Source organism: Capsicum annuum, chromosome 3 (genome assembly GCF_002878395.1).
Source record: "Capsicum annuum cultivar UCD-10X-F1 chromosome 3, UCD10Xv1.1, whole genome shotgun sequence".
NCBI lineage: Eukaryota > Viridiplantae > Streptophyta > Magnoliopsida > Solanales > Solanaceae > Capsicum > Capsicum annuum.
Window position 1 is genome coordinate 230,330,436 of NC_061113.1, and position 72,089 is coordinate 230,402,524.

The 72,089-nt window shown below is 36.0% G+C and overlaps 2 protein-coding genes across 17 annotated transcripts in view; both read right to left on the bottom strand.

Annotated features, from left to right (window-relative positions):
- The window catches only part of LOC107863113 (protein DEFECTIVE IN MERISTEM SILENCING 3), a 65,655-nt gene extending 54,999 nt beyond the window's left edge, over window positions 1-10,656 (bottom strand). For 10 of the 12 annotated variants that reach the window (XM_047409446.1, XM_047409441.1, XM_047409440.1 and 7 more), the window contains exons 1-3: window positions 10,529-10,656; window positions 8,936-9,159; window positions 8,767-8,846 (exon numbers count right to left, since the gene is read on the bottom strand). In XM_047409446.1, coding sequence (XP_047265402.1) covers window positions 8,767-8,846; window positions 8,936-9,057 — 202 coding nt within the window. In that variant the 5' untranslated portion in view covers window positions 9,058-9,159; window positions 10,529-10,656. Of the gene's footprint in view, window positions 1-8,713; window positions 8,847-8,935; window positions 9,160-10,528 lie in introns of those variants that run through there. The other 2 variants (XM_047409447.1, XM_047409448.1) reach the window with 2 other exon arrangements.
- Window positions 10,657-24,674: 14,018 nt separating this feature from the next.
- On the bottom strand, window positions 24,675-60,061 carry LOC107863108 (protein DEFECTIVE IN MERISTEM SILENCING 3). Of its 5 annotated transcripts, XM_047409450.1 has the most exons (9): window positions 59,871-60,061; window positions 58,411-58,781; window positions 44,163-44,226; window positions 36,021-36,076; window positions 35,718-35,832; window positions 35,048-35,270; window positions 26,457-26,648; window positions 26,039-26,359; window positions 24,675-25,223 (listed from the first exon to the last, which is right to left on the bottom strand). In XM_047409450.1, the coding sequence occupies exons 2-9, from the start codon at window positions 58,603-58,605 to the stop codon at window positions 24,998-25,000; spliced, it is 1,392 nt and encodes a 463-aa protein (XP_047265406.1). In that variant the 5' UTR covers window positions 58,606-58,781; window positions 59,871-60,061; the 3' UTR covers window positions 24,675-24,997. The 5 variants fall into 5 exon arrangements, with proteins under 5 accessions (XP_047265406.1, XP_016564369.1, XP_016564370.1 ...); XM_016708883.2 differs by lacking the exon at window positions 44,163-44,226 and having other exon boundaries at window positions 59,871-60,051; XM_016708884.2 differs by lacking the exon at window positions 44,163-44,226 and having other exon boundaries at window positions 52,996-58,781; window positions 59,871-60,051.
- Window positions 60,062-72,089: the final 12,028 nt, after the last annotated feature.

Genomic DNA, 72,089 nt, shown 5'->3' on the forward strand with positions numbered 1-72,089 from the left:
TAATGCCTTAGAATACTTATCCTCTCAGTTTCAGGATTTTATGAATCATTAAGGAATTGTTCACTAGACATCTTGTCCGTATACCCCTCAGCAGAATAGTATGGCATGGCAGAAAGGAAAAATAGGCTTCTTCTTGAGACTGCTCACACTCTTCTCATTGAATCTCATGTTCCGCTGCAATTTTGGGGCGATGCAGTTCTCACATCTTGTTATCTAATTAATAAAATGCCATCATCTTCCATTCAGAATAAGGTTTCCCATTCTATATTATTTCCACAGTCACATCTCTACTCTATCCCCCCTCCTGTCTTTGGGAGCATATGCTTTGTTCATAACTTAGCCCCTAGAAAAGATAAATTAGCCCCTCATGCTCTCAAGTATCTTCCTTGGTTACTCTCGAGTTCAAAAAAGGTATCGTTGTTATTCACCGGATCTTCGTCACTACTTTATGTCCACCGATGTCACTTTTTTTAATCTCGACCTTACAATATATCTTCTGATCATCCTGATATCTCTGAGATTTTACCCGTATCTCCAGTTTTACCCACACCATCCTTGGTCTTACCCATATCTCCAGACATACCCGAACCAACCTTTAAGGAATCAACAGTTACTTCTACGTCTCCTGCGACAGTGCCACCACTTCTGACTTATCATCGTCGTCCGCGTCCACCAGTAGTCCCACATGATTCATGTCATGCGTCGGACGCTGCTTCTACTGCGACCTTGCCTTCTCCTAGCCAATCAGTTGCACTTCAAAAAGGTATGTGTTCCACTCGTAATGCTAACCCACACTATACTTTCTTGAGTTATCATCGTGTATCATCACCCCATTATGCTTTTGTATCATGCTATAGGTGAAGCACTTTCTCATTCAAGATGAAAGCAGGCTATGATAGATGAGATGTCTGCTTCACATGCGAGTGGTACTTAGGAGCTTGTTTCCCTTCCTGCAGGTAAATCTATTGTTGGTTGTCGTTGGGTTTATGCCGTCAAAGTTGGTCTAGATGGTCAGGTTGATCGGCTTAAGGCTCGCCTTGTTGCCAAAGGATACACGCAAATATTTGGGCTTGATTATAGTGACACTTTTTCTCTTTTTGGTCAACATCAACTACACAATTTAACATATGAATCTTTTAAACTTAAAAATTATTAAAAAAAAAAGGGCAAAGTATAAACTTCAAAATGATCAAATGATATTAATTTAGAACTAATATAACAAAAGTAGATCGTCCTTTCATACTAGACATCGACGTGTTTTCATATTCTGAAAACAGTCAATAATTACATCATTGCTTATATTTATAAATATATCCTTCTCAATATAACAAACTAAACAATCACTTAAAAATGCATCACCAATACTTACTAGTGAAGTTAACGTTGCAGTGGCTAAAATAGCATATGTCCGTCTTTTCCTATCCATTGTTGTCGTTCGTCATTGTCCTCTTTATCAGTTGGATATTAAGAATGCTTTTCTGCATGGTGATCTTGAGGAAGAAGTCTATATGGAGCAACCACTTGGTTTTGTTGCTCAGGGGGAGTCTAGTAGCCTTGTATGTCAATTGCGCAGGTCACTCTATGGTCTGAAACAGTCTCCTCGAGCTTGGTTTGGAAAATTCAGCACAGTAATTCAGCAGTTTGGCATGGTTCGTAGTGGAGCTGATCACTAAGTGTTTTATCGATATTCTCAACCAAATTTGTGTATTTATCTGGTGGTTTATGTTGATGATATAGTTATCACTGACAATGATGAAGATGGTATCTCTAAATTGAAGCAACATCTCTTTCAGCATTTTCAAACCAAAGACCTCGGCAGACTGAAATATTTTCTAGGTATTGAGGTTGCTCAGTCCAGATCAGGTATTGTTATTTCTCAACGCAAGTATGCCTTAGACATTCTTGAGGAGACAGGAATGATGGGATGTAGACCCATTGACACTCCTATGGATCCAAATGCCAAACTTCTACTAGGACAGGGGGAGCCACTCAGTGATCCTGAAAGGTATAGGCGGTTGGTTGGAAAGTTGCATTATCTCACCGTGACTAGACCTGACATATCCTTTCCTGTGAGTGTTGTAAGTCAGTTTATGACTTCCCCTGTGAAAGTCATTAGAATGAAGTTGTTCGTATTCTGCGATATATAAAGTCAGCTCCAGGTAAAGGACTACTCTTTGAGGATCGAGGTCACAAGCATAGCATTGGATACACAGATATTGATTAGGCAGGATCGCCCTCAAATAGAGGTTCTACCTTCGGATATTGTGTTTTAGTAGGAGGTAATTTAGGTGTCCTGGAAGAGTAAGAAACAGAGTGTCGTTGCTCGATCTAGTGCAGAAGCAGAATATTGAGCAATGGCTGTAGCAACTTGTGAGCTAGGTTGGATCAAACAGTTGCTGAGAGAATTAAAATTTGGAGAAACCGATAAGATGGAACTTGTGTGTGATAATCAAGCAGCCCTTCATATCGCATCAAATCCAGTGTTTCATGAGAGGACTAAACACATAGAGATTAACTGTCACTTTGTCAAAGAAAAGATACTCTCAGGAGATATTGTTACAAAATTTGTGAAGTCAAGTGATCAACTCGCAGATATCTTCACCGAGTTCCTCACCGGTCCTCGTATTAATTACATTTGTAACAAGCTAGATACATATGATTTGTATGCACCAGCTTGAGGGAGTGTTAAAATATGAGTAGAAATAGGAATAGTATATACAAAATCCTACTTGGAAAAAGAATGTACTATAGTGTCTATAAATAGGGTCTCGATGTAATTATGTAAACACAACACAACACAACAACAACAACACAGTATATTCCCACAAAGTGGGGTCTGGGGAGGGTAGAGTGTACGCAGTCCATACCACTACCCCTAAAGAGATAGAGAGGTTGTTTCCGATAGACCCCCGGCTCAAGATACAAGGCAGTATACAAAAGCATCAAAAGCATAGAACCTCATAAAATAACATAGGTACAACATCCACAAAACATTGTACATTGCCAAACAAAGGACTCCAGCGTCCACCAACTACGACTCATCCACACCCTTAGCCCTCTATCCTAATATTTTTCCTCCATATCTTCCTATCCAGGGTCATGTCCTCAGTCAACTGTAACTGCTACATGTCACGTTTAATCACTTCTCTTCAGTATTTCTTCGGTCTACCTCTACCCCGCTTGAAACCTTCCAAGGCCAACCTCTCACACCTACGAACTGGGGCATCCATACCCCTCCTCATCACATGACCAAACATCTCAACCTCACTTTCCGCATTTTATCCTCCACAGATACCACTCCCACCTTCTCCCGAATAATTTCATTCCTAACCCTGTCAGCCCTTGTGAAACCACACATCCAACGCAACATCCTCATTTCCGCCACTTTCAACTTCTGAATGAGAATTCTTAACCGGCCAACACTCCGCTCCATACAGCATAGCAGGCTGAATTACAATTCTATAGAATTTGCCTTTTAGCTTGGGGGCACCCTCATATCGCATAAAATTCCTGAAGCGAGCCTTCATTTCATCCAACCAACCCTAATACGGTGAGAGACATCCTCATCTATCTCTTCATTCCCCTGAATCATAGACCCGAGATACTTAAAACTACCCCTCGTGCAGATCGCCTGAGAATCCAACTTCACTACCACCTCCTCCTCGCGCCTTGAGTCACTAAACTTGCATTCCAAGTACTCCGTCTTGCTCCTGCTCAACTGGAAACCTTTAGACTCCAGGGTTTGTCTCCAAACCTCCAGCTTATCATTAATCCCTTGTCGCGACTTATCAATCAAAACTATATCATCCGCGAAAAGCATACACCAAGGCACCTCGCCTTGTATATTCCGCGTCAACACATCCATCGCCAAAGCGAATAAAAACGAACTAAGAGTTGATCCCTGGTGCAACCCTATCAAGACCGGGAAACGCTCAGAATCTCCTCCCACTGTCCTTACCCGAGTCTTCGCCCCTCATACATGTCCTTAATCGCTCTGATGTACGCCACCGGGACCCCTCTCGCCTCCAAGCATCTCCAAAGAACCTCCCTAGGGACCTTGTCATACACTTTTTCCAAGTCAATAAACACCATGTGAAGATCCCTCTTCCTCTCTCTATACTGCTCTACCAGTCTCCGCACAAGGTGAATTGCCTCAATCGTGGAGTGACCAGGCATAAAATCAAATTGATTCTCCGAAATAGGCACAATCTTCCTCAACCTTCGTTCCACCACCCTCTCCCAAATCTTCATCGTATGACTCAACAACTTAATACCCCGGTAGTTGCTACAACTCTGAATGTCACCTTTGTTCTTATATAAGGGAATCATCTTGCTCCATCTCCACGCCTCAGGCATTTTTGCTGACTTGAAAATATTGTTAAACAAGTTGGTCAGCCACCTCAAACCTGCCCCGCCAAAGAACTTCCAAAAATCCACCGGAATCTCATCGGGCCCCGACGCCCTGCCCCTTCACATCTTATGAATAGCCTCACTGACCTCCTCTACCTTAAAATGCAGACAAAAGCCAAAGTCGCGACACTCCCCGGAAAGCTCCAACTCCCCTAACACAACACCTCTGTCCCCCTCATCATTCAAGAGCCTAATTATGTAAACACACAATTCAATAATATTTTTCTTCGTTAAATCTCACACAAACCACCCACATCTGTTGCCCAACTAATGTAGGATTGTGCAAATCCATATATGCAGACCACTCATCTGTTGCCCAACTAATGTAGGACCGTAACCAACTCTAACACCCCCTTGATGCCCAAGGTCAGTTGGTGTTGGGATCGGGAGCCTAAAGAGGGACGGACCTAGCACTGACACCATGTAAAGATATGGCACTTGGACCTAACTCAACTCCAAAATCTAACTCATGAGCACAAGTCCTTATAAGAATGCCACCAATCCACTCCCCAACCAAATACACACAAATTGAAGACACTCATTCTACCCACACAATCAACACCCCAACTCATATGTGGGACTCTGCCCCACTAAAACACCCCCTTCACACCCAAACCTAACTAGATCGTGGACCAGGCGCCCTAACAAGAATGGACCTAGCTCTGATATCATGCAAATATATGGCAACTGGACCTAACTAAACCTCAAAAGCTAGTTCGCGTGGGAGGATTGCAAGTCCTTATATGAAAACCACCAGTCCATTACCAAACCAGTGTGGAGTTCTATCCCACTCTTAACATTCTTTCAACACCATGCTTCTGTCATCTTCTATCCTCAAAATGCAGAGAGTTGTTCAGATTCAAGCTCTCCCATGTCATCACAAGAACTAACTTTAAGCAAAGAGTTGTTCAGATTCAAGCTCTCCCATGTCATCACAAGAACTAACTTTAAGCAAAGAGATGTTGATTTTCATACAAAATAGTTTCTGCATGCTAAGGGCTTGTTGGCAACTAGAACCTTTTATTTTCCCTTTTCCCTTAAGTTCTTACCATTATCAAAAAAATGATTCTTTTTTTCCACTTCTCCCCTAAAAAAGGAACATAATGACGTTTTGGCATTCGCTTTGACCCTACATATATTTGAAATGAAACTTGTGTAGTAAGCACAAATACATCTTCATTTACCAAAAGAAAAAGATAAGGAAATTGAATCATTTTATAACAAAGAAGTAAGAGTAAAGATGGACTAAGTCATGAGATGCTCCCACGTTGATATGTTCCAGGCCAAATACATCGTCAGACCCCTTAACTTGGCACAATCTTTCGCTTTGGCACCTCAAGTGGACGTTATTCACTTTAGCACCTCAACTAGTGTACGGGTGTCATTTTGGCACCCTTTGCAGAGTTGGCATGGTGCGTGTGTTTCACTTACCCGAAGACGCGTGGATATGCCCTTTTTCGGCTGATGTGGTGTCCAAGTTGGCCCACAAACAGTATATTAACTTATCTCCATTAATTTATACCTTTTTCCTCATTTTTATCCACCATTTTTATCAGTCTTAAGCTTATTTAATGGTGAAAACTATGGACACAAGGGTTATATGAGAAACATTTAACAGTACGAATTAACCAATTAAAATCAACATATAACAAATATAGGCCATATGTTCCATGATCTTAAATCATGCACGACTTGAAAGGTATTTCAAGCTATAAAATAAAAGGCCAAAAATAAGACGGCGCAAGAGACTAGATTTTTTTTATAGGTTTGTAAGGTAATGCAAGAAACTAGAGAATTTAATAAGAACTCAAAACCACTCAAACCTCAGGTATCACGAACAATTCCTTCAGATTTTCTGATCAAATCTAAAGAAAGCTCATATAATCACGTACACATATGACGTGCAAAACATTCCTTTATAGGAGATAGGTCAGATTTGACTAGTGCTTTCTGGTGATCTAAAAGGCCCCTTTGACCCTTTTCACCGTTGGCTAAGGAGGAGGAAGAAAATGAAAAATAAGAAATAAAAGAAAAGAAAAGAGAGTAAGAGAGAGGAGAGGAACAGGAATAGCCAACAAAGGGTGGTAGAAGAGACGTCAATCTAGACCTTGAAACAGTCCTCTTTCACCATCTCCTACTCCTAAATCCAAACAAAAACTTGAATCCTCTTTTTATAGTTGGCAGAAGTAAATAGGTGTATCTTATTTAACTTTACCAAATCAACTTTAGGTAGTTTTCTGAACGAGGGGTAATTCCCAGGTCAACTGTACAAAGTAAAGTTTTCAAAAGTATTACAAGTTACAACAACAACTTACCTAGCGAGAGGATGAAAAGTATAATAAAAATGTAAATAATGACAAGAATAATATCATCATCAATATTTACGATTACTATTGTCTTATTATTATACAAACACATCTAATTTAAATCAGAAAAAACTTAATGCAAACGCATCTAAAAATTCTCGAGAGTGGATACAAACGACCTAATGAAGAGACAACGAAAAAACGTTAATCACCCAGTATCAATTTACATATCCGACAATCCATTTTCGTATGTTGCAATTCACAAGACTCTTTCCCCTGGAAGGTAAAGTTCAATCTCAAAAGAATTTAATCTAACATAGATAATACAGAAAAGGGTCAAAAATACCCCTAAACTATCTGAAATGGATCAAAAATACCCCTTGCTAGTTTTTTGGCTTAAAAATACCCCTCGTTAGTTTTTTGGCTCAAAAATACCCCTCCGTTAAATATTTGGCTCAAAAAGGCCCCTCCCTCTAACAGAATTCCACCAAACATGCTACCTAGGTAAAAAAAAAGCCACGTAGCCATGCCACATCACCATCCACATATAAAATTCCATCTCACAACCCAATTTATAGTCCGACCCGATCCATAATTCCATCTCATGGTGTTGTGATCCAATACCAAAACCATCCTCCAAAACTCCCTTCTCCTTGTCATCGCTTTTCCCCTTAAATACTAGTGGGTTTCTGGAATTTCACTCCATAAATCCATTTCCAGCTCAAGAGTCCATGCCAAGTTTGACAAATTCCAAAGCCAAGAAAGTCTTGAACAAGAACTCACTCAACAACAATTGCAAACAAGAAGAAGATGACAGATGACAGATGGTTTTGAAGCTCTTTTTTGTTTTTTCAATCTTTTGTGGTAATATTTAATTAATTTTGGTTAAAAAAATATATTTTGTTTGATTCGTCTAGTGCTGTCTATGTGAAGATTTTCTGGCTTTGTCTTAAAGAATTTGTAGTACTTAAGTGGATTTTATGTGGATTAGTTTCATATGGCTATTCTTCCTTTTACTTTTTCATCCTTTCAGCTGCCTACCTTCTGATTTGGAGGGTGTCGTTCAGTCCGGCCAAGCTGCTGCCTCTTTTGTGTCTTCAGCAGGAATGAGAGACATCGTATGTGTTACCAAGAGTAAATTCTATAATAATGCAATTTAATTGGTTGTCACTAACAATGGGATGATGAAATATAGCAAATGTGTGTTGTCTCTTCTTAATCTGAGTCTCTTAATGAATTATGTTGCGCCATTATGGGTCGGTTAGGATTATAAATCAGGTTGTGGAATTGAAGATGAAATTTTACATGTGGATGGTGATGTGGCATGGCCACGTGGCTTTTTTTTACCTAGGTGGCATGTTTGGTGGAATTCTGTTAGAGGTAAGGGTATTTTTTAGCCAAATATTTAATGGAGGGGTATTTTTGAGCTAAAAAATTAATGAGGGGTATTTTTGATCCATTTCAAATAGTTCAAGGGTATTTTTGACCCTTTCCCATATATGATATATATTATCTTAGTCTTACAAATATGCACTTATCACTCTAAGTATACAACAACAACAACATACCCAGTGTAATCCCACAAGCGGAGTCTTGGAGGGTAGAGTGCACACAGACCTTACCCCAACCTTATAGAGATAGAGGTTGTTTCTGATAGACCCCCGGCTTACATCAAGCATTTCAAAGCAGATTGACAAAGAGACTATAGGAATAAAGCCAGTAACAGCAACAAAATAAAGCGAAATGGAAAGCAGTACACAAAATACAAGAAAGAGCAGTAATGACAACTCAATAATGCGATAAACAAAGCACAAAAAAGAAAAAACAAGTGTTAACCGTAATCGAAGAACACGACACTATGAAAATAGTGCTAATAAGAAAGTAAGTATAAGTACGACCCCCAAGCCGATCCTGTAAGAAAGTAAGAGGGCATTCAAATACCATCTAACCTTCTACCCTAATGTGTGACCTCCAAATCCTAATTACTCTAAGTATACCTGTAACAAATTCAAAGACCAGACAGAACGAGTTATTTGTCTTAAGTCTTCACCTTCACGCAGCCACATCTTGTCATCTTGATTGGGACAGAGTGAACAACTGCTAAAATTTCTTGAGCATAGCTGTAGAGAACTAGCATAGAGAGTAGACTCAGAGAACAGCTTATTATATTTTTTTTCCTGTAAAAAATGTCAGCGATTCTGGATGCTAAGTGAATTAACCTGCTGAGATTGTCCCTGCCAACCTTCCCAGGCAAAGCAACAATTCCCATCACATCCTTCATAAACGGAATATGAGTAATCTGAGTTCCATGACGAGCTTTAACTGGCTGCAGATTTATCATATCTTAAGATTTGTTGAATGGTCTCCTCCTCATTCCGCCCATTGGCAGATTCCATTTTTTCATAACCACTTCCACTTGCTGAATGAATCTTGCCAAGAGAAACTACAATATCCCACAAGCACAAGGAATTAAAATTGAGAAACAGGTAAAAGGCATATGCAAAAGGGAAAAGAAAAAAAGTTGAAGTGAATGCTAAAGTCTGCACGGAGTGTTTTTAAATAGGAAATACACATCACTAAACCAATAACAGTTGATGGCTGATATTTGCGCTACAGGTAATCAAGAAATCAATATTTACTTGAAATGTGGATGGTGTCTCTTGATATGAAAATCTTACAATGTTTAATTGTTTCCTTCCCGTTTAGACAGAGTAAAAGCATTATATTATAGGATACTGAAAGAACAAAATAACTTCAGTAACCTTTCAAGATTTTGCACATACATTTTACAGCACACCTAATTAACTTAAAAAATGAAAAAATACCTTGCATATCCAAAATTGAATAATCCAACCCGTTCTTCTGAGCCTTTAAGAATTTGATAGTATCTTCATGGTGTTTAATTTTTAGAGCAACACCTTGTATTCCTTTTATCAATTCCCTCATAATTTGAGGCGTCTTAAACTCCACTAGGAACATGCAAACAACAAGGACTACTTTGCAAGCAAAAAAGGCAACTTGGCAGTTGGGGCGGGGGACTGGGACCACGGGAATTACCATATCCAAAGAAAAAGTTTTCTGGGCATCATTATGCATGCGATCATACATTAGTTGCAGTATATACAAGTTCTGTTTCGGTACTTAAATCATGATCAAACTAAACTAATGGAGTTCCATATCAGCATTCAAACTCGCAAGTTTGAATTTTTATTAGTCTCCCCAATTTGAGATATCTTAGACTTCTTTAGGAACACGCAGGTAGAAAATTCCGCAATAAAATAATCAAAACTCAGAAAATCACCAAAATCTTCGAAGGAGAAAAGCTGGAATAAGCACCTGATAGTTCAGGTTGGAAAATGGTATACACCTATAGTTCAGATATGGAACTCAAAAAGACAAGATAATTTAATGTGTTTTTCACTCTCTCACAATACACAGTTGGTAATACACACAAAATTTGCGAGTAAAAAGAAGTAAAATTAGAAAAATCAGTACCGGAATATACTTAAATTTTCTGTTTCCGCGACGTCCTTTTTACCGTAACTTTCAGTAGTATCATTATTACTCTGGGTAGTATCATTATTTCAGTAGTATCATTATTACTTGAAAAGCAATAATTACTACAAATGTCTAACCATAAACTAGCAGCCAAGTTTAAGGAGAATCGAAATTGACAAAGAATTGTATTAGAGAACATGCATGACAACTTTATCGGCAATTAATTAAGAGTTATTATGATTAAATTAGTGAATTAAAGGACTTTTAATTCACTAAAAGAGAAGGTAGGGGAGAGGGAAATGGAGAAGTTGTACCTCGTCATTACCAATTGACATTCTCCGTTGGCCGCCGTCCATCGTTAGGTTGCCGGAGATTCCAAGGACAGTGAGACTGGCACTTCATATTTGTTGGTAAAATCTGTACTCATACTCTATAACAAGTGTATTATATTTTTAAATTTGAGTCTCGTCTAATATACTTAAAATTGTCAAATATATTAAAAATAGATTATTTAATAATATTTGTATTCATTTTATTCAAAAGTGATATAGTAAAATTATTCTTATTATTAGTATTTCTTAATAAATAAATATTATAAAACGAAGAGAGTAATTTTAAAAATTTACACCAACATCATTAATTAAAGCTCTTATGATACATACAATGATAAAAGATAGAGATTAATTTTAGAATGAGCTTATCTCATATTTAATTGGAATAAAATATATGAAATAACTCATTTCTGAATTAATTATCCCAAATTATCATGTTATTGTTATGCCACTTTGAGGATGGATAAATAATATTGAAATACTTGTTTCTACCAAACGACCCCTTAGAGTTGGATTTTGGATTTTGACGGGCTGATCCATCATTTTTATGGGCCTTAAAATAGCAAGCACAATCCGCCATTACGTGGATTATATATATATATATATATATATATAATTTAAAGATGTTATCATAAATATGTTCAAGAAAATATTATATGGTGTTACTAATTGCTAACTAAGTCTCAAATTCACAAACAAAATATCATTTAAAAATATTTGTTGAGTTTGTCTTCAAATAAAAATCTGATAGTATGATTTCAATATGAAATTATTGTCAATATATATAAATATCTTGGGTACAATAGTATAGAAAATTATGTTATTGGACATAAAGCTTCTACAAAATTGAGTAACTTTAACATCAAACCACTCAAATCACATAGAGATATTAATAATCAAACTAAGCTACAACTAAATAAATAAAAATATTAACTTAGTTTTATTCTAATATCTCATAATAAAACACAATAACGTGATTTTCACCTTTACCTCAACTGAAATCTATGCTCACAAATTTTAGATGTGCACATTTTCACGTGATAGGGTATGGGATGCATTGCCTATTTTCACACGATACAAGATGTGACACGATGACAATCGAACCCAAATTAGACACGGCAGAGGTCATGGCGTGACCAAAAAGGACCGATGAGAAAACAATCTCCAAGTAATGGACGTGGTGGAGAATGTGACATCCATTGGGATAAAGTTCAACGCAACGCCCATCATGCTTGGAGGAGCATACAACACATCAAAGTACAAGCTCGGGCAGTTTTTTTGAATATGATCCAGTTCGAGGATTTTAAATACTACTCCCTCCGTCTTATTTTATGTGCCACCATTTGACCGGACACTGTAACGCCCCAAAATCTAGTCCCGGACGTCACACGATGCTCAAGACTACGAGTAGCCTTAAGCTAACCCTATCTGCCTACTACTGAATCTTAATCTCATAATAATGGAAATGTAGACATAAAGTCATGCTAAATGCGAAAAATTGTCTGAATATAATATCTGAAATAATGTCTGGAATCTCAATACTGAATAAGCTGAATCAAAACTAGTAGTCTAACAAGCCTCTACTACTAACAACTAGAGAGTCACTAGGATAAACCCCCAGCTAACTCGAACTGTCTAAAAGAATACTAAATCATGTAAACTGATAAACTCCAGAATCTGAATGAACAAGTCTCTGAACTATGAGGACTCACCAATTGTAGGATGTAGATGGAGATGCTCGAACTTCTCACGTTGTTAATGCTGAGCACCTGAACCTACATTATGAGACAATGCAGCATATAAACATATATGTGGATCAGTACTTTGAGGATGTATTGAGTATACAACAACAACAACAAACCCAGTGTATTTCCACAAAGTAGGGTTTGGGGAGGGTAAGATGTACGCAATCCACTACCTTCGAAGAAGTAGAGAGGTTGTTTTCGATAAACCCCCGACTCAAGATAAAGAATAGTAAACAGGGGGATGTATGACATAACAGAAAAGGCGTAAGAAATAATAAAATATAAATAAGAGAAATACGAAATACGAGCAATAAGGTAACACAAAATAAGAAAATAGGAACTAAGAAATTATGAATAGAGTACCCACCTAGAAGTAACAAACACTCACAAACCATAGACACCTATGTATACAGTCCTAAGGTTACTAACCTGGTTACACAAGCTCCCTCCTGACGGCTTACTATAACCCACACCTTCCCGCTAGCCTTCTACCCTTATCCGCAACCTCCACGCCTTCCTTCTACCCATAAGTAAAACATCATCTCATCATCATAATTTATAAAACAATGCATGCTAAATGTAAATGACTCACATAAGCTTGAATATCTGAATTACTGAAAATAATAATCATGAGAAGAAAGTCATGCTTTGTAAATCTAGTGAGTCATAACATTTAGTTCTAAAAGTTGTACTTGTATTATCTCTTTAATCAAACTATCGAAGTGTAGAAAGAGCTCACTTCTGAAATCTGAAATTTAAAAGCTAAAGTCTGTAACTATTATCTTTCTATAAAGCATAATCTAAGTAAACTTTGTGAGCCTTTACACTTAGCTTTTCTAAAAGCTTTTTCTATTAATCTTTTTCTGAAAGTCTTTACTATTAAGGAAAAACTGTTCTGCAGGGGAAATCTTTCAAAGTTTTTCTTTACTAGTAAGGAAAATACTTTTAGAAACTATTCTGAAAATCTTTACTATTAAGCTACAGGGAGGTTCTTTTAACCGACATAAACCATATGAGCTAACATGGAGTCCAACGTCTTACCCACGTTGAGGAGAGCTGTTCTACCCTTGTCATCGGAATATAACCTAATCCATGCGATCGATCACAAGCAAAATCTGTTATTCATATAGAAATGGGAATAATCTGATAATCTGTACCTACGTTGGCTACGTAGTTCTGTAGATGTAGGATGCGCTAAACCCACACTTCCCGCTCGGTGCTAAATACTAATCCCTTTAAATTTGTATGCTCATTCTATTGGGAATCCACTTTAAAAACTAGCATAAGGGTTTATCTAAAACCAATTATGCATTTATCTGATAAAATCTGTAAATAAAGCTGATCTGAATTTTGTAATCTGTAATAATCTGAAAAGTGGATTCCATAGCTAATACGATGATCGAAAGATCAAAGCTTTACTGAAAGTCTGTAAATAATCTGATAATAGGATGCCTAAAGCATCATCTTTCTTGAAATAATAATATTTAATCTTATGTAATGACTCATGCATCAATCTCATGTCAAAACATCATAATCATCATGCTTGATATTGAAAACAATGATAGTGCATCTCAAAGTCTGTAAATTACTACAATAGGCATGAAAATATGAAAATAGACATGCAATTCATCTTTAAAATCTCTCAAAAACTCATAATCTTGCAAATAGTAATAATAGGTATGAACCCTAATTTAAATTTCATGTAAAAATTTCAAAATCAGATGAATTTTTAATTAAAAGCTAGTTTTGGGTACAAAGATGGAAGGAGACCCTTGTTCATAACCCCACATACCTTGATAGATGATTAGATGAAGAAACGTTGAATTTTGGATTCCTATTTGAGTTCTTGAAGATGGATTCTTGATTATCTTGCCTTGGGAATCCTCAATCTTAATCTTTCTTGGAGAATCAATGGAGGATTTTGATTTCTTGGAGAAGAGGTTTTAAAGTTCTAGGGTTTTACTTTTGAAAAGAATGATGAATAATGAACACAAAGTGCTTTGAATATGATAAATCTTATGTTTTGAACGGATTGGGGCCATGAGAATTGACCAAAATACCCTTTTAAACTTCTAAATAGAACTGGAAAAGTGGACTGAAAATCCTGATTTAATGGGCCACTGCGACGCGCCACTATCGTGGCGGCTCACTGAAAATTGAAGACTGGAAAATTGGGGGTCTCCGCAATGCGGAGCTATTGCGTTGTCCTACTAGATTTTGACAATTGGGACCTGAAACTTCAACGCGACGCGCCACCATCGTGGTGCCCTATAGAAATGTCATTTTGACCTTTGGCGCGACGCGACAATATTGCATTGGGCTACTGAAAATCGACAATTGGGAAATTGGACCTCTCCGCGATGCGAGGCTATCGCGGAGGGCCACTGGAATTAGACAATTATCATTTTACTCACCTCCGCGATGCGCCAAGTTCCCAGGTAGCACACTGCCAACTTAAAAATGCTCTAACTCCTCAACCGAGTATCGAAATTAGGCGAATTTCGTATCGATGGAAAACTTATTCAATTTTTCACACAATGGGAGGTATAAATCTGGAAAAATTCCACACAAAATAATTATTCTTTATTTTAGAAGCTATTTCTTAACATTCTAAGAACGAATTTAAGTTAGGAAAAATGCAGGGTATTACAGACATGAAGTTTAAAAAATAAATGATGACTTTATAAAGTTTACAACATTGCCCCTCTTAAAGTTACTTTAATGTCTACTTTTCAGTTATCTTTTCTTATTAAGTGGAATCCAGTAAGAATAAAATAGGAATGATGCCATTAAATAGTTGTCAAATAAGAAAATGTGACATTCTTTTTGGGACGGACCAAAAAGAAAATAAGGACACATAAAATGGACGGAGGTAGCATTTCATTCTTCGTTACTTCAAACTCTAGAATAATTTTTCTCTCCTCTCTCCATCTCTCCACTTCAAGGTAAGTCACTATAAGTAATTCTAATCTATCCTAATATCAATACATGAATTCTTAATGTGATTCTACTCGATAATCAAATTGTTTTTAAGAAAATACCTTTCAAAGGATTAAACGTAGATTTTTAGAGTTTTTCGTCAAAAGTATTGATTTTTTCTTTGAGTAATTTGTTGCAAATAAGGAATGTAAGAATAATTCTCTTGTGTGGGAACATTTTTATTTTTGTCATGTTGAGTTTCTTCATACTATGCAAAATTTTCTTCTATGAGACGAGTAAGAATTTAAATTATGAAAATGATATGATTTATTTATGTACCTCATTACGAATGTCATGAGCTGTCCATGTTGTCCTTAATTTTCCATTACAGGTTTTTTCTATAAATTTCATTATTTTCACTAGAAATGATAAAAGACGAATTATGGATTTTTTGAAAAATTTTAATTTTATGATTTTTCAGATGATGAATAGGATGATCAAGCACAAATTATGATTATGAGCCATTGGGGTGACTTTTATCATGTTAATGTAGGGAGGAATACTATTAGTTGAGAAGACGTGATTCTTATGACAAACGCTCAAAATAACGTATGTCAATATATGGTAGGGGTCATACCATTATTTTGGTGATTCTTCGATATAATATAATAAGGATCATATCATTATTTGGGGGATTCTTCTATATCATCCTTAATGTGGGTATTATGTGAATCCAAATATTAGGTTATAATATGTACGATACTCCAATAAGGTAATCAGATGACTTAGAAGATCAGGTCATAATCGAACTCCATGTGCTCATATGAGTGCTCAGATAATGGATAGGTCGGTTAAACCAAAAAACTTTCATAAAAGAAATACCTTATGATTAGTGATACAAATGTTTTGTTCACTCTAATGATAAAGTCACTTGATTTTTTTCTCATGCCTTGTTCGCATTATTTTGGCTATCCATTCATTTCGTGTATTTCCTTATGTTTCATTCTATGTCATATGCCACATGTACTTACGTTCTTTCGTTGTAATCATTGCATTTCAAGATGCAGGTTCAATACTCAGGACTATAGAGCTGCACACTAGGTTCCACACTTCAACTAATTATTCAGTTTTGCTAGTTTATGGGTACTCGGAGGCCTTGTCCCATTAAACATTGATATTCATATTATATGTAAAGGCTTCATAATAGACGAGTTTAAATGTTTAGTTAAGCATACTCTATCAATTATTATGATTTATTGAATTATTGTGATTTAACTCTTACAACTTATAAACTTGGACTTGTAGTTTTTGATTTATAAGCCAAAATCCTTAAGAAATTCAAACTTCTGATTTATGAAATATTTCTGTCTTTTTGGCTTAAAAAATAAGTGCTTCAAATTATTTTTTTAAAAAAAGCAAATTTTTACACAAACACTACACAATACTTAAAAACTATCCTTTAACTTAAAAACACTCAAAAATAAGCCAATCCAACAAGCTTCGTATATTTTACTAAGTGAAAAATTTCTTAACGATTTTTGTATTATGAATCTAATTCATCATATTTCATATATATATTTCAAGTATATACTACATAAAACAGGTTCACCCAAAAAAGTTTAAAACACCATATGCTTCATAAAACAGGTTCACTCATACAAGTTAAAACCACGAGTGATGTAACTGTTAAGCAACACGACAATATCATATAATCAGAAGTTACTCTGAAAAAAGTACCAAATGCAGCAACTTAACTTGTAATTCCTTTTCAAACAAAGATCAATAAATTATTCCTATGACTTTTAAAAAAAAAAGATCAACTCTGACCACTAAGCTGAGATTGAGTAGGTGGAAAGATACACCTTGATATTTAACTTTCTTGGACGGCTAGAGGTGCTACTTTGTACAGTTATGCACTGTTTTTTACAAAATGTGCACCAAAAAAGAAAAGTCGCCAGCATAAATAAACATAGAGGCTTTATTTTTGATAATTGCATGTACAAGTCTCAGAAGAATCAAATCGACATCAATCAATAGCTATGCTAATATCCATGTCAGAGTTGTACATTCTAGGAGAAAGTTCCAACTAGTCATCTATCTGCTTTTTATACTGGAGCTTTTTGACCAAATTCTTCTTGTACTTTTTTTTAGTCCTAACCTCTTCTTATATCTGATCTCGTGTTTATTTTAGTTCCAGCTTCAGGTCTTTTATCTTTCCACATTCTCAGGTGAGAGGGGTGGCTGTCTTTTCAGACAGTGGAGATAAAATATATGATTTCTTGAAGAAAAAACAAAACTTTATCGTTTAAGCTTCATGGACGTCATTCAAAATCAACTCATATTTGTAAGAACACACTAGCGGGAAAAGACCCGTGCTAGTAGGGCCCAACATTATGAAAATTGAATTTATTAATAGATTTTTTTATATCAAAATAATGATGATGATGATGATCATGCGTGTTCGAGAAGAAGTTTGTGCTAGCGTTTTGTAGCTTGTCTTATTGTTCATAGTCCTCTTTCACTAAGATGCCTATTAAAAAGATTTTTTTCTGCTTCAGAACAAGACCCACTATACCAGATTTATCCCATTCGGATGCGGATGGGGACTTCCCAATATATTCTACAAATTTGGCATTTGTGTTTTGCTGTAAAAAGCCAGCCTTAACAAACATGTACTTTCTCAATTCCATTTTATATGGCATCCTTTTCTTTTTAGTGTTTCAAAAATATTGTCATTTTTTTCTTATTTGACAACTATTTAATGACACCATCCCATTTTACCCTAATCGAATCAACTTAACACTTTATTATGAAATAAGTCAAGCAAAGATAGACATTAAAGTAACTTTAATAAGGGATAATGTGATACACACAAAAAACTCTTCTTTTATTTCTTAAACTTCGTGTCCGATCAAATAATGTCACATAAATTGAGATGGAACGGGTACATTTTACACTATATACTACTATGATGCTACTTCCTTCATTCCTAATTAGTTGTCATCCTTACTAAAAATAGATATTCCTTAATACTTGTCATTTCACAAAATCAAAGCATAATTACTTGGTGTTTTCCACATTTGCCCTTGAACATAAATATGGAGAGACATTAATATAGTGCAAAATAGAAAAGTATTAAATAGAGGAGTGATAAATAAGGATAATTTAGTCAATTTAGCATGTAGCTAATGTTTTTCTTAAGGGGAGTGCAAACAAAAATGGTGAAAACTATTTAGAAATGAAGAAAGTAGTTCATTCAAAACAACTCCAAACTCTTTGTTACAAACATATACAAGTAGGGGTGGCAATGAGGCAGGACAGTGCAGGTGCGATGCGAGTCTTTTTTAAATCCGTGAATTTAAAAACCGCTCTGTATCGCCCCGCATCGCCTTTAAACCCACGTAAGTCCGTCCCACACTCATACCCACGTATATTTGCCCTGCACCATCCCTCATTTTTATTTTTATTTTTTTGAAAATTTTTAATATTTTCAAATGTGTAACTAGTAAGTAGTAACAATCAATTTTTAGTATATAACTTTTCACTAAGAAATTGTCAGAGAAATATTATGTGTACAATAAATGACCAAATATGAGATTTTCATTAAGATGAATCAAGAAATTAAAATTAGAGATCAATCGGTTTAACTAATTATTTAAGTCCTTGCTACAGATTAATTAAATAAGCTACGTATGATAAAGTGATTTAATAAGGAAAAATCTTTAAACTTTCTTTTGATTGTTTGAGTTATAAAATTATTTAATTGTAGGGTTATACATGTCGTTTAAGTATCATAAAATTTTAAGTAAAGAATACATATAATTTTATGTAGATTTACGAGAATAATACTAACTTTTAGCTTTTTTTTATTTAAACCCGCATATACCCACAACCCACCCACACTGCCCCATTGTCATCCCTGTACACGAGGGACCTAATCTCAAGGTTTCATAAATTGCATCCTTAATCTGCTACATATATTCCACTCGTTTCTATAGTACCATGGTTCCCAGGAGATTTAACATTATGGCGAAAACATAGCAACAAAATGACTATTGTTATAAAATAAGAAAGAATATCAAAATAAGAGTAGAGAGAATAAAGAGAGTGATTCTTATTTCTTCTCTTGAGGGATGAGAGATCATAAGATTGTCAATATAATGAACAAAATCCTCTATTTATAGGGGAAATTTACTCCTAGTCTGAGTAAAAGACGGATGCTTCAAATCCTAATAGATATCAAAGTAGACCTTGATAAATCTTGATAGACATTCACTATAATGTAAATACATTTATAACACTCCCCCTTGAATGTCTGATTAGTAGATAATGTGCCTCGTTAAAACTTTACTAGAAAAAAACCAGTAGAAAAAAATCTAGTCAAGAAAAAAGAGTACATATCTCTAATAATACGCATTTCGGCTGCCTCATTAAAAATCTTACAAGGGAAACCCAGTGGGACAAAACCTCGTAAGAAAAAAAGAGTACAACGCGTATTAACTCCCCCTAATGAGAACATCCTTGACCTTTGCATCTCGATATTATGCAACATCTTCTTGAAAATTGCAATTGGAGAAGATTTGATGAATAAATCAGTCACATTGTCAGTTGAACGAATTTGTTGCACGTTAATATCATCATTTTTTTTGTAGCTCATGTATGTAGAAAAGCTTTAGCAAAATGTGGTTCGTTCTATCTCCATTTATGAATCCTCCCTTAAGATGTGTTATGTCTGCTGAATTATCTCTGTATAAAATTGTGGGTAGATTATCATATTTTACACCACATTTTTATCGAATGAGATGTATTATGGACCTTAACCATACACATTCTCGGCTTGCTTCATGAATAACTATTATCTCAGCATGATTCGATGAAGTGGCTACGATAAACTGCTTTGTATTTCTCCAAGATATGTCAGTACCACCACATATGAACACATAGCTTATTTGAGACCGAGCTTTATGTGGGTCGGATAAGTACCCAACATCAGCATGACCAATAAGATTGGGACTGCAATCTTTAGAATAAAACAAGCTCGTGTGTTTTATCCCATTTTGATGTCTCATAGTAGGAGCAGAAATATACCTTGCTAACAAATTGACTGAAAAGGCTATAGGCCTTATTGTATTTGTAAGGTACATGACTGCATCAATTGCACTAAGATATGGTACTTTATAACCAATCCAATTCAATATATTTTGAATTTCAGCAAATAATCTATTGCTTTGAAAACTCTCCAAGAGTTTCAATGATGTTCAAGCAATAAGCTTATACAATATAAGGATTATAAATAAGTTTCCCAGAAACGTTTATATGCTTCAAGCAATTTGAATCCTTAAAAGTTTTCACATAAGTTTTGTCAAGTGACAGTATTCAACATTTCATGAGTGACATCTTCAAGTGTCTGAACTGCAAATCAAATAAGTTTTACGCTTACCAAAATGCATCCTTTCATGTCACTTGATAAATGTTTCTACGTTAGCATGCTTAAATTAATGTAGAACTAAGATCCTCATAATTTTTCACAATATTGCGCCAATATTGTATCAAAGATATTGATGATATATCATTTTGTATCGGTTCATAATGTGACATAACATTTTGACATCTCATCACTTCATTATTTTCAGGTACCTGAACCTCTCATAAGGTTTCATGAAGTGTTATGTCATAGACATTGCCTTGCTGTTATGATTATTTGCTCCTTATCCTTTCAAGGATTATTTCATTTGAAATCGATTGGTCTACCACACTTCACGCATGGATAGACTTTGTCCTTCATGGACACAAAATAGGAGCACTTGCAGCTTAAATATGAAATATTTTCAGCATTTGACTTGAATTATCTTTTGAATGAGGATCTGGTGATAATTCTAACATATTTCATAGATGCTTATAATCTCCCATTTATGTTAGGAAAACTAACACGCATCCTCTATCTTCTTTGAGGAATCTATCTTTATGCATCATGGTATATTCATTAATCATATACCGCACATCAAAACTATTAGATGGAATAGTTGGTTCATGACCTTGAACCAATTGAGGGGTAAAAAATAATCATAATTTATTGGTCTAATGCATACAAGTGTTAGTATATGCAACATATCATATTTCAGACCAACACATGAAGCTTTGTTCTCAGTAGCGATGGTTTAGCTATTTATCGAAGGTATTCAATGCCAAACCATCATCATCAAGATAACTTTCTTGATTGCACAATCTGAAAATTATGTTCTTAACTCAATTTTATTGAGCAAGCAACTTTATGAATGTCAAACTGCAGGTTGACAATGAATGTACATGTGATCATCTTATTGATGAATCTTTTCAACATATCACATGATAGGTGAACGTGCCCTTATTCACCTTTTATAATTTTCAGATTTGAAGGGACCCAAGCCCAATATTAGTTGGTCCAACCAACTTGTCATGAGAACAAACAACATAAACAATTCTTGAAAAAACTTCTAGTTCTTCAATACATGCACATCTTCGAGATGTCACAATCGTTCATATCAATTTATGAACTTTTATTCTAGTAAACTCCAAGTTTACCATGACATGTACTTTTTCTTTAGTAAATTTCAGATTTACTGTTACATGAATAAATTTCAGATTTACTACTTCAGAAGTAGATTTCAAAATTATTCAACCTCTTTCGGAGGTGAGTTGTGATACAATCACAATTAAGTGCACGTTTGCATTAATAAGTTTTTCATTCCCCGGGAATGGAATATAATCGTGCCTTAAGTCTATCAAATTATGATAACTTATAACCTCTTTCAAGATTTTGCTACTTCAGAAGCAAATCGAGGCATACATATAATGTAGAGAATTTTTCTCTAGCATATCTTATAATCATATAAGCGTGTGAAAATATCATAACTTTTGATGATCATTATCATATTGTCCCTCCACGCGTATATTCGTGCATTCAATCACTTGTCTTCTTTCAGACATATTATGCACTGCTACCACATACACCTCAAAAATGAAGTAAGTTGTCATATTTCAGACTTATCATATATTGCTACCACATTCACTTTTTGGAATGGAGCATATTCAATGGGTCGAATTTCATGACTTTTCATCAAATACCCATTATTTTGCCTTAGCCATCATAATATATCAATATGGTGCTTTGAGATTCAAACTCAACGTCTTATCCATATAAAGGTGTCTTAGACATAAATCGATGGGACTTGAACCCAACATATTATCATCTCTTTTGATAATATTGTTCTTGAGAAATAAATTCAAAATATAAATGGTTCCAAACCAATTATTTTTCCTCAAATCCAACAATAATTATATTATTAATAGCAAAAGATAGATAACATAAGAAATTACTAACCTTGAAATTACCTTTAGATTTATAATCTCACCTTATTTGGCAGAATCTCGTGTTGATAATCTAAATTAGTTAGAGACTCGAAAACTTATAGAAAACTCGTTAGTAGCAAAACAATCTCAATTATCTCAATACTATTATAAGGGATCGTTTGGTAGAGTGTATTATAAAATATAATGCATGCATTAGTTAATGTGTATTATTAGTAACTTGTTTGGTATGTTTTTTTGCCTATGTATAATTAATGCAATCATTAGTTGTACGCTCTTTTATGTATTAGAGTGTGTATTAGTAATACACTTCATTTCCTATGTATTAGTATTTAATAATACAAAGATTTTAAACACGTGCATTAACTTATTAAATGACCTCAATACCCCTCAATTTTCCTCTCAAAATATTTCACTATTCCTTTTCCTGCCATTTTAATTTGCAATAGTGAATCTTTTCAAAACATTTCACAATTTCTTTTCCCGACATTTTAACTTACAACAATGAATTGTTGATTTAAATAACTATAACATATTTTTGCTTTGCTTCGAGGGTCTTTAAAAAGATTAAAAAAAGTTAAGATTATTTTTTAATTTTACGTCTTATATTTTATTTTTATTTCGACTATGTTAATCCGACGGCGTAACATTTCTGTGCAAACACATTGGATTTGCAATTAATCTTAAAACCTCTATATACTAGTTCAACAATACCAATTATGTTTTAGAAGGCAAACGAACTTTGTTGCAAAAATGTACAAAATAAAAAAAGGATATTTTTGTAAACAAACATTTCTTTTGTAGAAATTATGTAAGTGTATTATTTCTTATACATCAAACCAAACAATGTAGAAGAAATAATACAAGCATAACTAATACAAGTATTACTGATGCAAGCATTACTAATACACTATATTCTGCATTGTTCTTATACACTCTACCAACCGACCCCTAAAACTAAACTTTCATAATATCAATATAGTGGCCAGATCTTGAGGCACTATTGACGTGATTATGTCATCTGGCATCTCCTTTATTTTATATTAAAAAGTAGCTTTCAGCCATATAATTATTATCATTCTCATAAAAATTTCATGTGGATTTTTCTTCAAACACAACCAATTTAGCACGTAATAATTAGCAAGCCATTCATTTACCTTGTGTAGCACGTACTGTACTTGCAAAATAAAAAACAAGTGAGTATCGACAAATAAGGAAAAGAAACAAAACCTGTTCGTGTTCACAAGTGTTTCAGTTACAAGCTAAACCATTGCATCGTGATTTACAACGTGTTTCATCACGGAATTTCAAAAACAAATATAACTTTATTATAAAACAAGCCTTATGGCTAAATCAACTTCTTATCGTACCAAAGATTTAAGTTTACCGAACAGATCTCAATTGGTAAGAGACTTCGTGCAGATCTCAATTGGTAAGAGACTTCATGCTGATAACGTGTTATAAAATAAGAAAGAATAAAGAAGAAGAGTGGAGAGAGTGATTCTTATTTCTTCTCTTGAGGGATGAGAGATCATAAGATTGTCAATACAATGAACAAAACCCCTCTATTTATAGGAAAAATTTACTCCTAATCTGAGTAAAAGACGGATGCTTCAAATCCTAATAGATATCAAAGTAGATCTTGATAGATCTTGAATGACATTCAATATGATGTAAATCCATTTATAACAACTATTTAATATCTGAACTACTAAACAAATTGCTTCAGCAGAAGTTTAGATAAATTAAACCTTTCTTTTAATGCAAAAGATCCTTCCCAAGCTGCTCATTTGTCTTGCCTAACAATGTCAACAATTTCAGATATTGCCACTTGAGGACTCCAAATACTTTTTTTTTAACTCCAAATACAACGAAGCAAATATTTAGATGCCAACAATTTACTTGTTACTTAAATATTCCAGTACAAATTGAAGCAAATGTGTTCTCCCTCATCTGTAATGAGGTTGGAATATGAGAATTTGGCAAATATGAACATCTCTAATTGCAAAAGGACAATTTTACTGCATTCTAGAAAAACATTTTTCGTCCCTTTCTCATGAAATTGCAGTAGCCAAAATTACCAATGTTTAGCATCTCACTTTCTATATCTCCACATCTTAAGACTACACAAAGAGAACATCTATAACTGTCATACTAAATTAAGCACAAGCTTAAGAGTTCCCAGGGAAAAAAAAACATCTATTTCCATGCAGAGCTCTCCGCTAGCATGATAAATGGAAGCATTGTTTGAAGTTATCAAATGACATCCTTAATCAATTCAAGCAGGATGTAAGGACATCGAGGATAGAGTTAAAAATGCTCAAGCTTTTATCTAAATCAACTCAGAGATGACTTTATATTTGCTTTACATCAACACCACAAACTATTAGGTAAACACCATTGACTAGCATGAATGGTCTAACTAGACACACTCAATTAATTACCGCGGTAACAAGGCTGAGCTATCTTTGAGAAAATTGACAAACTCTTCTTTCCTTTTCTCAAAGATGAACAGTGCATTGTCCAGCAATACTTGTTCTCTCTGTAAATCTTCAACATATCTTGCCCTTTCCCACTTCAGCTCCTTCATTTCGCTCACAATGACGAAGTAGTCTTCAGGTATTTTTGACCTTCCGGAACTCTTCGGAAATTTGATCTCTACTACCCTTTACATAAAATGTAAACAAAAAAGAATGAACCCGAAAGATTCAGTGATGCAATACAAACAACAACATACCCAGTGTAATACACAGCCTTACCCTTACTTAGGGAAGGTAGAGAGGATATTGACTCTGTGATGCAATCAACAAGAAAAATAAAGTCTGCTGCTAGTTCAAACACATCTAATATTGACATATGAACTCAAATACATCTGATCTATAAACATAGGATTAAAAACAGCTCCTAGGAGACAGTGAGATTATGATATAAATAATTGACAGAAGGCATTCAGGTAAATCTAAACTGTGTTGTAGACTTCGACCATGAAAAATTCTGAATACTCCTCCCCAGAAATTATATTATAGATTAATTTTCCTGATTAACTTCAAAAATATGCTGTAGGCTCTTCTCTTCTTTTTTTCCCTTTAGGATAACGATTCACTAAAGATGCTAGTGGCCTGTTAATTATTTTGAACTGAATATGCAATACAAAAACAAATGTAACAAAGGCTACGCGTAGAAGATTTGCTTTTAGATGTGAAAGGAATCGAAGAACATGCTTTCATACACCATTCTATACAGATTGAGGAATTTTGTGAAAGTTTGAACTCCACAAAGGTCAAGCAACATGGTCACAAAATAACACCAGGTTTCCACTTAAAGGGCAAAGTTAGAGATCAAGTATATTACTTGATACTCAACATGAAGCAAGTTAATAGGCAATCAATTCTTTAGGTGTCTTCACAAACAAGTTGAATTATAAAATGAGAGAAAAATTAATGAATGAAATAAAGAAACCATTTAAGACAAGTCTCTTTACCTCTCGCCTAGGACAAATACACCATCACTCTTAATTATTCCACCATCCAACGATACGGCTCCATTAGTTATAACAGGTAGTGCCTGCAGCATGTCTGCCCTTGTTTTGTATACTTGCAACCGTGAGAAAAGTTTGTAGAAGAGGGTCTCTCTCAGCCCATGACCAGTGCTTGTCACACAATATAAGTTCGCATCATCAATATCGATCATATTGACAGCGAAACCAAGAAAACCAGGAGGAGTTTCTTCATTGAGATATCTTGGCTTCTTTATGGCAAGCCTCTTCTGAGGGTCACCGGCAATAAATTCACCAGTGTATGGACTAAAATGATAAGCCAACAACGAAAAAGTAAAGAGAGTAAGGAAGTGCTAAAAAATATGGGCAGCAATAGCAAGACAAAATCACCATAATCACAAACCTAAGATTGTCAAGACAGATTACAAGAAATTGGTCATCCAAAGGTCTCCCCATTGAAGCTCCAAGTCCATGAAGACCAGAACTTTTATTAATCAAACCAGCCTTATCATATGTTTCCAGTGCTTTAGGTTCATCATGTGTCTTGCAAACAACGGCTAGCATGGTTTGTAGCCCAAGATAATCAGAGAGAATCCTGGATTTCAGATATTAAGACAAATGTCAATAATAATAATAACACAGTGAACTTCCTTTTTTTTAGTAAGTACAGTGAGCTTCCTTTTTAAATTTTTTTTTTTTAAAAGTACAGTGAATTGTTCACTATCTGCCTACTTCTTTGTAAAGATAAGACACCTGAACCTAATTAAACCCTAAAAGTTAGCTCACGAGGGAGGATAGACCAAGTCCATATATGCAAACCACCGGTCCATTACCAACCAATGTCGGACTCTTAACACCCCCTTCACGCCAGGCCCAACGGGAGCATGGACCGGCAGCCCAAATAGGGATTGACCTGGCTTTGATATCATGAAAAGATATGGCAGCTCGGCCTAACTCAACCACAAAAGCAAGCTATGCGAGGAGGATTGCCCAAGTCCATATATTGCAAACCACCCGTCAATTCCCCAGCCAATATGGGACTCTTATCCACTCTTTAACATTCTTTAAACGCCATGCTTCTGTAATCTTCTATTCTCAAAATCTAAAGAACTATTCAGATTCCAATCGTACTTCCCGACAAGACCTAACTTTAGGCATACAAAAAGAGTCTCCACATGCTAAGGGCTTGTTGGCAACTATAACCACTTGTTTCCCTTTCCCCTTAAGTTCTTACCATTAAAACACCTTATTCCCCTAAGAATGGAACATAATTATGATTTGGTATATGCTTTGACCCTACATAGACGTGAAACAAAACACGTGTAACAAGCAAAAATACATCTTCATCTACTAAAATAAAAAGAAGAAACTGAATCATCTCATAACAAAGAAGAGTTAAGATGGACTAGATGCTCCCACACTAATATGTTCCATGATTTCAAACCATGCATGACTTGATAGCCATTTTCCAGCTACAAGACAAAAGGCCAAAAAATAAGACGATGAAAGACAGCCATTTTCCAGCTATAAGACAAAAGATCAAAAAATAAGACGATACAAGAGACTAGCTATCTTTTACAAGTTTGTAAGACAGTGCAAGAGACTAGATTTCTTTTATAAGTTTGTAAGATAGTGCAAGAGACTAGAGAATTTAATTAGGATTCAAAACCCACTCTAATATCTGAGTATCATCACCAATGTCTTACACATTTTCTGATCAAATCTAAGGAAAGCTCATATAATAATGTACACATATGATATGCAAAACATTCCTTTATGGGAGATAGGTCAGATTTGGACCAGTGCCTTCTGGTGACTCAACACAGGAAATTCAGAAGGCCCCTTTCTTTTGATCAGGTCGTAAAAGCAATAAAATCAGAAGGCCCCTTTCACCATTTGCTAAGGATGAAGAAAACAAACGACAAGATATAGAAGAAAAGAAATGAGAGAGAAAGAGGAACAGGGATGACCAACAACTGATGGCAGGAGAGAAGTTCGTCTGGACTTTGAAACAGTCTCTTTTCACCATCTCCTACTCCTAAATCCAAATAAAATCTTTAACCCTCTTTTTATAGTTGGCTGAAGGTAAAAAAAAAAGGGATGATAAGTTTTTGGTTGGTCTTTTTTGCTTTTCAGTTGCCTGAAAAGGAAATTGTTTCTCTCTCTTCTCTCTCTTGAGCTCTCCTTCTCTCTAACGCTTCTAACGTCAATAGACGTGACCGCGCCCACTCCATCGACGCCATCCCTTTCTCTCTTCTCGTTTCTCTCGCCGGCAAGTTCGCGCTTCCACCGCTTTGACTCCGGCGACGGACAGTCAGCGAACCGCACTAGTCACAGGCGAAAGTCAAAAAAAAGGGGGGTAGATCTGTCCATAAATGTTTAGGTCGGGTTTATCCGACGACCTCAGATGGTCCCTCCGGCGGGTCCAGAAAAACAGGTTCTTGTTCCACCAAGCCTGGCAATTTCCAAACCAGATTTTATCCGGCGACCAATTTCTGCACCAATTTTTGCCGGAATCCAACAAAGCAAGCAAGAGAAGAGCCCTTGATCGCTAAGTGTATCCCGGTGATTCTAACTTTTAATCTTTATTCTATCTCACTATTTCTTGTCTCCTAACTTTTTTCACTTTGCTTGGGACTGTCTACTTTCGTACTCTGGTGTTTATTGATTGTTGTTTATGTTTATTTGGCCTTATAGTGTGCTTTGTGTGTGCCTTCTGTTTCTATTTCTGTATTTCATTTTGATTAGTGGCTTTGGTAGTTGATGGTAGGCTAGGGCCGTGTCTTAGGGGGTTGGGGTCTGTTTCGGGTGTGAGAGAAGGGGGAGGGCCGGGTTGGAGTTAGGGTCAGGGTTCGATGTAGGGTCAAGTTTGGGGTATGGTGTGAGGGGTAGCAGGGGTAAGCGTGATGCGAGAGCTAATAGGTTGAGGGTAGGGTCTTGGAATATAGGGACCCTTCAGGGTAAGTCCAAAGAGCTCGTAAAGATTCTTAGAAAGCGGAGGATCAATATAGCATATGTCCAGGAGACTAAGTGGGTAGGTTCTAAGGCTAGGGATGTGGATGGGTATAAGTTTTGGTACTCAGGAAGCGAGAGGCGTAGGAATAGGGTAGGTATCTTAATAGCCAAAGAGTTTAGGGGGCAGGTAGTAGAGGTTAAGAGGGTCAGCGATAGGTTGATGACAATTAAGTTGGTCATTGGAGGGTTTACACTGAACATTTGTAGCGCCTATGCACCAAAGGTAGGCTTGGACGAGGAGGAGAAGAAGAGATTTTGGGAGGTTTTGGACGAGGTGGTGAGAGGTATGCTAAGCTTTGAGAAGATTTTCATAGAAGGGGATTTCAATAGGCATATCGGGTCATTACTGAGAGGCTATGACGATGTGCATGGAGGCTTTGGTTTCGGGAATAGGAATGAAGAGGGAGTTGCTCTTTTGGATTTTGCGAGGGCCTTTGAGTTGGTGGTAGTGAATTCGAGCTTTTTGAAGAAGAAGGATCACATGATTACTTTCCGAAGCACGGTATCCAGGACTCCAGTTGACTTTTTGCTGCTTAGAAAAGGGGACAAAGCGATGTGTAACGATTGTAAGGTTATTCCTGGTGAGAACCTTTCGATGATGGACTTGGTTATCAAGAAGGGCAAGAAGAGGAGGGGCGAGGAGGGTCGACCCAAAATTAAGTGGGGTGGCTTGACTCCGATTAGTGCTCTGGAGATGGGAGAGAAGTTGGCGGCGATGAGGGTGTGAGAGTGTAGGGGGGACATGGATAGTATATGGGATAAGACTGCCAGTTGCATCAAGGAGACAAAAGGGATGTTGGTGTATCAAGGGGACGGTCTCGCCAGCACCAGGAGGACTGGTGGTGGAACGGAGAAGTTAAAAAAGAAGGTGGAGACTAAGAAGGTGGCTTATGCTAAGATGGTTGAGAGTAAGGATGAAGAGGAGAAGCAGGCAAGCAGGAAGGATTACAAGTTAGCTAGGAAAAAGGCTAAGTTAGCGGTTACGACATCTAACACAACAACTTTCGAAAGCTTGTATGCGGGATTAGAGGAGAGAGGCGGGGAAAAGAGGTTGTATAGGCTTGCTAAGGCTAGGGAGTGAAAGGCCCGTGGCCTTGACCAAGTAAAGTGCATTAAGGGAAGGATGACAGAGTATTGGTGGAGGACGTGCACGTTAAGAGAAAGTGGCAGCCGTATTCCCATACTCTTGAATGACGAGAGCAACAAAGACATCGTGTTAGGGGAAGTTGGAATACTCAAAGGGGTGTCGTGATTTCTGTTATTATAGACGTATAAAGGTTGAGGGGGTCAAAGAGGCTATTCGTAGGATGCATAGGGGTAGGGCGACGGGCTTGGCGAGATCCCGGTGGATATTTGGAAGTATACCGGCGAGGCAGGTTTAAGGTGGCTGACCGAATTGTTTAATCGCATTTTCAGGACTGTGAATATGCCCGAGGCTTGGAGATAGAGTACGATGATTCCTTTATATACAAGAACAAGGGTGACATTCAGAGTTGCAACAACTACATGGGTATTAAGTTGTTGAGTCACACTATGAAGATTTGGAAGAGGGTGATCGAGCGGAGGTTGAGGAGGATCGTGTCTATTTCTGAGAATCAATCTGGATTTATGCCCGGTTGCTCGATGACAGAGACAATTCACCTTGTGCAGAGAATAGTGGAGCAGTATAGGGAGAGGAAGAGAGACTTACACATGATGTTCATTGACCTGGAGACTGCGTACGACAAAGTACCTAGGGAGGTTCTTTGGAGATGCTGGGAGGCTACAGGGGTCCCTTTGGTGTACATTAGATCAATTAAGGACATGTAGGATAGAGCAAGACACGAGTAAGGACAGTGGGGGGAGATTCAAAGCATTTCCTTATTTTGACTGGGTTGCACCAGGAATCAACTTTAGCCCATTTTTATTCACCTTGGTGATGAATGTTTTGACGCGGCGTATTCAAGGAGAGGTGTGGTGTATGCTATTTGTGAATGATGTAGTTTTGATTAATGAGACTCGAGGGGTGGGGGTGATAATGATAAATTGGAGGTTTGAAGACAAACCCTGGAGTCTACAGGGTTCAAGTTGAGTAGGACCAAAACGGAGTACTTGGAATGCAAGTTTAATGATTTGACGCATCAGGACAAGGTGGTAGTGAAAATGGATTCCCAAATTGTTTGTAAAAGTGATAGTTTTAAGTATCTTGGGACTATGATTCAGGAGAATGGATAGATTGATGAGGATGTCACTTACCGTATTGGGGCAGGGTGGATGCAATAAAGGCTCGCCTCGGGAGTTTTGTGTGAAAAAAGGTGCCTCCCAAGCTTAAAGGCAAATTCTATAGAGTGGCAGTCCGTCCAGCCTTGCTGTACGGAGCGGAGTGTTGGCCAGTCAAGAACTCTCACATCCAAAAGTTGAAGGTAGCAAAAATGAGGATGTTGTGTTGGATGTGTGGATTTACTAAGAGAGATAGGATTAGGAATGAGACTATCTAGGAGAAGGTAGGAGTGGCTTCGATGGAAGACAGGATGCGGGAAACAAGGTTGAGATGTTTTGGGCATGTGATCCGGAGGGGCACAGATGCCCCAGTTTGTAGGTGTGAGAGGTTGGCCATGAATGGTTTCAGACGAGGTAGAGGTAGGCCGAAGAAATACTGGAGAGAGGTGATTAGACATGACATGGAGCAGTTCCAGCTTACTGAGGACATGACCCTAGATAGGAAGGTATGGAGGACGCAATTAGGTTAGAGGACTAGTTCGTGTGAGTGAGTCATAGCTACTAGATAGGATTGCTTTGGTGTAGCCATGCTAGCAGTCGTAGGGCTATGCACGTAGGTTGGAGTTTCTAGTTAGGAGGGTTTGGGCGAGGTGTGTGCTTTCGGTTTGATAGTGTATAGTACTACTTTGTGGGTGTCTTATTTCTGTTATTTTATCATGTTTGATGTTTTATTACAACATTGTTTACTATGTTTTTGTCCTGAGTTAGGGGTTTATTGGAAACCTCTCTACTTTTTCAGAGGTAGTGGTATGAACTATGTACATTTTACCCTCCCCAGAAACCCCATGTTTGTAATACACTGGGTATGTTGTTGTATCTTATTTAACTTCACCGTATCAACTTCAGGTAGTTTTTTGAACAAAGGTCTATTCCCAGGTCAATTTGTACAAAGTAAATGATGAAAAGGATAAAAGTATAACAAAAATGTAAATGATAGTGTGAGAAATATAAGAGAAAAATATTATTGCATTTGTATCTATATTATTACGATAAGTTGGAGGTTTGAAGATAGACCCTTGAGTCTAAAGGATTTAAATTGAGCAGGACCAAGATGGAGTACTTGGGTCTATAATACGGGGGGGAATGGTGAGATTCACGAGGAAGTCACGCACCGTATTGGTACAGCGTGGTTGAAATGAAGGCTCGCCTTCGCTTTTGGAGTAAGGAAAATATGTTTGAAAGGTGCATAGCGGTGAAGTTAAGAGATTCCAGAATCTCTCTTTCCTGTGCTATCAAGAATAAGGAATAGCAAGCAAGGTCTTCTTCCTTATAATACGCGCATGCAAGAGATCGGGAGTTTTGTGTGATAAAAAGGTGCCTCCTAAGCTTAAAGGTAAATTCTATGGAGTGGCAGTCCGACCGAATATGTTGTATGGAGCACAGTGTTGACCAGTTAAGAACTCCACATCCAAAAGTTGAAGGTGGCAAAGATGAAGATGTTGCGATGGATGTGTGGACTTATCAGGAGGGACAGAGTTAGAAATGAGACAATTCGAGAGAAGGCGAGAATGACTTCGGTGGAGGACAAGATGAGAGAAGTAAGGTTACGTTGGTTCGGGCATGTGATAAAGAGGGACATGGATGCTCCAGTCCGGAAGTGCGAGAGGCTGGCTATGGATAGTGTTAGGCGGGGTAGAGGTAGGCCGAAGAAATATTGGAGGGAGGTAATTAGGCAGGACATGGGGCGGTTACAGCTTACGGAGGACATGACCCTAGATAGGAAGGTGTGGAGGACACAGATTAGGGTAGACCGGTAGGAGGTAGGAGTACGTTCGTAATAGTAAGGAAGAGTGCTCTGTTTGTAGCCTCTTGTTCATGGTGATGCCTATGATTTCATATAGCTAGTTTATAATCTTACTTTATGGGTGTCTTGTTTCCTTTACTATCTTATGGTGTGATATCCCTTGTTGTTTGCTTTTATGTTTTTTGTTTGTTATATTTGTTATCGGTCATGAGCCGAGGGTCTATCGGAAACAACCTCTCTACACTTGAGTGGTATGGACTGCGTACTCTTTACCCTCCCCAGAGCCCACTTTATGGGAATATACCGGGTATGTTGTTGTATCTACATTATTACAGTAAAACCCTATTTATTTATTAATCATTATTATTATTTATGATAACCGTGGTGTCAGGGCCAACTTGCGCACACCTCGACTAATTCCACGGATACCTGTCACCTCCACCAATATCATGTATTAGGTAACTCTGTCCACCAAGACTAGAACAGATTAGAAAAAATCACCTACTGTTTGTCTCTGTTGAAATTGAACCTGAGACCTTAAGGTGCTCAACATAACTTCATTGAGCTACTAGGCCACACCCTTGGGTGCATAATGAAACCCTATTTATGAATACTACATTCCAATCCTCTTCCAAACAGGACACTACATCACAATTCTTTTCCAAGTAGGAATCTATATACTATTCATTTTCCTATTCATATTCTAACACTTCCCAACATGCATACAAGTCATATATACCAGATTGTTATGGATGCAAATAATACGAGGATTAGTGAGAGACTTGGTGAAGATATACGTAAGAAAACTGGTTAAGGACTGCTCCCGATGTTTGGGCGACCTTAGTAGAAAAGGAAAAACTGAAAAAGAGGCCGAAAAAGTAGTAAACGTCGCCGAAAAATTGATTTATTGCTAGAAAATTGGCAAAAACTAGATGGGCCAGCTCGGCCTCTTGGTCGTGTTGGTTTTTTTGCACAACACTGACAAAAATTGAAACTACGTAAATAAGATATGAGGAGTCACCGTAAAGACACGGTTATACGCAACCTAAACGAGAGAAAGTGGCCCGAAAAGATGCACGGTACTACACAAATTAAAAATGAAAAAGGAGTTTGGAGAGATGCACGGTGCTACACAAATCAGATATAAGAAAATAGTCACAGAAAAGATGTACGGTGCTACGTAAATCAGATATGAGAAGGTATTCACCAGAAAGATACACGGTGCTACGTAAATTAGCTATGAGAAAGTAGTGACCGAAAAGATGCACGATGCTACGCAAATTAGATATAAGAAGTCACTGGAAAGAAGCACGGTGACCCAACTTTTGCTAACATGATCACTGGCCAGACAGGCGGCATATATGGGTAATAGCTGCCCGTTAGCAGCGGAAGCTCTTTGATTGTTTACCAAAATCTTAGAGACTCAAATACCTTGTGAGAAATGTAAGAGAAGAACATTACTGAATTATCATGTTTCCCATCCTCAAAAAAAGATTTGTCTTGTTTCTATACTATTACAGTGAAATTCTATTTATGAACACTAAATTCCAATCCTTTTCCAAATAGGACACTACATTACAATCATTTTCCAAGCAGGATTCTATATACCATTCTTTCTCCTACTCATATTCTAACAAATAGCAATAATAATAATATCATCATCAATATTTATGATTACTATTGTCTTCCTATTATTATACAGACACATCTAATTAATTTGATGAAAATTAATGCAAACGCATCTAAAATTTCTGGAGAGTGGAGACGGGAATCTTTTTGGATACAAAACACCCAATGAGGAGACATGGAAAAAACACTAATCCCTCAATAACAATTTACACAGCCTACTACCAATTTCGTATGTTTCGATTCGCTTGACTCTTTTCCCTTGAAGGCAGAGTTCAATCTCCAAGAATTTAAACTAACATATATATATAGATAGTCTTACAAATACCCACTTATCACTCTACGTATACCTGCTGAGATTATCGTCGTCAACCTTCCCAAGCAAAGCAACAATTCCCATCACGTCCTTCATCGATGGATGATGATCAATCTGAGGTTTCAGCTGGCAATAGATGCCAGCTGCAGATTTATCATACCTTAAGATTTGTTGAATGGTCTCCTCATTCCGCCCATTGGAAGATTCGGAATTTGCAGAACCAGTTCCACTTACAGAAGGAATCTTGGAAAGAGCAACTACAATATCCCACAAGCACACGAAATTAAAATAGAGAAACCATGAAAAGGCATTCGTGAAAGGGAAAGAAGGAAGATTAAACTGAATGCGATAGTCTACATGGAGTACTTTTAAATAGTCAACACCGAGAATTATCTTTTTTCTTTTTCAAAACAAAGCTACAAGTATGAACAGGCAATGCACAACAATAAATCCATGAACAACATACTAGGCCTCTGTCAATGAAATTTCGCGCTAAAGGCAATCACAATATCCATATTTACTTGAAATGTGAAAGACAACCCTTGATATGAAAATCCTACCATGTTTGATTGTTTCCTTCCCATAAAGAAGAGTAAAAGCATTATATTCTAGGGTACTGAAAGAACAAAATAACTACAGTAATCTTTTAAAATTTTGCACATGCATTTTACAGCACATCTATTAACTTGAAAAGAAGGAAATACCTTGTTTATCCAAAATTGAATCATCCAACGTGTTTATCCGAGCCTTTAAGAATCCAATTTTATCTTCGTGATGTTTGATTTTCAGACCAATCTCCTTCAAGCCATCCTCAAGATTCTGCAGTTATTAAATGATATAGACATGAATATTGACCCATCTACTTCACGATATATTATCATGTGCATTATCATCTCAAATAACGGTTGTAAGCAGATATCTCTATACCTACTATCAAGATTATTATGCATACTGCATACATTAATGATAAAATAAAATAAAATGCATATCTTCATAATCTTAACAACCTTGGAATGGCGGATAACTGCCTCAACAGATCCACTTTGCATTGTGTTCCTATTGCCTGCAAAAATAGAGGAATTAATCAGTTAGAGTTGCTCATTAAGAAAAGATTCAGCAAGTGTCTAATATAAGGCCCTAGAGTGCCCACCACAGTACAGTGTAACAAGTAATAGTAACGCGCAAATCGTACTTGCCATTTTTTTAATCTTTGTTTCATTTAGAAGGAACATAAAACATATTTCTCTTCTGAAAATACACAATGAAGGTTGAACATTATGATTTTACCACAGGATGTGAAAGTTTTTGCAGCCGATATACTATACAGATGGAAAGAGGCCAAAGCTGAAGCTGAGGTTTAATCTAACAACTCTCATTTTTAGTAAATTAGAATGTGTGACCAACTATTGGGCAATGGAAAACAAACTTGACAACTTCAGGTACTAGTTCAAATACCAGCATCAACTTTAACTAATGGAAGTGCTTTGAAGCTAAGTCCCTTAAGGTTGCAGATATAAAATAAAAAATGATAAAGGAGAACTGCAAGGGATTGGTTATTGTGTTAAGACAAAAAAAAATTACTCACAAGTGCATCCAGAATCTGTTTGAAGACCACAGGCAACATAAATGTAAAGTGAAAAATGAAATAATAGTAGGACTTCCTTGTAAAGTTGCTAATTGTACATATCTCCAGCACTAAGTATCAATCTATTTATCCTATACAGATCAAAAGATAATAGCAAGACTCAGGTTTTCCACAGTTCGATTGGTACGCAAATGAATACCAGCAGACAAACATCCACCACTAGGAACCCTATCTACTAACATCCAGGCAAGTCAGCTAAATTAGCCAACGTCACCACCGTAGCATGTCTTGCGAAAAAGATGACTCTCCCATATCTGAAGTGCGAGCAGTTAAATGGGCTAATATAACCAAATAAAATAAGGCAGGGACTAAATAGTAATCTCAGTTCTTGAATAGTCCTCATTTATTTCATAACCACAAGATCAACCCCATGTTACATGTCATTTAATAAGTAATCTCGTTTTACTTGCCATTACTAGGCTTAACGAATACTGATACATAAAAACAAGGGCAATCTCATTTCTAGCTGCACAATTGGACTGGATTAGGAGCAATATATCATGCTACTGGTATAAATCATGACTCTGATAGAAATGTGGTGCAGGTACATGAAACAAATGATTAATCTTTTTGGAAGCTAGATGCAAGAGGCAAATTTACAGTGGGTCTGCATATCAGTTGATAAGGCAAAGAAAGGAAACAAGCATACAATATAAGACAGTGAGAATTAAAGGGCTACCAGTTAAGATTTCTTTCCTTCTGTGGAGATTCTGGAAATACGAATTTCCTTTAGAAGATGCTATATTTGACAAGATCCTATGGTTGAAAACTTTACACATGGATTCGGGTGAACAACCTTGCAGAGCCCTAGATCCGCCCCTGACTATCCTCACCCGCCCAACTCTTGCTTTGTAAATTCCTATTTTCACAAAATCCTACAATCCTCCTTCCGGCATAATCATGATGTACATTGATATACAGTTAGACATCGTAAAAAGCTCTACCAAAACCCCTAGATGCCCTAGATTAACGGAGATTAATTAACTGCTTCAATAAATAATTAAGACATAATGAGCATGTTTCAATTGAGTAGAAAAGTCCTTTAATTCACTAAACAATCGAAAGGTAAAAGACAGAGGGAAAGGGAGAAGCTGCACCTTCTCTTTGTCTCACCGGAGATTTCGAGGAGAGTGAGATTGACACTGTCAGGGGGATGGAAACGATGAGTGTGAGTCCGACAACAAAGTAGAATATAGGGCTTGGGAATTAAAGCCTTTTGGCACTTATATTTGATGCTTAAAAGTGACTCACGCTCTGTACGTGTACAATACTTTCTATTTCAATCTTACATATTTCAACCCATTAAAATTTGTAAAGATATTAGCCCAAATTGATTAGAAATACTTTCACAATATTTTTTTTGTTTGATTGTATATCGTCATAATAATGAAAAGTTAAATTTTTTGTAAGGTACTAAAAATTATTAAAGAACAAATACAACAATTAAAATTTAGTAAAAGTTGGGCGGGAAGGGTAATGACTGCCATTTCAACCCAAATAACTTTTGAGCGGGTCAGTAACTCGTTCATTTATTAACTCAACTCATCTTAATCGATCCAAATTCAGCCTGATCTCCCATTTACAATCTATAGTTTAACTTCCTCAAATGATCAAAAATGTTATTATGACTGTGGTGTACGAGCCAACTTTCGTGCACCTCCACTAATTCCACGAGATAACTGTCACCTCCCACTGCCACAGGTATGAGGTAACTTTGTCCACCAAGGCTAGGACGGATGAGAAGAATCACCTAGTGTTTTTGTCTCTGCTAGAAATTGAACCTGAGACCTTGGGTGCATCAAAAATGTTCCCAACGTACTAAAAATAGTTCAAAATTATTCTCCTTCCACCTATGATACCATAGCTACTCTTAGAATTAAATTTACAACAACAACAACATACCCAGTATATTTCCAGTAGGGACTCTTAGCATTAAATTTAAACTTAAAATTACTCCTTTTTAAAAATCCAATTCATTTATGATCCGACACATTAATCCTAATTCATTTTGAAAACAGAAATAGGCCATATGTACCCCTGAACTATCAAATATGGTACGCAAATACTCTCGGTTATACTTTTGGGTTATTTGTACCATTGTCAACAAACTTTGGGTACGTATATACCCTTCAGTTAGACAGTGCGCCACGTGTCCTCATCCTAAATAAATTAACCCAATACATCAATTTTTTCCCTGGCTTGCCGCCGAAATGTTCTGACAATCAATCACCCTGGCCAAAATTCGAAGCGAGTTTCGTTCACGCCAATTTCTTGGCAAACAAAAACCAAGGCTTTAGCATGAAGATTTATTTCTAGTTCGCAAGAATAATGAAACAAAGGTAGAGTCCTTTAATAATATGTTTGTTGTTACGTGCAACTATCTTCCACTATAGAAAGAAAAATGAAAAGAACAACATTTTCAGCACATTTATACAAACAAGTCTTTATTATTATATTAGAATAAGTAGTCGACATTTTAAGCTAGGGTTTAGGGTTTTTGCCTCACATGCAAACACAATAAATAAAACCAAGCAAAGGTAGCATAGCGCGCTAAAACCTTAAAACAAGACTCAAAACGTATTCAGCACTTGAGTTGCTCAAATGTCTTGATACATTCCAAGGGCTAAAAGATGGGATGGACACAATAAAAGAGCATACAAAGTATGTTCAGGATACAAGTGCCTAAATGATACTGATATGCTGAACAACATCTGGCCATGGAAACAAATTTGGAAAGCTCAAACACCATTGAAGGTGGCATGTTTTTCTTGGCTATTAGCAAAAGAGGCAGTCTTGACACATGAAAACCTAAGGAAGAGGAATATCATCTTAGTTACACACTGTGGTCTGTGTGGAGAAGCAGTTGAGACAGTGGGACACCTATTCTTACATTGTAGAATTACTAATCAACTATGGAAGATTTTTATCAATCTTAGAGGCATACAATGGACAATGCATAGCAAAAATGTTGACACTCTTTGTAGTTGGGAAGAAGCAGGAAGTGGAGCCAAGAGCAGGAGAATTTGGAGAAGCATCCCAAGCTTGCATTTGGTAGACTGTCCAGAGGGAGAGGGATGCTAGAAATTTTGCAGATAGGAGTAGGACAGTTAAGAGAATTAGAAATGGATGCATTTTGCTTTTGTGTTTTTGTGTACAAAGAAATCTCCTATAGAAGCAGAAGATATCCTGGGAGTTTTAGAGTCATGCTAGGATCAGGAGTTTCTTTTATTTCTATTGTAAAGGGGTTTTTTCTGCACTACCCAAGTGCTGATTTTTTTATACAAATGTTATTTTCTCAAAAAAAAAAAAAAAGGTAGCATAGCGCGCTAGAACCACAAAACGAGACACAAAAATGTATTTAGCACTTCAATGTCATCATCAAGGTTCTAAGGCATACTTTTCCTTGCCAATGAAGGTCTTATGATGAGGCCACACTATACATTGATATTTCACTTTACGTACTTTGTTTTTCAATTTCTTTGTTCTTACATTTATCGTTCATGCTTATAATTATTAGTCTTGGACTAAACATATCTATACACGCACACACATACACACACACACACACATATATATATCGATATTATTTCTCCTTTGTGCCTTTTTGCCATAAAGCCCATGCTTTATAACTCTTGTTTTGATTATGGTAACAGACGGTATATAAATCATCAGCACAAAAGTTGGAAGCCAAAATTACATCATTGAATCTACATCCAAAAGAGTAAAGGCAATAGACTAACACTAAATCATATTTTATCTTACAAGGATCCTAGGATGCCTACTATATAAACTGGGTCATCTATATATTCCGAGCTGCACCTGTTGCCTTCAAAAACACCTAGAGTTTCTCTTCCAAATGGTCCACCTATTACTGCTGGGACAATTCTCCATCTGTCTTTGTTAGTGCTACCACCACCCTCAAAATGCTAACTAGTTAGTGCCTCCCCTGTTCTTCCCGGCATCGTCTACCTTATGCCTATGAAGGTGGTAAATAGATTCTAAAGTTGGTTGACCACCTTACAATGAAGAAACAAATGATTAATTGTCTCTGCATTATGTTCACAAAAATAACATCTTGAGCACAAATGTTTTCCCCCCTTCATTAAGTTCTCACGAGATAAAACAGCCTCCTTCACGACCAACCAAGTGAAAATAGCTACTTTATATGAAACTTTTACTTTCCAAATAAGCTTTCGAGGTAAAAAAACCTGATCTGAGAACCCATCTGATTCATGTCCTTAAAGGCAAAACTTAAAAGTAAAATTTCCCTTGTTGCGGCATTTCCATCTTAGGGAATCTTCTCCTTCCTAACCCTTTGCATTGGTCTAGTGTGCAGTAAAAGTTGACTAATCCTTCCAACTTCCAATCTTGCATCAATCTCCTATAGGTCAAGTTTCAACCTTGATTTGACCACACTTCATGCAAAGTAGAATTTTGTTGTTGATTTAAAAAATCTTCTATAGGTCAAGTTTCAACTTTGATTTGACCACACTTCATGTAAAGTAGAATTCTGTTGCTGATTTAAATATAAATGTCAAGGAACAATTGCTTAAGACTTCCATTCCCTAGCCAGTTATCTTCCCAGAACAAGAGCCTCTTGCATTTCACATTAAAACTAATTCTTTCAAAGAATACATGCCACAAGTTCCTGATTGATCTCCACAAGCTTGTGTCATATGCGGTGTTTACTTCTTTTGTGCTCCAAAAACCTTCCTTTTCATACTTATCTTGAATCACAATGCCCCATAAAGAATGCTCTTCCTTAGGTAGTCTCCAAAGCCATTTCATCAAGAGACTTCAGTTCTGCTTTCTCAAATTTCGGATACCCAGCCCTCCATCTTTCTTGGCCAAAATTAACGTGTCCATTTGACTAAATGATAACTTTTTTCCTCCTCGCCAAAAAAGTTCCTCTTAAGAGCATCGATCATTTCTTCCACATTAACAGGAAGAAGAAATAATGGCTTCAAGTAGGTAGATAAGGCATCCAAGACAAAGTTGATTAGGACCAATCTGCTACCCCAAGACAAGTATTAGGCTTTCCATTTAGTCAATCTTTTTTCACATCTTTCTATGACATCACTCCATCTAACTATTGACTTACTTTTTGCACCTAAGTGAACTATTGGAATCTTACCTATCTCTCCACCCAAAATTTCAGTCAAATGTTGAATCCTAGGCCACTTCATTAATTGGGAAAATAAAATTTTTTCTCCAATTAATATGAAGGCCCGAAATAGCCTCAAAGAGAATCAAAATAATCCTCAAAAAATTCAACTGACTCGCTTCTGCATCACAGAAATTGGTAGGACACTGGTACATGTTGTAATAGGGTCTCCACTTCTCATTTTCGGAGTAGAGTTTCTGATAGAAGGTGATGATTGTCTCCCTTTTAATGTTCTCTACCTCCACAATATCTTCTGCTTCCACGCACATGATCGATGTGATTATTCCTCTTTCGAGTATTTGCAATTCTCTAAAAGACCTTTTGTGTTTTTTATCATCCTCTTTAATCCATAATATTCACGATCTTTGTCTTCATGCTCTCTCTTCCTTTTTGGCATAATCTTCAAATTCCACGGATAAATTAGCTTTCTAAATGGCCGCTTCTTCATTTAAAGATCTATTCTATTAAATATTATCAATCTCTGCAATTTTGCTCAGAATCACATCTTTATTCTTCTCTAAGTTCCCATAAGTGCTTGAGCTCTGATCTTTCAATTTAGCCTTCAAAGATTTTAATTTGGTTGCTAAAATATAAACTGGTCTTCCGTTAATAATAATGGAATCCTACAAAACCTTAACTTTCTCATTGAACCCTTTAGTTTCCAGCTACCATCCTTCAAATTTAGAATAAGACTTCGTCTTTCCCAACTGCAACTCTGAAGCGCAATTGGTGTGTGATCAGAATAGATTCTAGGAAGTATCTCTGTCTTGATATTATTGAAATTTTCTCCCCATTCAATAGAGTATAAGAATCTGTCAATCCTGGAAGAGGGTTCCAGGTTGTTCACCCTAGTCGAGGTGAGACTTCTCCATCTAGTTGAGGATCAAACAACTTCATATCCTCAATAAAATCAAAAAATTCAACCATGTATGTAGATGTTCTAGGGCAATTCTTCTTCTCCGAAGCATATCTAACAACATTAAAATCACCACCTACCACCCAAGCCTCAGTAAACAGACTTCTAACAACCCCAAGTTCCCACCATACTTCTTGTATTTCCTGATTGCGATTTGGCGCATATACCCCTGTTATGTGCCAACTAAAAATATTACTTGTCGACTTGAATCTACAAGTCAACATATAAGCACCAACTTCCACTACTTCTCCAAGTCTTGCCATTACAATATCAAAATACCTCCCCTAGTAACACCTGCCCCCGTTGCCCATACTTGACTCCCCTGTTTCACCACAAGTTCCATAGTATCCCTTTCCAGAGGACATCTGCTTTCCAGTTGCCCATACTTGACTCTCCTGTTTCACCACACTTGCTTTATAAGTTCCTTAGTATCCCCTTCCAGTTTAGTTTCTTGTAAGCAGAGGACATCTGTTTTACATTTGAGCTAAACTATTGATCACCTTTTATCTCTACAGTTTAATCCCCTCACATTCCATGAAATTATTTCAACATCTTCCCAGCAAGCCATTAGCCATTTCCCTGAATAACATCACTGCCAGAGATGCTGATAGAGTTGTTGTTGCTGCTGACTAGAGATTCAGATGCTTCTTTTGATTGTCACTTGCTAGTCCTGACTGAATCTGCATAAGGAACCTTTGGATCTGTCCTCCTAGGGATATTTGTAATAAATGTACCTTTATGTTCTTTGATGAAATTATAACATATTCCGTATATTCCCACAAAGTGGGTTCTGGGGAGGGTAAAGTATACACAATCCATACCACTACCTCAGATGAAGTAGAGAGGTTGTTTCCGATGGATCCCGGCTCAGGACAGATAACAGTGTAACAAACAAAAAACCATAAGAATAAACAACAAAATGGGATAACACACCGCTAGATAATAAAAGAAGCAAGACACCGAGAGAGTAATACTAAAAACTATCTATTCGAAATAACAAACATCATCAGAACACTACGAACAAGAAACTACAGGCACAGATACAAATAAAGCACTACTCCCTACTATTACGGATGCATTTCTACCGTCATGAGCCGAACCGAGGTCCTGGCCGCAACGAGCATCCCTAACCATGAAGGCCCGAGCGCCCTTTTCTATCTGGCAATCATGTACACAATTCATAAACTGTAAAGAAATGCGGGAAAGAATATAACAAAACGGAATCATGGTCATTCTCTATTTCAACTGATAAATACGAATACGAGTTCATAAACATTCAAGAACTTCTAGCACTAGTCCACGAAATCTCTAACAATACGAAAACATTTGTCTGAAAACTAGGACAAGGCCCCTAATCGAACCATGAACTAAAATCAAATTAAATTATTCCATAAACAAGGCCTTCTGAAATAAGGGAGGCTCACCAACTGCAAACTTCTGACAAATCAATCTACTGCTTAGCGGGACCCCGAGACTGAGGCTCAGATCCTGAAATATAGGGGGTCAATACGATTGTACTCAATACGATTGTACTGGTATGTGAAACAATCCAAAATAGCATTTTTTTACTACACAACATAGATGAGAGCTTTTTGTAAAACATTACATACAAGATAAGTAAAACACATGGGAATAATTTAGAGTTTAAAAATACTTTCTTGGAATCATGACTCAACACTTTGTCTTACTCTTGAGATAGATGGTACACCCTACTTTTCTAGTACCCACGAGCAATATGGATCCGTCATTTACTCGTCGGCCAAGCCCCCAAATCCAAGTTTGCACTATTTTAGTATACCAGTGCCTCGAGGGTAAGTAAACATTGGTCATAGCTAATCATATCACCCGAATCAGCAAAACTCGGCCAGCGATGAGCCCTTACACTCAAACGCCTTCTTCGGGTAACCATCTACCTCTATTTAGGCCCAATTTTAGTTCTTTAAACACCATGTTTCATGTACAAAATCATTCGATGCTTAATATGTTAGGGCATGTCATCACTGAGTATCGTCATACCCAGACTTGCAAGTCGTTCATATCATATCCGTTTCACAACCCACCTCATTCAAAACATGCAAATGACCACCAAAGATTTATAACATCACAAGAGAGTCATCATTTTGAAATCCCAAGAAAACTTATGAAATTACCCTCTTTTCGCAAGACTTAAACATGCGGTGGTCTTGTCAATTATTCAATCACATGCAATTCTTCTCTTTTAATGAAAACAGTATTGTTATAGCAAGAAAACTCCCTCTCATCATATCGTAAACCATGTCAAAAACCATAATGTTAAGGAACTTAATTTCAAACCTTAGGTCATGCATTCAAAATCACTCACAAATACAAATAAACACAATGTTTCGTAACAAGAGAGGGAATTCATTGTTCATGCTCTCAATTAAGCTTTTCAAAACTGTAAATGTATATACATAAGGGGCTATAATTCGATTTCCACAAAAAAAGAGTTCAATACTATATATGTACACTTTCATCAAAACGAGTTCATGACATGCTTTTTGAATCAATATTCAAACCCTTAGTTTGCAACATGATTATAAACCCCTACACTTGATAAAACGATAAAACCCATGCCCATGGAGTTTAAGGATAGTCCCACATACCTTATGTTGTTTAGTTTGAAGATTGGAACCCTAATCTTGACTCTTTTCTTGAAATCTTGAACTTAGAGGTTGAACTCTTGATCTTTGGGGACGAGTTAGGGTTTAGTTCTTGAGAGAAAATGAGTAATTTTGGGCATATAATGCCCCTAATGACGAGTTAATCTACTGTTATCACGATTTGGGGCTATGAGGAAAAAGACGAGACTGTTCTTCGGAATTTAAATTCGCAACTGAAAACCGTTTTGGGACCTCACTGCAACGCGTCAAGTGGCCCATTATTATTGGCACCGCGACGCGGTGCAATCCCGGTGACCCACTATTTTCGAAATCCAAACACGTCCCAAACCTCGTCCGAAAAATCCAAAACTTTCCCGAGACATCCCCTTTACACCCCTGAACATGAATCAACTCAAAAATCTACGTCTAGGGGTCGGGAAGATCAATTTAAAAATCATTGAAGTTAAGGGCTTAAAATTATGACTAAGTCTTTTATCACTTAGAAAATTTCAGGTTGTAAGTTCTCTATGCATACTACTAAGAGTGGTATTAAGTCGAGAATGCTACGGGGTGTTACATCTACCCACTAACCATCTACCATAATTCACGTCCTCCACACCTTCCTATCAAGGGACGTGTCCTCCGTAAGCTGTAATCGCTCCATGTCATGCCTAATCACCTTTCTCCAATATTTTTTCGGACTACCTCTACCCCGCCTAGAACCATCCGTAGCTAGCCTCTCACACTTTCGTACTGGAGCATCCGTGTACCTCCTCATCACATGCTCGAACCATCGCTACCTCAGTTCCCAGCATCTTGTGTTCCACAAAAGTCACTCCCACCTTCTCTCGAATAACCTCATTTCTAACCCTATCTCTCCTGATAAGTCCACACATGTATCTCAACATCCTCATCTCTACCTCCTTCAATCTTTGGATGTGGGAGTTCTTAACTAGCTAATACTTCGTTTCATACAACATAGCCGGTCAGAATGCCACTCTGTAGAACTTACTTTTAAGCTTAGGAGGCGCTTCTTTTCACAAAAGATTCCCGAAGCGAACCTCCACTTCAACCACCCTGCACCAATACGGTGTGTGACATCCTCGTCAATCTCTTTATTCCCCTTAATCATAGACCCAAGACACTTGAAACAATCCCTCTTCCGAATGGCCTGAGATCCAGCTCCACTACCACGCCAGCCTCACACGTTGAATCACTGAACTTATATTTCAAGTACTCCGTCTTGCTCCCGCTCAACCTAAACCCTTTAAAAAACCTACAACTTATCATTAACTCCTTCCTGGGGCTCGTTAATTAGTACAGCATCATCCACAAACAACATAAACCAAGGTACCTCCTCTTAAATACGTTGTGTCAAAACATCCATCACCAAGACAAATAGAAACGAACTAAGACGATATCAATAATACAACCTTGTCAAAACATAAAAGTGCTCCAAATCTCCTTCTATCATCCTCACATGAGTCTTCGCTACGTCATACATGTCCTGAATCAACCTAGTGTATACCACGGGCACACCTCTAGCCTCCAACAAAGGGTTTAGGGTTTAGCCTCCAACAAAGGGACTTTGTTATACGCCTTCTCGAGATCGATGAACACCATGTACAAGTCATTCTTTTTATCCCTAAACTGCTCCACTAACCTCCTCACGAGGTGAATGGCCTCAGTAATCGAGCGACTTGGCATGAAACCAAACTAATTCTCAAAAATAATGATGATACTCTTCAGCCTCAACTCTACCACCCTTTCCCAAACCTTCATAGTATGACTCAACAACCTGATACCCTGATAGTTGTAGCAACGCTGAATATCCCCCTTGTTCTAATATAATGGAATCATCATACTCTATCTCCAAGATTTGGGTATCTCCATCGTCCTAAAAATGATTTTAAACAACTTAGTCAACCACTCCATACCTGGTCCTCCAATGCTCTTTCAAAAGTCCACCAAAATCTCATCTGGCCCAGTCGCCCAGACCCCTACGCATCCTACTAAAGTATCCTTGACCTCCTCAACCTTGATACACCTACAATAACTGTAATCGCGACACTTTTCCGAGTGCTCCAAGTCCCCAGCACGAAACCTTTGTCCCCCTCATCGTTCAGAAGTCTATGGAAATAGGACTACCACCTCCTCCTAATGTGTGATCCTCCACCAACACTTTCCCATCCTCTCCCTTGATGCACTTTACTTGGCCAAGGTCACGGGCCCTCCTCTCCCTAGCCTTGGCAAGCCTATACTTCTTATCTCCGCCTTTCTCCTCTAAAGCCATGTACAAGCTCTCAAAAGTTGTTGTCTTGGCCGTCGTAACCACTAACTTAGCGTCTTTCCTAGCTAACTTATATTCTTCCCTATTCTTCCACTTCTCCTCGACTCCTCGTCATCTTTGCTCTCAACCAACTTTGCATAGGCCACCTTCTTAATCTCCACTTTCTTTTTAACTTCATTCCACCACCAGTCCCCTCGGTGCTTCCCAAATCGACCACTCGAGACAGCCAACACCTCTCTAGATGCAATTGGCAATCGTCTCCCATATACTATCCACATCTCCTCTACTCTCCCAAGCCCTAATTATCTTCAACTTCTCCCTAATCTCCAAAGCAGTAGCCAAAGTCAAGCTACCCCACTTAATCCTAGGGTGATCCTCCACACCTCTTTTCTTTCTGCCCTTTTTGATTTTCAAGTCCATCACTAGAAGTTTAAGTTGGATCGAAAGATTCTCGCTAGGTATGATTTTACAGTCTTTACATAGCACTCTATCACCCTTCTTAAGAGAAGTTTATGTTGGGTTGAAAGATTCTCGCTAGGTATGACTTTACAGTCTTTACATAGCGCTCTATCACCCTTCCTAAGGAGTTAAAAGACCAAGTCGTGGCCACCGAACAACAAAAGGTGATAAGGTGCTCCTCCTTCTCTGGGAAGCTCGAATTCGTTACCCACAACCCAAAGGCCTTAGCAAAATCCAAAAGTGAAGCTACTCCGTCATTCCTTTCCCCGAAATCAAAACCTCCATGCACATCCTCATAGCCTTTTGATGAAGACCCAATATGCCCATTGAAATCCCCTTCTATGAAAAGCTTTTCAGTGCTCGGAATGCCTCTCACCACCACATCCAAAACCTCCCAAACGCTCTTCTTTTCCTCCTCTTCCAAGCCCGCTTGCAAAGCGTAGTCACTAATAACATTTAACATAGACCCTCCAATGACCAACTTAATCGACATCAACCCATCGTTAACCCGCTTAACCTCCACCACCTGCCCCCTAAGTTTTTCATCTAATAAGATACCTACCCATTCCTATACCTCACGCTACCAGAGTACCACAACTTATACCCGTCCATATCCCTCACCTAAAAACCTACCCATTTGGTTTCCTCAACACAAGTTACATGAATCCTTCTCTTCCTATGAACCTTCACGAGTGCTATGGACTTACCTTGAATGTCTCTATGTTCCAAGACCCAACTCTCAACCTAGAGATTCCCTTATCCCACTTAACCCTACTACCCCTTCCCCAACCCCAAACTCGACCCTAACCCAGCATCAAACTCAGACCTCACCCTAGGCCCAAGTCCGGACCCCGACCTATGAGATGACCCTAGTCTATCATCGAACACCACAACCACTACTCAATAAGAAAAGAAAATAAGAAGGTGCGCAAATAGGTAAGGCTAACAAGACACAATGGTATAATGAGTGAATCAGTAATGAAGCTTGAAGTTGTAACCATTATATGCTAACGAAACAAACAGAAATCTATAGAAAAGAATCAAGAATCACCAGCGTAAGCCGAAAGCAATAAATCTACAAGAAAGAATCAAGAATCAACAATGTATGCCACAAGCAATAAAACCAATATACTACAACACAAGTTTTGATAAATAACAATTGTTAGAATATGAGTAGAAATAGGAACAGCATATAGATTCCTACTTGAAAATAGTGTCCTATTAGGAAAAGGATTGGAATGTAGTGTCTATAAATAGGGCGTCAATGTAATAATGTAGTTACAACACAACAACAACATACCCAGTGCATTCCCACATAGTGGGGTCTGGGGAGGGTAGAGTGTACGCAGACCATACCACTACCTCCTGTGAAGTAGAGAGGTGGTTTCCGATAGAAAATTCAATAATATTTTTCTCTTATATTTCTCACATGGTATCAGAGCCAACGATCCTATGGTCCTACGATTTAAAGATCCAATGGCTTGGTGAAACGAGATTAAAGACAGGTTTTAAAACAATTTCAAATCAAGTTGCAACCAATTTAATGGTAATGAAGATTTATGTCCAACTACACGTAGAAAAGAAGTTTCACCAAGATTTTCAACAATCCTGCTGTTGATCCATCTTTAAATCCAAAATCAATTTTCAACTCATGCTTACTTTAACGAATGGGCTTCAACTTTCAACCTTTGCATACTTTCAACGCTAGGGCCCTTTTCAACTAGTGCATATCCTTTTAACGCATGAGCTCCACTTTTAACCTGTACTCACTTTCAATGAACAAGGCTCCACTTTTAACCTTGTTCACTTCTCACACAGGGCTCCAATAATATTAACTCATGCTTTTATTTTTAATGTATAGGGGTTTCAATTTTTAACACATATCAACTTCTAATCATGGTAAGCAGCAGTGATATATGAAGATTGTGTGTAAAAGGAAGATCAAGATTACTTTGTCAAGAAAATCAAGCCAAAAAGGGGAGATTGCATTTCTAAAAGACCAGATAGATGTTTGGGTAATCAGGTCCTGATACTTATGTTTCCTAACCTAGAAGTGGAGAAATTAATTAAAAAGGATCCGACCATGCACCTCTCGATATATTACAAAGAGGATAGTAGGGTAACTAAGAAATCTTATTTTGGGTGAGACAGGACATACTCTTGGAGATAGTCAGGCATTTACTTTGGACCCCTTTCTTTAATGTACAAATAATTTGAAGAAAATCAGTAAAGCATTGTCTAACTGGAAGTTTTGTATAGATTCACACCCCTAAATCTTACAATTAAAATTTTGACGAATCCAACTCTAGGATCCGCACTCGTCTCGGATACCTGCACCCGAGTCCGAGCAACATAGGTGACAGGAACACTAAGTTCTTTCATTCTAATTGAGAAAGAAACTACAACTTAAGAAGATTCAACTGAGGAAGATTCAAGATCCTAATTGAACTGGTGGGATAAGGAGGACGCTATCACACATGAGGCTTTAAGGTTTTACAAAGATCAATTTGTTGAGGATCACATTCCAACAAACTTTGAGATGCTGAATTATATACCTTAGTTAATTAACGCAGAGCAGAATAATTTGATTCATGAACTTTCAGAGATAGACGAAGTGAAAAGAGATGTATTTGGTCTAAATTTAGTAGGGCGTGCAGGTGCCCCGGAAAGTGAAGGTTTCACTGGGAAGTTCTAGCAATACTGTTGGGACATACTTGCAACAGATGTGGTAACAATGATAAAAATCTTTCTTCTGCGCACATGAATTACCAAAATATGTCACATGCACAAATAGGATATTATTGCCCAAAAAGGAGGAGATCATGAACTTTTCAGATCAGTTTGACCAACTTAACAAGCAAGATTTTCCTCCAAGACTATACATGAAAGACTGGTACACTTGCTGCCAACAATTAGCTTCCACCAGGCAGATTTCTTACAGCCAACAATCATCTCCCTGCAGGCAGGTTTCATTAACGGAAGAGGCAGTGTTGAAAATACAAGGTTAAGTATAAGAAATTGTGCATGATATTGGGATAAAGGGTTAGACAGATAACGATGTGATAAAGCCGGACATGACAAAGCATACGAGAGAGTTCATGGTTGTTCCTAACTAAAGTGGTAAGAAGAATGGGCTTTGGAGAACTGCTAATTGACATGATATACAGAATCACTCTAATAATTGGTATTTTATTCTAATAAATGGTCAGCCACAGGGTTTCTTTAAATCTACTAGGGGGAGTGAAACAAGGGAATCCACTTTCCCCAACTTTACTCATCATATCTGTTACGCATGTCAAGAGCCATGAATGCCTACAGGAGGATGAGCAGTTCAGAGGATTTGGGATTGCCAAAAGTGGAGCCCATACATCAACCATTTAACATAGGCTGATGACACTATAATTTTCACTTCTACATATGAATTTTCCCTTAAAATTGGTGATGGAAACATTGGTTACATATGAGAATGTTAGTGGACAGCTGATTAACTAAGGAAAAAGTGTAGTGATATGCATGAAAATACAAACGCAGAGGTGGTGACATTGGTGAACACAATTACAAGAATTACAAGAAAAGGGTTCCCCTTTACATACTTAGTGGTGTCAATCTACTATAGCAGGGGGGGAGAATGCACATTACAACGAAATCACTGATTAAATGAGTAACATACTCTTTTCTTGGACAGTAAAATTGCTATTTATTGGTGGTAGGATCACTCTCATTAAGCATACCCTACAAAGCATGTCTGTCAGCCTGTGACCCTCTTCCTGCATGAGTCATAGTCAACCTTCACAGATGTTTGCTAAGTTTTTTTCTCGAGAAATTCAGTAGGAAATTCTAGCAAACATTAAACTTCTTGGACTTTGCTATGCCATCCTTGTAGTGAAGATGGGAGGGGATTTAAACGCCCACAGGATGTCTTAAAAGCTTTATTTGCTAAACTGTGGTGGAGCCTTACAACCAAGCAATCTTTCTGGAGGATGTTTCTAAGCAACAAATACTTAAAGAAGGAGCATGTTGTGTTGGTTGAATAGGAGGGAAACATATGTGTGGAAGAAGATGATACAGATGAGAGATCAAATAGAATAGGAAATATGGTGGCAACGAAGAGAAGGGCAATCTCATTTCTCGCTAGGTAATTAGGAACACTGTGTCATGCTACTGGTACAAATCATGACTATGATAGATCTGTGGTGCAGGTACATGAAACAGTGGCTAGGGAGATGAAATGCAACAAAACTTAGGGAGTTAATTCCTAATGATATAGTGGAGGTAGAAGTAACAGGCAAATTTACAGTGGGTCTGCATATCAGTTGATAAGGCAAAGAAAGAACAAGCATAAAATATAAGAAACTGTGGATTTAAGGGCCACCAATTAAGATTTCTTTCCTTCTGCGGAGATTTTGGAAATACAAATTTCCTTTAGAAGATGCAATTTTTGTCAAGATCCTAAGGTTGAGAACTTTACACATGGGTTCGGGTGAACAACCCCGCAGAGCCCTAGATCCGCCCCTGATCTGTCCTCACCCGCCAGCTCTTGCTTTGTAAAATTCACATTTCCACTAGATCCTACAATCCTCCTTCCTACGTAATCATGGTGTATATTGATACAGTTGGATATCGTAAAAGCTCTAACTAGAAGCTTAGATTCCCTGATAACCTAAATTAGCAGCCAAATTAAAAGAGTCTCGAAATTGACGAAGAATATCAGAGCACATAGAGCACATACATGACGGCATTATCAGTGATTAATTAAGTGTTTTTATGGTTTATATGTCTCATCCTGAAACGCGATTGACAGAATGAGTGTGTCCCAATTGAGTAGAAAATTCCTTTGATTCACTAAACAATTGAAAGGTAAAAGAGAGGGAAAGGCAGAACCTGCACCTTCTTGTTGGATCGTCGGAGATACCGAGAAGAGTGAGACTGACGTTGTTGGGGGAGAGTGGAGAATAGTGCAAGTGAGTTCTGAAAGAAAAGTGAATATAGGGCTTGGGCGTGAAGGCGTGAAGGCACTTATATTTGGTGCGTAAAACTGACTCACACTCTACACAAGTACAATATTTTCAATTTCAATCCCACATATTCCAGCCCACTAAAATTTGTACCAATATTAGCCCAAATTGATTAGAAATCTTGTTAGTCATTCTGTAAAGAAAACTAGGAGGAGGGAGAACAGAAAATGGGAAGGGAGAGAAACAAAGCCGATCTAAATTTCCGTCTAGTTTAGTCGTTCTAAATCTTCATTTTCACAATCATAAGCATGAAATTCAATATTTTGTTCAACTCATTATATGGTCAGAGGGGTTAAAAATTGTGTTTTAATTACTAGTGGTATCTAAATGAAACTCCATAGAATAAAAGAGCAGGGATATCAAAACAAATCAAAAATTAGTGCATTTAAGGACATTCAGCCCTTTCTTAAACATTAACAATTCCCAAGCTATTACATTTTGTATTTTTCCCCGAAATAGTAATATGTAACTTACATTAATGTAACTATTTTCAACGCGGCAAAAAGCAAATAATTAGTAGTTATTCCTACTGTCATATAAAAGCATATCTGGATGCAGCAGCTACACTTTTAATTCCTTTCCAAACAAAGATCAAATGATTCCTATGACTCCACAAAAGACAACTCAGTAACCTGTCTATCAAAATGATGAGTCAGCCCGTCAAATTACAAAACCCGCATGGACTAGCCCAAACGAGCTGGGCCAGCCATATTGACAACTCTAAATTGGAGTGTGTAGATTATTTTACAAAAAGAAAATCAAATTTGAAAATATTGTACACATGTAGAGTGTGTCAGATTTAGTCACCAAATATAAGTGTCAAAAATCTTTCATTCCCAAGCCCTATATTCTACTTTGCTATCAGAAGTCACGCTCATTGTTCTCCACTTCCCCTTACGGCACCAGTCTCACTCTCCTAGAAATCTCCGGTGACCCAAGGATGGACAGCGGCCAACGGATAATGTCCTCCATCAACAATGACAGGGAACAACTTCTCTATTTCCCTCTCTTTTATCCTCGATTGTTTAGTGAATTAGAAGTCCTTTAATTCACTAAATTAATCATAAGAACACTTCGGGGCCGTTTGGTTACTGGCTAGAGTTATGCGGGTATTAGTAATACATGTATTAGTTTTACAAGTATTAATAATGTAGGGTTTAATTATGTAGAGTTTAGTTATGCGGGTATTAATAATGTAGGGTTTAGTTATGTAGAGTTCAGTTGTGCAGGGATTAGTTATGCATGTATTATTTATGCAGGGTTTATTATGTAGGAATCCCATATAATCAAAAGTAAAAAGTTCAAAAATTATTTTTAAAAGCAAGCTAAAATTAATCCATGCATAAAAAATAAAAGGTTTTAAAGTGAATAAAATCAGCAGTAGTTTGATTTCAACTTGGATAAAATCAGACCTGGTTAAATTTAGTTTGAAACCCCTGAAAAGCTAATTTAGCTGAATCAAATCAGTTATTTTAGTTTGCTAAATTTTCAATGTAAAAATTAGCAAACTCAATTAGCTGATTTTATTCACACAGTAGTATCAAACTAAAATCAGCAGTGGTTAAACTTTTATGGGATTTAACCTTTTGTTTCATAATAACTTATGAGGGTCTGGTTTTAGTTTGGTTTTATTAGAGGGGATTTAAAATCCTTCAAATCTAGCAGCAGATCCTCTAATAAACCAAACTAAAATCAAAAGTTAACAAATCTCATAAAAAGATTTAATAAAGTGAATGATACGGGTAAATGTGTAATTTTGTTATTTTAATTAATTATAACTAATCCACTCATAACTTATTCCACCTTCTACCCCACATAAAATTATACATAGATTTCCTCATAAGTTACGTGAGTATGGATTACGTAGAATTACTAAAACACAACCAAACACCGTCTAAAATTAATATGTAAATAACTTTTATGCAACATTTGGAATATACCAACCAAACATAGTAGAAAATTAATACATGAATAACTTTTATCCTATTTGCAAACCAAACGATTTATAAAATTAATACATGAATAACCAAGTTGTTCACGTATCAACTTTGGTTTCATCCCATAACCAAACGGCTCCTTAATTAATCACCGATAAAGCTCTCATGCATGTGCTCTGATACAATTCTTCGTCAATTTCAATGCCCCTTTAATTTGGCTGATAGTTAATTAAGGTATTAGGGAATCTAGGCTTCTAGTTGTCGAGCAACAACAACAACATACCCAATATATTCGCATCAAGTGGAATCTGGAGAAGGTAAGTGTACGCAGTCCATACCACTACCTCAGAGATGAGATAGAGAGGTTGTTTCCGAAAGACCCTCGACTCAACATAAATCAGTCGAGAAAGAAATAGTAAAGGGACAAAAAACAATAAGAATTACCACGCCCAATAATAACATAAACAAGACTCACCAAACAATATGACAAACGATAAAACACTGTGAATAATACTAGTACTATAACTACTAGCACGGATAACAAAACAAAGTCCTCCTACCTATTAGCACTGACACACTCCTTCCTACTATCCTTCTACCTTAATCTGCCTCCTCTACACCTTCCTATCTAGGGTCATGTCCTTGATAAGCTGAAGTTACTCCATGTCATGTCTAATTTAGGGTTCTAGTTGTAGACATCTAGTGAAAATAAAGAACTTTACAAAGATTACTATGTAGTCCCTGCCTTAGTTTATTTGATTTTGTTAATCCATTTTACACAATAATTATGTTCCTTTTACAGCTACCCATAAGTTCTAAGGCACCAATTTTGCATGATCCATCACTCAATCAAGGAGGCCAGATTAACAGACTACAAATTTGCAGCTGCTGAAGCAGTTTTCTGCAATTCCAAGGTTGTTAAGATTACGAAAGAAATCTACATAGTTCATTTTATTTATCATTCATGGATGCAATATGCACAATAGTCTTGATACTAGGTATAGATATATCTACGTACAACCATTTTTTGAGATGGTAATGCATATGACATTATATTGTGACGTAGATAGGTCTATATTCATGACAATATAAATTTGTTTTGATAAGGTAATAGTTTTTCACTCAACTATATGATTTGACTACAACAGAAACCTGAGGATGGTTTGCATGGACTCTTCGATTTTTCCACCGAACCCATCTCGATGAGACACCGACGCTGGTGTGGGTGAGGGGTGCATCTCAAATTCGGTCAAATGAATCCGGACACTTTGACCAAAATCAAGAACAAATTTGGGGGGAAATGGAGAATTCGATCTTAAAATAAAAATAAAACAAATTTACACCTTACCTCTGTCTCCTTTGTAGCTTTTCCTCTTGATATATATATTAGTTGCTTGTTGATATATATATATATATTAGTTGCTTAAAGTTTCAGGCCAAACAAAGGGGAAAATTCATACTTCTCGCGTCGTCTTGGAAAAACTGACGACACTAATTTGCGAGTAAAGATGTCGTCGAACTTTTGGGGAAGAAAGAGACACAGATCTCAAGACTCTTTATTACTTATATTTTTATTAGAATTCGTATTAATATAGTAGTAAAATAATACTCATTAGTAATAGAATTATCATAGAAATGGTAAAGTTAATACTAGTATGTCGGCAATATGTAAGAGGAAATAATAGGCTAACAATTTTGAGAGTTGACATGTCGGCTAGGGGACTCCTAATTCAAAAAGTAAAATTAATTGCGAAAGTAACTAAAAAAGGTAAAACAACGGAACTCCTAAACCTATGAATTAATGTCATAAGTTGGGATGCTTTCTAGTTTTTTGTTCAATAGTGGATTTTAGAATATCTTTATAACTCTATTTTCATAATATTTGATTTTTTTTGCCGAATCCCCGCACCCGTATCCATCCTTGGATTCGCACCCCCGAATCTTAAAATTTAAATTTTGACGAATCTGACTCTTAGATCCACACCAGTCTTGAATACCCGCACCCGAGTTCAAGCAACTTAGACTGCAGGAGATTGGGCTAAAAATTAAACACCATAAAGATAATATCAAATTCTTAAAGGCTCAGAGGAACAGGTTGGATTAGTCAATTTGGGATACACAAGGTAATGTTTCCTTCTTTTTAAGTTAATTAGGTGTGTCGTAAAATGCATGTGCAAAATTTTCTAAGGCTACTGTAGTTATTTTGTTCATTAAGTATCCTAGAATATAATGTTTTTACTCTTTCTTTGTGGGAAGGAAACAATCAAACGTGGCAAGAGTTTCGTATCAAGGGAAGTCTTTCATATTTCAATTAACTATGGATTTCGTGATTACGTGGAGCAAAATATCAGTCATCCGCTTATTTGAATGAGGTGGCAGAGAGCTAATATATTGTTTATGGGTTTATTGCCTATTTAAGAGATGAGAGAAATAGAACTCCTAGAGTAGGGGAATAGGCAAGAATGAGCTTAAAAACTTGGAATCAAAACTAAAAGAAGAAGTTGAGGGCACCAGAAGTAGGGGGAACCCTCTCATCTTAACTTATCAATGAATGTCAAGATCATCTGATGGAACGTGAGGGAACTTAATATGATTTCCAAAAGAAATCTCATTAAGAGCTTAATTCTTAAATGGAGAGTGGATTTTTACTGTTTCCAGGAAACTAAACTAGAAAAGAATACAGATTTTTTGCAAAACAATTATGGGAATCCAGACGGATGAGATGTGAACTCTAAAGGGTCCAGTGGGGGTCTCATCATGCTATGGGACTGCAGAGTATGGAATGGAGAATTAATTGCAATGGGCTCCTACTCAATCGCATATAGTTTTGACTCACTCCAACAATCTTTCAGTTTGACAACGAGACTATAGGAATGAAGGCAGTAACAACAATGAAATAAAGCAAAATGGAGAGTAGTACACAACATCCAGAAGAAAGAACAGTAATGACAACTCAATTATGTGATAACCAAAGCACAAAAAAACAAACAAGTACTAACCGAAATCGAAGAACAAGAAACTATGAAAATAGTGCTATACTACTGGTAAGAAAGTAGGTAAAAGTACGACCACCAAGCCTATTCTGTAAGCAACCAAGAGAACATTCAAATACCATCTAACCTTCTGCCCTAAAGTGTGACCTCCAAACCATAATTACTCTAAGTATACCTGTGACAAATTCAAAGACCAGAACACAGCGAGATAATTGTCTTAAATCTTCACCTTCATGCAGCCACATATTGTCATCTTGATTGAGACAGGGTGAACAAGTGCTACAATTTTTTGAACACAGCTGTAGAGAACTAGCATAGAAAGTGGACTCATAGAACAGCTTATTTATATTTTCTTACTTTCTCCCGAGGGCATGGTATGGCTTTGTTCTTGGTCTTGTTTAATAGATGTCGAGTGCCGCTTTTCCCCGTCCGAGAATCTCCATCTTTTTCTGTAAAAAAGTCAGCAATTCTGGATGCTACGTGACTTAACCTGCGGAGATTATCGGCATCAACCTTCCCAAGCAAAGCAATAATTCCCATCATGTCCTTCATAAATGAACTATGAGTAATCTCAGTTCCATGACGAGCTTTAAACTGGCAACAGATGCCAGCTGCAGATTTATCATATCTTAAGATTTGTTCAATGGTCTCCTCCGCATTCTGCCCATTGACAGATTCCTTATTTTCTGAACCAGTTCCACTTGCTGTATGAATCTTGCCAAGAGCAACTACAATATCCCACAAGCACAGGGAATTAAAATTGAGAAACAGTGAAAAGGCAAATGCAAAAGGGAAAGAAAAAAAAATTGAAGTGAATGCTATAGTCTGCACAGAGTGCTTTTAAATAGGAAATACACAGCATTAAACCAATAACAATATATTAGGCCTCTGTCAGACTCAAACAAACTGATGGCTGATATTTTGCGCTACAGGTAATCACGAAATCCATATTTACTTGAAATGTGGATGGTCTCTCTTGATATAAAAATCTTACGATGTTTAATTGTTTCCTTCCAGTAAAGACAGAGTAAAAGCATTATATTATAGGATACTGAAAGAACAAAATAACTTCAGTAACCTTTCAAGATTTTGCACATACATTTTACAGCACACCCAATTAACTTGAAAAAGAAACAATACCTTGCATATTTTGAACAATCCCAACCTATTCTTCTGAGCCTTTAAGAATTTGATATTATCCTCATGGTGTTTAATTTTTAGACCAATACCTTGTATTCCTTTTATTAATTCCCTCACAATTGGAGGCATCTTAAACTCCCCTAGGAACATGCAAGTAAAAAGGACTACTTTGCAAGCAGTTTTCTGGGCATCATTATGCATGCGAGCATACATAGTTACAGTATATACAAGCTCTGTTTTGGTACTTAATCATGATCAAATTAAACTAATGGAGTTCCGTTTCAGCATTCAAACCCGCAAGTTTGAATTTTAATTAGTCTCCCCAATTTGAACCATCTTAAACATCATTAGTAGAAAATTCCACAATAAACTAATCAATAATCAGAAAATCACCAAAGATTTGGAATCCAAATTCTCAACAGATGTCTATTTAGTAGAGATGACAAAAATCAGGGAAAAGAAAGGTGAGAAGAATAAGAAAACCAAAATCTTTGAAGGAAAAAAGCAGGAATACACACATGATAGTTGACGTTGGAAACTCCTACACCAATAGTTCAGGTTCGAAACTCAAAGAAACGAGATACTTTAATGTGTTTTCACAATACACAGAATTTACTTGAAGAGCAGTAATTCACTAAAAATTGAGGGTAAGGGAGAGGGAAATGACGAAGCTGTACCTTGTCATTACCGATCGGCATTCTCCGTTGGCCTCCGTACATTGTTGGATTGCCGGAATATTCCGAGGAGAGTGAGACTGCCGCCGCAACGGGGGTGGGAGGGACGGGACTATAAGCGTGAGCTCTCACACCAAAGGGGGAATATACGAACGAGGATGGGAATGAAAGCGTTTTGGCACTTTTTCGTTTAAAATCTGGCTCAACTTTAAGCTCCACACTGTTTAAAAAATATACTATTAACTATTAAATAATTTGATTAAATTAGTCATATTTATTATACATCTTCATTTACTCATTCTATTCATATTCATTATTCACTTGACACGTAAATTATTTTTATTTTTTTCATCTCATTTTATGTATCATCTTTTAATCATGCACGAAATTTTAAAAATAAGTGATTACTTCATAAAATTATAAAATTACTCCTTTTAAAGTTGATTGAATATTTACTTTTTAGTTATTTTTTCTTATTAAGTCCAATAAAAATAAAAAGGAATAATATCATTAAATAGTTATTAAATAAAAAAAGATGATTTTTTTTGGAAACGGATCAAAAAGATAATGATGACACATAAAATAAGACGAAGAAATAAATAATACGATTGAATATAATTAATTCAATTATTTAAGAAACGTATTTGATAATGACTGTAATTAATAACTAAGGGTAAAATAGAGGAAATGGAAAAACTATCTGTTAATTTTTTAAATTTAAAAATTATTAAATATCTATATTTAGTATAGTCGATAAATAAAAATAAACGAAGAAAATAATATTTTTGTTTTGTATTATTAATATTTCTCAATATTCATGATTAAGGTCTAAGATAAAGATAGAAACAAGAAATTATTAATTTCTTATTTTTCTGACAAGTATTATGCAAAATATATTTTAGAAATGGAGAGAGAACTTCTGAAAATCTACACCTGCACCATTAGAGTTGGATTTTAAAATTTAACGAGTTGATCCATTACTTTTATGAGGCTTAAAAAATTGCATCCTCAATCCTCTATTATGGAGATCGAAGGTCACGTCAAGTTAGCTCACTTCTTAGAAAATAAATACATATTCTAAAATTTAAACTTTAAATTTAAAATGTCATCATAAATATTTTCAAGAAAATATTAGATGATGTTGCAAATTACTAATGAAGTTTCAAATTTATAAATAAAATTTTCTTTAATAATTCTTTAATCAAGTCTCATCCAGGGACGGATCTAGTGGGGTTCAGGATGGCATGGCACCCACAAATTTCTATCGGAAAACTGTATGTATATATATATTTTGAAGAAAATCGGTATATTATTTAAGTGTCACACAGTGCAGCAGTTGACAAAGTAGTGTCAGTGGCAAACGCGCTGAAATTTCACGTAGTATATCAGAGTTCAAATCCTGACGCCAGCAGTATTTTGTTACTTTTTGTTCGCTATTCTATCTTTTATAAGTTTTTTTCCTCTTGACTTAATCTTCGTTTGACTCCTTTTTTTGGGTAATTTTTGTTTAAGAATTTTTAACTTAAGTGTAGAACATAATTGAAGATTCCTTCTTCCTTCAAATTTATAGTTAATCTCTCCTCGTAAATCATAATAATGGTGTTTGGCTTACAACAACAGCAGGCCCAGTGTATTTCCACAAAGTGAGGTCTGGGGAGGGTAAGATGTACGCAGTCCATACCACTACCTCCGAAGAAGTAGAGAGGCTTGATGTTATAATTTCTTAACAATAGAATTGGAAATATCCATTGAATGTTGGCAACTATTTTGTACTTTCACGCTGATTGATAAGTTGAATTTAACTCTTATTTACACAGTTTATAATAATAACAACAACAACAACAATAACAAATTCAGTGTATTCCCATATAGTGGGGTCTGGAGAGGGTAAAATGTATGCAGTCCATACACTACTTCCGAAGAAGTAGAAAGGTTATTTTCGATAGTATTTATAGTACTAATCACATTTTTATTATTTGATCTATTTGTCTATACAAATTGAAAAGACAAAGAATCAAATCGAAACTCAAAGTCTATAAAATCGATAAATTTTTTGTCTTATTTGGGACAGTGTAAATAGCAAAACGTATAGCAAAAAATTAACTGATTTTCAACTGAATTTGTAAAAATTAGGTTCTTCGGCAATATTTCAATGAAATTTTCCTTCAAAAATCTCTTACTAACAAGCCAAATTCCAGTGGGACACCCATAAAAATTATCCTTTTTGTGTAGTAGCTTTAATGTTAAAAGTGAAATGGCACCTGCAACCTCAAAATCCTAGATCCGCCTCTGGTCTCATCTATGAGACGAGAAATTATGAAAATGCAATTTATTTATGTACCTCACTATGAATTTCATGAGCTATGAGCTACCTATGTTGTCTTTAGATTCTTATTATGTGTTTATTGGGAAAAGTCATCATTTATATCTTGAATTTGTCTCGAAAAGTTATTTACACACTTAAACTATTGTCGCGACCTAATACACACCCGTATAATGTAAAAATAACTTTTTTCCACCCTAAACGTAAAGAACCAATCACATGATGGAAAGTGATTTACACTCGCGTCACATCATCGACATGCCATTACCACATCAGATATTACATATTTTTTTTTTAAAGTCCATGTCACCCATTGCTTCTTCTTCACCAAAATCACCATTAAAACACCACCATTGACACCATCATCATCAAACTCAAATCTTTACCACGATAATTTTAAGAATCCACCATGAATTTCATTATTGGAATCACAATACAATCATTAGTATCACAAAAATCACAATCAACCACCATAAAATTCAACATCCATTACTAAAATTGTCATCGGGATCACAATATCACCATTGTTAACATTCAAAGTTACAAAAACCACCACAACTTTGCACCACCACCACTACTAAATTCTACATCAATATATTGTTATTGATTTTGAGCATATCGAAAAAGAATTTTTATAGAGAAAATATATACCTACAAAATTGTATTAAAAAATTAAATTTTGAGCAAAACCCATAAATTTTTACACAGATAGAACATAAATACAAAAATAAATTTAAAAATGAATGCTCAACTTGATGAGTTTGATAATGAGAGGAATAAGATTTGATCAATTTCAAAAGTCTCGTCGAAAAAATTTTCTACCGACGACGATTTAACCTCTTAATCTTTTCTCTTTTTCTCTCCAAAAAAACTACCATAGAAAAATCATTTCCATCAACCACAACAAGGGAAGAGTGGTTGTGAATTGAGTAAAAAAAGGAAGAAGAAACAAGATGGAAAGAGAAACAGAAAAAAAATTAAAGATGGGATTGAAGAAGAGAGAATCTGCGTGGGGGGTGGGGGAAAGAATATTTTTGGCTTTAGACACACCTCTTTTTTTTAATTTAATTTTATTTCCACGTCAGATTTAGGGTGGAATTAAATTCATATTTATTAAAAATAAGTGTGTAATGGGTTACCATGTTAGTTTAGGTGTGTAAGTGATTTTTCGGGTATAGTTTAGGATGGTTTTGATGACTTTGCCCTATATTTATTCTATAAACTTTATTATTCTCACCATGAAATGATAATAAAAGATAAATTATGATTTTTCTTCGAATAAACTTTATGATTTTTAGGTATAATGCACGTGATAACGAAACATAAATTATCCTTGTAAGCCACTGAAGTAACTATTATCATGTAAATGTTGGGAGGACTATTGCTAGTTGAGAAAACGTAATTCTTATGACAAATGCTCGAAATTGTGTATATTAACATATGATAAGGGTCATACCATTATTGTGGCGATTCTTTTATATCATCCACAATGTAGGTATTACGTAAATTCAAATGTTAGCTTATAATATATATGTTTCATTACTTCATCAAGGTAATGGAATGACTAAGAAGATCATGTTGAAATCAAATTTCATGTGCTCATATTAAGCATGTTAAGTGGGTCAGGCCGGGTCAACTCAGAACCGGCCCATCACATTTAATCGGTTTGTGGGTCGATCCGATTCCAGACCAGGTTAAATGGGTTGGTTCGATTTCGGGACCGATAATAAATTTTAAAAAAATAATTGAGACCGGCCCACTACACCTAATCCGGTCCAACCCGCCTTAACCCAATCAAAATAGTTCCAAAATTCAATCAAAACCGGTCAAAACCAAAAAAAGTTAAAAGTTTTTTCTCCAATATACACTATATATACCAACCTATATACATTTTAAATACGTTAAACAATATCTATACACTATATATATAGTATATACTACATTAGAATTTAAAAAATGTATACACAATTACACATGTAATCGTGTATACGACTATACGTTAGTTAAATATATATACTACTCTAAATAAAACATATACTATAAGATATATACTACAATATAATGATATGTATACTAATTTATAAAACATATACACATGTATACGTTAAATATATACTACTTTAGAGTCTATAGAAGATATATACACATATATACGTACAATTCAATATATATGTTCTACTTTAAATAAAACATATACTACAATATATATACTATAATATGTACACACACAATATATATAGTTATATATTGATTTATAAAACATGTACACATGTATACGTTAAATATATACTACTTTAGAGTCTATAGAAAATATATACACATATATACGTATCATTCAATAAATGTACTACTTTAAAAAATATGCTACAAGATATATACTACAATATAATGATATATATACTAATTTATAAAACATATACACATGTATACGTTAAATATATACTATTTTAGAGTTTATAGAAGATATATACACATATATACGTATCATTCAATATACTAGTCGTATCTTACACACCTCGCGTGTGTATCTCGTTTAAGGAATCCAGTTAACAAAATCACTTTGATATGGTAAAAGAAAATAGGCTTGAATTAAGAAATTTATTTATTTATTTATTTAATACGAAGAACATTTAAATTTAAATTAATATATTCATACAAATCATATAAAAGACATAAGAGAGTATCGCGTTAATTAACAATAAATATATATAATAAATAAATTCACGAGTATACCTATATTATTAAGTACGTACTTTAAAAAACTGGTGTAAATTATTAATCTGCTTTAAAAAACTGGTGTAAATTATTAATCTTATTTATGGTAAATTTGCAACTTTAATTTATTGGGTTTAGTATTAAACCAAATTAACTTATATTAAAATATAGTCAATTTAGGCAAATTTCGATAGTTGTTTGTATAGAATCCCTATTTGGTTTGTAGAAATTATTTTCCATATAAGGTATACCTAAATCAACAAAAACTTTAATTTATTTCAAATTCTTTAATATTTCATATAATAAGTAATATATTTAAAGAAAAAGGGTGAAAAAATAATTTTGTCAATTTCAAAATTTTAATGAATTACAGAACTCTTGAATCACTTTTCTAAGAGTGGTATACGTACTTTGCACGTGTCTCTCTTGTCAATCAAAATGTTCATTATATCTATATAGCTCTTACCAATCAACCAAAAGAATCGATTGTTACAAAATAATGACCATATGTTAGATCTCATAATTTATTCACAATTGAAAAAGTTGCATATAAATAAATTTTAAAACAGAATTCATATAGAATCAGAATGACTAACAAATTTTTTATGATGGAGTATAATGATTCAAAGTATTTGTTCAAATTTATAAATAAATCAATTGTCAGATCAGGAATACATGATAGTTTATTATTGTAAACTTCAAGAATATACTAAAATTGTAGAAAACCTACCTCAAATCACAAACAAATTCATCTCTTTGATTATAAATACTAATAAGATTGTAATCATACAAAAAATTTCTCTTCTGTCAAACAAAATATACAATAAACTAAATCAAGAAAAACTTATCACATACTATAAAATAATAAGAATATAGCTTAAAGAACTCACTTGATTAGGAGCAATCAATTGTATGGAAAACAAAAAAAAAAAACAGATATTAATAAAGTTTTAAATCTTTTCTAATATAAATACTAATATAATAAGTTTCCTACTTATTCTATTATTATTTTTTCCTTTTAATCCTATGTTAATTAGGTCTCTTCTTTTATATGAATATAAGAATATTAGTAAAGATTCTACTCCAAAGTTATTACTCGTGTGAAGGAAAAATTTTGTATTCATCTTTAACAACTTTGTCCCTTTTTCCGACTTCTACATAACTGTCTTGTATAATTTACTCTTCTCCATCCACAACATCATTATATTTGAAGAAAAAAGCTTTGCGGTTCGAGTCATTAAATTTAAAAAAAAATCAAATAGAAAGTAGCACTCGGGAACATATATACGCAATTTTAATGCAACCTTACCATTACCTGGGAGATAAAGAAGTTGTTTTCAAAAAATCTTCAGCTTAAATATAACAAATTAAAGTAATTATGAAAAAAAAAATACAACAGAGAAAACAAATCATTCAAGACAACAAGCATTTAGAACAAAAGTCATACCTTTTTAATAAAATCCCTCAAAGTCTATATTGTCTCCGGTTCCTGGCTATCAAGTTGTGTTCTCAAAGCTTTCTTCAGGCTATTTATATAAGCCTACTTTTTTTGTGAATGCAAACAATAAGTAATACTCATGCATCGTTAGTTTTGCGCATATACGAGCATAATAATATACTTATCCCAGTGATAAGTATAAGCCCTAATACTAAAAAGACAATATGAAAAAGACCATTAATTTGTGTGTACGTTACTCCATCTAGTATAAGAGGTATTTCGATTTTTCTTCGTACGAAACTAAGGATCCATTGGCAAATAATATTTATAGCAACAAATTGCTATGTCTAAAATGATGGTTGGATCTTTATACTTGCCCAGAGACAATCCAAAGAAGCCACTAAGTGAAGATCCACACAATGACGAAGGCTCATCTACAACTTGTATTATAACATTAAACTTTGAGAAAAATATTATATGTGCTGCTAACGTGAGAGAGTAGATATTTCTTAGTTAAAAAAGCGAAAATTATATGCAAGATACAACAACGTGGATTTGGGTGTCGTTATCAATTGGACGAATAAGATACAATTTTTATTTAAGGTAAACTATACAACAACGTGGTTTTGGGTGTCGTTATCAATTAGACTAATAAGATACAATTTTTATTTAAGGTAAATTATGATTGATTAAAATTATCTCTTATCATATATTTTAGGACTTTTAATTTAAGAAAAAGTCTTACCATATATTTTAAACTTCTGATCCCCTATATTTTAGGAGACAATATTATGAATATAATTAAATATTAATTTAAGAAAATAGTGAAAAGACGATTTTATCTAAAGAAGAAACTTTTAATGAAGGGCAAAAAGTTCAAATCACTTTTCTAATGGTCTTCACACTTTTAATATATTATAGATATATACTACTTTAAATAAAACATATAGTACAATATATTTACTACAATATATACACACACAATATATATAGTTATATACTAATTTATAAAACATGTACACATGTATACGTTAAATATATACTACTTTAGAGTCTATAGAAAATATATACAAATATATACGTATCATTCAATATATGTATTACTTTAAAAAAATATGTTACTTGATATAATAAATTAATAATACTTGATAGTAAATTAGTAATATATTAAAGCTAAGTATTTAATTTAAACTAGAAATTCAATTTAAATCATTAAAAGGAAAAAATTACAAAGTAAAGACTAGGGAGTGAATGAATGTTATATTTTATTAATTGCAAAATGATTCAAAATTTATAATGTACATGAATGAAAAATCTACAAAGTTCTCATCATTTTCCAACTTATCCATGTTAATATTAACGGGAACTTGCATAGGATAGTCAAAGTCAATGAGGGCAAAGCTATTCATTGGACTTGATTCTGCTGAGTTCTTCCTTGAAGTCATAATTTCTTCAAGTTTCTGTTTGTCTTTCAGCTCCACCTCCATTTCTTGATTTCTTCATTCCGCTCTAATCCAATCTCTAAGACAAACTAGAACATTCATAGCATTGCTTCCCAATGAGTGTCGGTTGTCTCCAAGCTGTTGTCGTCCCTTACTAAAAGCGCTCTCCGATACAACAGTTGACATTGGAACATTCAATATATCCCTAGCTAATCTTGAAAGCACAGGATATTGTGTTTCATTAATCTTCCACCAATCCAACGCGTTGATCCGTCGTCTACGATCCTCTAGCGGCGTTCGAAGATAATACTTAAGCTCTTCCTGATAAGTTGTTGTGCAAGTTTTCGCCTCAACACTCTTCCAACAATTTAATCATAAAAGTAACCAGGAAAATCACTATGTGTCGGTCTTTTAAAAGATGATGATTTCTCGGGAGGATGAGGAGCGATAGCTGAAGTGATATTTGTCGGTACAGCTAAATCAAGTAAATCAACATAATGGTTAATTAATTTATCTATGTAAGCGTTCGCATCACCCATGGCCGTCCACAAATCTGGTTTTCCTTATTCTTCATCATGAGAATCATTTTTACTATTTATCTCTAAGTTAGAATAAATAAGAGTACTAAAGTGACACATAGTAGTATATTTCATAAACGAATTTAGCATAGCACCAACCAGGTAAATAGAGAAAATCGAAAAAAATATTTTTTAATTTAACAAACATACCACCAACAGCTTCTTTGTAACCTTCTTTATTCTTATATTCTTCGAGCAAACCAGAAATATCGGCTATATATGCTAAAATATTACAAACAGTAGGATATTAAGCATCGAAAAATTCAACCGTAGCTATATAAATTTTTTCCAAAATCTTAACAAGATCATCAATTACAGCCCAATCAGAATCATGTAACATACTTTCAGCCGAATCAGCAAATGAACCACTATGTTGGTTAAAATTTAGGGTAATAGGAACTCTATATTTATGACAAGTTTTTAAAAAGCCATACGTAGCATTTTATCTAATATCACATTCTTCAGGCATCAATATCGGTGCAAGTTCATTTTGTTCACATTTAACTTTAAATTCTCTAACTCTTTTTCTTCGATTATTTCCTTGAATAAAACCATCAGCAAGCCGGATTTTTTCAATATAAAACTCAAAAAACTCAAGATCATCTCTTACAATTAAATTATATATATGACAAGCACACTTAACATGTAATATTTCAGGTAACGGCGGGGATAGCTTAGCTTTTAACTTTGTAATAACAGTCTTGTTGTTAGAAGCATTATAAAAAGCAATACATAAGACTCTATTTTCAATACCATAAAATTCTGCAACTTTACCAATCGAATCAGCAATAAAATCTCCAGTATATTTACAATCTTCATCATATAAAAAAGCTGGAATACGTTTTTGCATAATAAAATTACTATCTATCCAGTGACAAGTAATGATTAAATAATCATTTTTATTAACAGCACGACCAAGATCAGAAGTTAGAGTCATTCTACAATGAATATTTTTTAACAATGTAGATAAATAAAAACAATATTGTGAATGAAGTCTAAAAATATCGGCCCGACAAGTACTTCTAGGAATACCATTAAACATAAGATTATAAATTGCTTGAATATAATGAATAAAGTATCAGAAGAAGGAAAACTGAAAGGCAAACAACCCACAGCTACCATTTTTGTTATTTCTTCTCGATCCCTCAATTTATTATACTTCTTAATTACCTGACCGATTGCTGGGTCTATTCTAGTTTGTGTTGGCCCACCAACATCCTGACCACCTTTTGCAATAAATAACTCTCTGTCGTGATTATCACTTATATGTCTCATTAACGTACTCGTACCCCCTTACTTGCCTCCTCTTTTATGCTTATATATTTGTTGACAAATACTTGCATTGCACCTCAATATCTGATATACGTGTAAAAAATCGCCATGTAATACTAGTTGTTTTACGAGCTCTTGGGGCACGGGGATGACGATTAACCTATTCAGATCTAATATTAGCATTTCCTACTACGGGTGTCTGACCAATATTTTCATCATCTTCATCTAAATCAACCACATTTATTTCATTTTCTTCTTCTATACTGTAATTTTCCTGAGCTTCTACATAATCCATATCGTGAGCACCTATACCTATTTTTTCCTCAAAAGATTGACTATGCGGTATCGGAGGCACACGGGTATATCTACTACTTGAACTACCTCTACCACTAGTAATTCGCTTTTTACTGCCACTACCACTTCCGGGATAATTTTTTTTTACACTTTTAGTGGTGAGGTTTCTTAATTTATGCATAATATAAATCAAACTAAAAAAATTAAAATACACAAATATAATAAAATTAAATATTCAATAATTAATACACTAATTAAAAATTAAAAGTAAGAGATGGAACGATAATATCAAATTTTGAAAGTATCCGAAAGTTGCGACTTTAGAAACTTTCACTCGTACTTTGTAATCGCAAAATTAAAAAATTAAATTGAGCACTTTAGGAAATATATAGAATATTTGAATTTTGAGAATTGAAATTTGAGAGAATGAAAATTGTGTGGAAAATGATTTTAAAATGTAGGGTATCTATAGATCTTTTTTTGGGTTTTCAAAAATATTTTAAATGAAAAAAACTTTTTTTTTTAAAATTTAAAAGGCTGTATAGCTGTTTTTAGGCTCCAAACGGTCATATAGCCGTTGGGCCCAATGGCCATAATGGCCTAAATGGTCAATTTTTTTTTCAAAAGTTTTTGGGCCGGTTAACTGGCGGACCTGGATCGAGTTTGGTCCGGACTGGGTTAATCGGGCCCAAAAAAATTAGCCCAGCCCGGGACCCGAAACCCTACAGCTCATGGACTAACCGGGCCGGGTCAAACCGGACCAAGCCATTTTAGTGGGCCGATTCGGGCCGGGTCAAATCGGCCCGTTTGACAGGCCTAGCTCATATGATGGATATGTCAATTAAACTAAGAAACTCCCATAAAAGAAATAACGTATGACTAATGATGCAAATATATTCTTCAACCTAATGATAAAGTCACTTGATTTTTTTTTTCACAACGTCTTATTCATATTATTTTTGTTTCATCTCATGTTGTATTCCACATGTACTTATGTCCTTTTGTTGTGACCATTGCATTTCAGGATACAGGTTCAGATACTTAACACCACAGAGCTACACACTAAGTTCTAACACATTCAACTATTTATTCAACTTTGCTAGTTTATGAGTACTATGGGGCCTTATGTCACGGGCTCATTTTTCAACGTGTCAGCGGCACACAATTCTGCCCGTGCGGCGCCCATGGTTCCCCCAACTATGGGCCAGCCTTCCTCATTTCCCAGGTCTTTAGCACGATTCTGTGCCTGTGGGAAGCTTGCCTCAGAGGCTTTCCCCCTTCGGTGCCGCTCTCTCAACATGTCGGCTCACATGGCCAACGTATAAGCAACTCTTCTGGCGCACCTTTAATCCTTAGATCTCATCCATATGCGCTCCTGGGGATGGCTATGGACATACTTGTCCATCCCCTTGGCCTGAGCATTGCCATCGCATGCACAGTCCTATCCTCAAGCTTGACATCGCCTCGTGCAAGTGCACTTGGCCTTTGCTTCGCCCGAGTAGGGCAACCCTCAATCCTTGGCCTTTGCCTCAAGTGTCTTTCTTAGATATGCCCTCTCATGTCTTATGGCATAGCCAAACATAGCCCACACAACTTGCATCCAACTTCCAAAGCATAGTGTCGCCCTACAACTGCGCGTCTAGCCCAACGGACCCTTGCTCGCTTGTCTGAACCTTGACCAAGCTCGCAAGTTAGCTCACGAGTCTCCTGGGGAGAGTATCTCGATTGCTCTATCGGCTTGGAGGCGTCCTTCCATCATTTAGATAGCCCACGGGGCTTGTCGGTTCATATAGCCAACCTCTAGCCTTTTTGGGCGCCCAACGCTAGTCCACCCGATCTTGCGTTGCCCATAGGGTTCCCGAGCCCTATGAGTACCTTGCGCATTCCTTTGACAGGCCAAGGCAGGCCCTTGAGGTTGTCCCTCAAGGCAGCACACTTGGGGTGGCCATCTGTCGACACACCCGGGGGAGGCTGGTAGGCTGTCACCATTCATACCCCCCTTATATATGCTTAAAATAAATAATCCCAATGTCCACCACTAGACATCATTTTACCCGAGAATCATACTGGGGCTTAGATCATTCATCCGACCTTCAAATTGGGTGCCATTTGTTCTTACTCCTTTCTCTTGACTTCCTTCACACCTCCGTTAAGTTTCAC

Excerpts from the sequence above, each read along its gene's own strand:
- LOC107863108 (XM_047409450.1), bottom strand. The coding sequence starts at position 58,605 with ATGAAGGACATGATGGGAATTATTGCTTTGCTTGGGAAGGTTGATGCC. Across the intron at positions 35,833-36,020 it reads CAGTTATCCGCCATTCCAAG|AATCTTGAGGATGGCTTGAA; the intron begins GTTGTTAAGATT and ends TAATAACTGCAG. Across the intron at positions 35,271-35,717 it reads TTCAATTTTGGATAAACAAG|TTGCTCTTTCCAAGATTCCT; the intron begins GTATTTCCTTCT and ends GGGATATTGTAG.